The sequence below is a fragment of the Plecotus auritus genome (assembly GCF_963455305.1).
Source record: "Plecotus auritus genome assembly, chromosome: 1".
Lineage (NCBI taxonomy): Eukaryota > Metazoa > Chordata > Mammalia > Chiroptera > Vespertilionidae > Plecotus > Plecotus auritus.
The window spans coordinates 212722824-212794912 of record NC_137770.1 but is presented as its reverse complement, the minus strand read 5'-3'; the positions used below and the strand labels follow the sequence as shown (position 1 = coordinate 212794912).

Here is a 72089-nt window from a genome sequence, read left to right as displayed (position 1 = left end):
TGCCTTTCAGCTGCCAAATGCAAGTGATGGCGGCGGACTCCCAATCTTGTTTCATAAGCCAGCTCCGAATACACAGCCGGTGTGTTCTCACTTGGGAGACCTTTATTTACACACCAGTGAGCCCTTCGCGGATGTAGAGAACCCTGGGAGAGGAGAGTGGAGACTTTTGTGTGCAGTTCTGGAACTTAGATTAGAGGATGCCTTTGGAGCATCTAAAAGGAGAAGTCAGGTACAGGGCTGCCTCAGGATGCTCACAGGCCCTGGGCACTTTTGCCTTTCTGGGTTTTTTCTTTTTTAAAATAATAGTAAAAATTATACACTGAGTGGCCAGATTATTATGATCTCTGAATGCATAATAATCTGGCCACTCAGTGTGTGTGTGTGTGTGTGTGTGTGTGTGTGTGTGTGTGTGTGTGTATATATTAGAGGTCCGGTGCATTAATTCATACATGGGTGGGGTACGGCCAGCCTGGCCAGGGGAAGGGGACATGGGTGGTTGGCTGGCCTGCCTGCTGGTCGAACTCCTGGTCAAGGGGACAATTTGCATATTAGCCTTTTATTATATAGGATATACACTGAGTGGCCAGATTATTAAGCGTTCAAGATCATAATAATCTGGCCACTCAGTGTATTTTGTGATTGCATTGGTATAAAGATGGACATATTCACATTATATATGAAAGCATTTTTAACTAAATGTCCATTTTTTCTTCTCATTTAAAAAGAAGAGAAACATCTTTTTGTGAGCTCCTAAAAATATTCTGGGCTGTAGGCACTGTGCCTACTGTGCCCTGTGGGGCAGTTGTTATGTGGGTCTGTATCGCTGCGACAAGAAGAAGCCCAAAGGGTGGAGGTGGGGGGTTGTGAGGGTGATATGTGAGAGAGGAAGGACCATGAAAGTGTGAAAACTGGCTTGATATTCACTGATATTGAGGAATTACTGTTAATTATGTTTAAGAGGGTACTGGTATAGTGATTATGCTTTTAAAAGACATTCTTTTTTATTTATTTAATATATTTTTATTGATTTCAGAGAGGAAGGGAGAGGGAGAGAGAGAGATAGAAACATCAGTGATGACAGAGAATCACTGATTGGCTGCCACCCTCTACTGGCGATCGAGCCCACAACCGGGGCATGCAGCCTTGACCAGAATTGAACCTGGGACCCTTCAGTCTGCAGGCCGACACTCTATCCACTGAGCCAAACCAGCTAGGGCTAAAAGACCTTCTTTTAGAAATGCACTTCACACAATATTTGTGGATGAAGTGATATCTGGAGTTTGCTTTGCAATAATCTTGACAGGCGGAGTGGATGAGGGTACAGCTGAAAGGACTCATTGTGAGTGTTGAAACTAAGGGGTGGGAATGTTCTGTTCAGTATAATATTCTCTCTTCTGTTAGAAAGGTTAGATGTTTTACATAATAGAGTGCAAAGTGGGGATGGAGTGAGGAGGACAGCTGCAGGTCTCAGCACAGGCTGCAGGGGCCTGAACAATGCACTCCCCCCTTGCACATTCAGTCAGGGCTGCTTCACTCCCAATGGTGTAAGGTTTGGTGTAAGGGCTGTTTAAGGGAGGAAATCAAGGCAACATGCCTGTAATCCATGTTTGTGGACAGTGTGGAGAGAAGTAGCACATACAAGATGCTGAGATAATTTATAATTTGGTGGAAGGAGGATTGTGGAGTTACAACCCACTAGGAAGAAGGTAAAATAAGATAGAGGGGTGCTCCCACCCCAAATCCAGGGGAATGGGAGGGACTCAGAACTCACCACATATGGCAGGGGAGGGGTTTCAAATACGTTCTAATGGACTTTTCAAAGGTCAGCATGTCCCTATTCATTTCTGGGTTGCAAGTGCTTGACACAATATATGAAGAATAAATGGCAGCAGAGAAGGTATTAAAGGTTTGTTTGTTAACCTGGATTTGGTTGATGGAAGGCAAATGGTAACATAATCAATCCTTTAAAGGCTTAACACTGCTCCCATGGGAAGGAGGACATAGGGGTGGGTGAGGGAGAACGGCAGGAAGTTATTCTCTGGGAAATTCTTCCTCACCACGTGAAGCAGGAGCCCGGAAAGAAACGTTTGACTCTAACATCTGCCTCATTGGGTTCTTGCCCAGCACTCAGCACCATATCCAGTGCATAGGAGTGGGCTTTGTCTTCTGCTCCCTGTTAGTGATATCGAGAAGCTTCCAGTCCCTGTCTGGATAATGGAGTTTGTTTCCTCTGGTGATTCCAGTTACAGTCCCAGTGAAAGCGCAATCCTCCTGTCAGGAGGCGGAGTCCAGGTCCCACTCCTAGAATCTGGGCTGGCCTATGGCTTGCTTAGGCCAAGGGAGGGAGGCAGAAGAGACATTGTCCGACCTCCGAGTCCAGGCCCTCTGCTGAATGACAGTTCTGTGGGTTGGCTGGGCCATTCTGCTGCTGGCCTTGCTCTCTCTGTCACGTGGCTGCAGAGAAAAATGGTATTGGGTAAGCTGCTAGGTTTTGGGTTGGTTTGTTATCTAGCCAGAGTTACCAGAAACAGCACTCAGCTGGTGGAACCACAGACTGAGGGGCAAAGAGGGCAGCAAGGGCCAGGGTTCTGACCTCCGCTGGCTGATTTCCGTAGGCGAGTGAGCATGTCCCCGGTTTGGTCTGCTAAATGAGCAGGTAAATACTTCTCCCCCCATTAGGTGTTTTAAGCCCGTTCATCACTTGTATGAACCAACCCACAGCAGAACTAAACTTAAGTGCCCCGTGGTTGGCCAATAAGAGCCCGCGTAAACTGAGGCACAGGCGTCTGTTGTCGGAGGGTTTTGCTTCCTAAGGACCTACCTGAAGAGGGCCTGGCTCATGGCCATGCGTGGCAGCAGGGGCATACCACAAGCAGTAGGAGAGGGAGCCTGAAGACACACGTTCTTTCATACTTGGTATTGATTTTTCCGTTTCCAACTGGAAGGGCTGCCAGATGGCAAAACGTCCCCAACCATAGCCGCATGCATCTGCCTGCCTGCCCGCCCTTTGGTGCCAGGGTGTGGTCTGCTAGATCTTCCAGGATGTTGGGCATCCTGGGTTGAATTGCAGAATAGGGAGGCAGGCATAAGGCTAGGGGTGAAGAAAGGTGGCCGTGGGGGTCGGGGGAGCAGGAAGAAGCAGCTGATCCGTGTGTGAAGTGAGGAGTGAAGTCACCCTGGGAAACTAGGGACCCGGGTTGTGAGCAGGCAGCTGCTCTAGGAAAAAGGCAAGTGGGGCTGGGGCCAGGCAGGTGGGCACCAAAGGAAAGCAATAGCAGCCACCAGGTAACACACCTCTTTCTGTGCAAGGATCTAAGGGGGCAGGAGTGCCCTGCGGCTTAGAGAGTTTGAAAGCACCGCAGACTGGCTTCGGTGACCTTAAGCACAGCCTAGGGCAGGGAGCCATTCCAAGGTTCAGCTTCTCTGGGATTGTTACCATATGGTTGACCGTTGGTAGAGAAAGAATAAGTGACTGTATTGTATGATTTCAAAGGTATGGGGAGCCCTGGACAGTGTGGCTCAGTTGGTTGAGCATCATCCTGTGCACTGAAAGGTCGCTGGTTTGATTCCCAGCAAGGGCACATGACCAAGTTTCAGGTTTGGTCCCCTATTGTTCTCTCTCTCTCTCTCTCTGTCTCTCTCTCTCTCTCCCCCTCTCTCTCTCTCTTCTCTCTCTCTCTTCTCTCTCTAAAATAAATAAAGACATATATATATTAATGTACAGGGAGGCACTGTAAATATTTGTATTTTCTGGAATCAGAATGGCAGGATTTGAACCCCAGACCCGCCACTTACTAGCTCTGTGTCTTTGGACAAATTAACTAACCTCTCTGGCCCTCTTTTATATATTCCTTTGATATTAATGAGGTGTCTGAGTTCTCTTTGCCCTTCCCTCTGGAGCAAAGTGAGCAAGCGAGAGAGGTAGACAGAGGTACGAGAAGTCTGAGGTCAGAGAAATAGCCAGCAGCTAGGCTCTGGAGCCTGCAGCGACGTCCTAAGTCCCGCAGGGCGAGTGGTAGGCCACGGCCAAGTAACTTCTCCGGGAAACGAAAGTCACGGCCCAAGAATCAGACCGATTCTCACACAGCTAGGATAAAACCTCTTTAAACTAGTTGCTATTGTCCAGCTCCTTGGAAGTTTTCATGTTGAAAAAAATAAAAACCCCGCCCGGCTGGTGTGGCTCAGTGGTTGAGCGTCATGAACCAGGAGGTTGACTGATAAACCAGGAGGTCAGGGTTTGATTCCCCGTCAGGGCACATGCCAGTGTGGGGTGTGCAGGAGGCAGCCGAGCAATGATTCTCTCGAGCAATGATTCTCTCTCATCAATGTTTCTATCTCTCTCTTCCTCTCCCTTTCCCTCTGAAATCAATAAAAATATTTAAAAAAGAAAAAAAGAACCCCCTCCCCAAACTTACATTCATTCCAAAACAATAAATAATTGATGATAAGATAAATGAGTTGTAGCTTAATGGGAGAAAAAAAACACACCTAACACTAGTGTTTCTAAAGTACATGAAATTCGAAGGGACAGGTGCAGAGGGCTGCCTTCAGCTGTGAAAATGCATTAGAAGCACATTCAATTTTTGTGAATTTCAAGTGTGAGGGAGAAAACACTTTCCCTCTTTACCCTGCTAGCTTCTGGGTACTTCGAGTTAAACTGGCAAAGGCCGAATTGACTGAGAAAAAAAGGTTTATTCGTATGCCTATGGAAGCCAACAAAATAAGTAGCTGCCTCTTTAAATGGTTAATATTAGAGGCTTACAGACCTAACTTTGTAGGGACATGAGAGGGAGGAAAAAGACTACGGGAAGAACAAATTCTTTCTTTAGGAAAGACGGATGGGATTTCACAAGAACAAATGGGAGATAAGTGTTTGTGATAATGTTTGTTTATGCAGGTGCGGTGGTCTTTCCGGCTGCTTGGGGACCATAAAACTCCCCTGCACAGGGGGTTATATGGGTTACTCTTTGAGTCCTTACTGGGAGTAAAAGCCACCCAGAAGAGGAGATTTATGGCAGCCTCAGTTCCCAGGAGTTGCTGCTTCTAGTCAGATAAGGGAAGCTCTGAGGAGGCTTCTTTCTACATCCGTTGAATTTCAAGTGTCTTCAGCTTAAAATCATCTTCCAACTCTGGGTCCCCGAGGGTAGTATGACCTAGAAATATTAAGTCTTGCTGAGAAGGCTAAAAAGGGGTAATTCCAATGTAACCCTGATATTTGGGGCTAGTGATCTGAATCCAAGCCAGCAAGCTCAGTGTACATTCCTGATAACCTATAATTAAGTCCCTATCTCCTTCCCAGATACTGGTCTTGCAGAACCTGTTACTGTGAACAGTGCACTGCCCCGGAGGGAGGGTTATTAACACTAGCGCCAGGCCAGACCATCAGATATGGCCTGGAGACCCCCAACACCTGGGGGCCTTCTTGCAAGGCCCGAGAAAAGGACCGGAAGCATAATCCATGTTTGTGGGACAAAGACCACAGGGAGGGAGATATACAGGAAAGCCCCATGCGTGTTCCTTCACTCAGATTTGGAAGGCTGTTCCCTGAGTCCGCCAGCGTATTAAACAGTGTCCCTCCTTTTTCTCTCAGAAGCGTCCTTGGTTTTCTTTGGTCTTCTGCAACATTGCTGTATAAACAAGTGACTTGTAAATTGTTATCTTCAATGGCAGTGCTTCTTTCACTGGCAAACTATAATTCCCTTCATTCTCAGTGTCAGGAGCATAATCATTATTTAAAGAATCTGAAATTCAATGAGTGATTTCAGCATTTATTACATTGCTATTCTAATATTTAATATTACTATAATTAAAAACATTTTTATGAATACTGTAAAAATATTATTCAAGTGATATGGCTAAAACTAGGCTTGAAAAATGCAGCGATAAATCAAAAAGTTCAGAACAAAGGTCATATTGTAGGCGGTGGGAACAAGCACCAGGTGTCTGTCTGGTGGGGTCAGACCAGACCGGGTTCAGCAATCCCAGTAATTGGGTTCTGGGTAGGAAGGAATTCAGAGCCAAGACGCAAACTGGAAGAGAACATTTATTGGGTAAATCATAGAGGTAGAGAAAGTAATTCCTAGAAGAAATGGGCTTAGGAAACAAGTTATAGAGGTAAAGGAAGGGAGCTTGGGAGTGAGGAAGCTAATGGTATGGTGTGGGGGTTGGGGAGGGGAGGGAAAAGCAAAGGGAGAGGGAAGGGAAAGGCAGGGGCGTGCTCCCTGTGGGAAGGACACTGGATCCTCCTACCTAAGGGTGGAGATTTTAGGGCAGGTCCCAGGGGAAGATCTCAATAGACTATCCAGCAGTTTTTCAGGTGTTTCCTTTCGGGGTCTAGGTCTCCACTGATTGGTTGGCCCGCACCAGGGCAGGGGGTCATTATTCAATGCAGCTGGTCCTGAGGTCAGCCATGGCTGGTTTTATTGATCTTCTGGGCCTGTAGCTGAAATACAACTGAGGCTTAGATGTTATCTCTAGGGAGGAAGGGTCTAGGGCAGCCTTGGGCAAACTACGCGGGCCGGATCCGGCTGTTCTATCCGGTTCTCTTGCGCTCCCCTCCGCTCCTTTACTTTGAATTTATATTAGTTCACACAAACACTCCATCCATGCTTTTGTTCAGGCCCTCCGGTCCAGTTTAAGAACCCATTGTGGCCCTCAAGTCAAAAAGTTTGCCCACCCCTGGTCTAGGGGTCCAAACCGAATGACCAGTGATATGCTAGGGGAGGAAAGGTCACCCTGGGGGCAAGGCCCCACCCGACATTTTGTCCTTTGCTGGGCACCCAGGGCTTTCGACCCAGATGAACTGTATCTGGCCCATCATCCTCCCTCTGCTAAAGTCTGTCTAACTGCTCACCATGGTTAGATATGATAAAAATGGTATAAATAAGGGCCAACCAACCACATTAAGACTGTGCTATTAATCTAGGAGACAGCCCTAAGAGAAAATTTTTAAATAATGCTTAAAAAATCAATAGCAACTTTAAAGTAAAATTGTGCTCTATTCAATAGTTATGGATTTTTGTACTCCAGGAATGCGGCCCTTATACTCTTTATTTGTTCAATGGGAAAATGAATCTTGAATTATACAAGATCTCTAAAAACTTGTTCTTAAGTAAAATATAGCCCTCTGTATAATGGGGTGGATGAAAGCTAGACACCATTTAGTTCACAATAATCAAATTGCAATTCAATGGCAATTGTTTGTGTAGAAGAGCTAGAATGTGTAAATAGCTCAAATAGTGGCAATTCATCCTGAAATATTATGGTAACTATAAGGTAATCTAGCCTTAAAAACTAAGGCAAGATTAGAGATGAGAAGTCTATGGACTCTGCTTGTCCATGGGAATAACTCTATGAAATAATGTTGATTGAAAACAATTAGAATTCAAAATAGTACACACAGTTATCATAGCTATGGAAAAAAATCTAAACTTGTCTACTGACATAAGATGGAGACTTAATTTAAACTGATGTAAATCATGCTCATATTCATTGGATCCCTCATTTTCTCCAGAGTTGTTATGTGAAGAATAAAAGCAAATTGGAGTGGCTGGCAGGTTTGGGAGGAGAAAGAAGAGGAGGATGAGTTGGTGGAACACAGGGTATTTTTAGGGCAGTGACACTGCTCTGCATGATATTGTATTGGTGGATATGTGTCATTATACACTTGTCAAAGCCTATGGGCTTCACAACACAAAGAATGAACCCTAATGTAAACTATGGACTTTAGTTGATAATAATGTCTCAGTATTGGCTCATCAATGAAAACAAATGCACCACACTAACGCATGATAGCAGTAATAAAGGGAATGGGGTGAGGGTGGGAGTAAGAAGGTATATGGGAACTCTACTTTCCAGTTAATTTTTATGGAAACCTAAAACTGCTAAAATATTAAGAGTCTATTAATTAAAGAAAAAAAGCAAATTGGTGGAAGAGGAGATTGCTGCACAATATATTCTTGGGGAAACATTGAATCATTCAACACAAATCAGGCTAAAACAGGCTTTTAACTCCTTGTTTATTTAGCATGAAGGTACATTATTATTATTATTATTATTATTTTTATACTAGGGGCCCAGTGCACGAAACTTGTGCTGGGGGGGCGGGGTCCCTCAGCCCAGCCTGCCCCCTCTTACAGACTGGGAGCCCTCAGGGGATGTCCTACTGACGGCTTAGGTCCGCTCCTCCACAGGGAGCGGGCCTAATCCGTAGTCTGGCCTCCTTCTGTGGGAAGTGACCAGACTGATCAGAGGAAGGCGCCAGCCCCATCACCCTGCTGCTGCAGCCATTGCCAGCCACTGCAGCCATCAAGGTGTTTTCATCAACACGGACTCCAGTCCCTTCACCATGAAAAAATGACAACTTTTTTTAGGCATTTTCAGAATGTGTCTTTCATAGGATATGACATTTCTTTCTTTCTTTCTTTTTTATCCTCACCTGAGGATATGTTTCCATTGATTTTTAGAGAGTGTGGAAGAGAGAGGGAGAGACAGAGAGAAACATCAGTGTGAGAGGGACACTTTGATTGGTTGCCTCCTGCATGAGCCCTGACCTGGGTCCCAGCCAGGGAGGAGCCTGTAACCTAGGTACATGCCCTTGATCAGAATCAAACCCGGACCCTGCGGTTGGCAGGCTGAGGCATTATCCACTGAGCCAAACCGGCTAGGGCAGGATATGACATTTCTTAGCCCCCCCAGCAGCAGACCTTCATATTTTCCTCCAGGAGTGTGGTGGGAAAACCCTAGATCACCTTCTTGGATTCCTTATTACCCAAGTTACCAAGAACACTGCAAGTGGCGGCGTATAGGAAGCTTAGCCAATGAGCGGTCAGAAAGTTGTTCACGCTCAAACTGGTTCCAGGGGTCCTCAAACTACGGCCCGCGGGCCACATGCGGCCCGCCAAGGACATTTATCCAGCCCTCCAGGTGCCGCTGCCTGTCCTGCTTAGCAGCCGACTCGTCCCAGGCCCACAGTGCGCATAGGAATTTGTTCATAGTTTTTTTTAAAACTATAGTTCGGCCCTCCAATGGTCTGAGGAACAGTGAACTGGCCCCCTGTTTAAAAAGTTTGAGGACCCCTGGTTGGCTCAGTGGATAGAGCGTTGGCCTGCAGACTGACGGGTCACAGGTTTGATTCCTGTTAAGGGCATGTACCTTGGTTGGGGGCACAACCCCAGTGGGGAGTGTGCACGAGGCAGCTGATTGATGTTTCTCTCTCATCGATGTTTCTGAATATCTATCCCTCTCCCCTCTTCTCTGTAAAAAATCAATAAGATATATTTTTAAAAAAAGAAGAAAAGAGAAGGTGTTTCCTCTGCAGCTTATGTGCAGAGGACCCCTTGCGTTGTGTCCGCCGGGCTGGGGGCGTGGACCCAGGCCACTTGGCGCCCACGCACGCACAAGCGGCCGCAGGTTGGGAACATCTGCCTCGTTGCCATGGCAATGCAGTGGATGTTCCCGCCCCTCCCCCAGCTGCTTGGCGCCTGCACCTGTAGGCCCAGAGTGGCCGGGGGTATTCTGGGACCCTGGCTGCTCAGGGCCTACACACAGACCTACAGGCTAGGAGCGGTCTCGGTCCTGAGGATGTTCCTGGGATCCAGGCTGCTCGGTGCCTGCATATACAAATTAACCCGCCATCTTTGTTGGATTAATTTGCATATCCACTCCCGATTGGCTGGTGGGCATCGAGGAGGTACAGTCAATTTGAATCTTTCTCTTTTGTTAGTGTAGACTAGAGTCCAATCGCCCCAAGGAGGTAGGCCCTGCCCACCTGGCTGGGGCTCCTAGATGGATCAACCCCCCCATCTCCCCCCCCACCTCCCCACCCCATGCAGAGGGAGGCTGTGCCCACCCACCACAGCACCGGTCGGTGGCCTGGGTTTCCCTCTGCAGGGCGATCATGGGGCAATGACTGGGCACCCGACCAATTGCATTGCACCCGCCTTGGCTGGCCCGGCACCAGTGGGTATTAGAGCATGGTCGTCTGGACGGTTGTTCTGCTGTTTGGTCATTTGGTTGATTTGTATATTATGCTTTTATTATTATAGACTAGAGGCCCGTCTAAAAGTTGTGCACTGGAGGGGGTGTGTCCCTCAGTCCAGCCTGCACCCTCTCCAATCTGGGTCCCTTCAGGGGCAGTCAGACATCCCTCTCATAATCCAGGACTGCTGGCTCCCAACCATTCGCCTTCCTGCCAGCCTGATCACCCCCTAACCACTCCCCTGCCAGCCTGATTGATGCCTAACTGCTCCCCTCCTGGCCCGATTGCCCCCAATGCCCTCCCCTGCTGGCCTGGTCTCCCCCAACTGCCCTACCCTGCTGGCCTTGTCTCCCCCAACTGCCCTCCCCTGAAGGCTTGGTCGCCCCCAACTGCCCTCCCCTGCTGGCCATCTTGTGGTGGCCATCTTGTGACCACATGGGGGTGGACATCTTGTGCACAGGCATGACAGTCAATTCACATATTATCTCTTTATTATATAGGATTTTAGTACTCACCCGAGAACATTTTTTCCATTGATTTCTAGAGAGAGGTGGGGGGTAGGGGGGTAAGGGGGGAGAGAGAAACATCGATGTGAGAGAGACACATCGATTGGTTGTCTCCAGCACACACCCCTACCAGGGCTGCAACCAAGGTATGTGCCCTTGACCAGGAATCAAACCCGGGACCCTTTGGTCCTGGGGCTGACGCTCTAACCACTGAGCAACTGGCCAGGGCTAAAGGTTTATTATTTATTTTGCAAGGACATAAAGATTAAGAACCAAATGAGAGCAATAAAATGTCTCACACCCATTGCCAAAATAAACTTTCTTATTTGGTTGACTTTCATGAACTTTAAACCAATCTGCTCAGAGGAATACATTTTACCCTTTATAGGAAAAGTTCCAAATTTCCCTCAGTTTATTTAGTCAGTAAACACTGTATCTTAGCAGTTCTCACTATAGGATTCATCACAACAACAAACATATATGAAGGTGTTTAACAAAGTGTCTTATTGTTAGTATCTCGTTCGTCCGAAATCATCCCTTGAACTTCTTCAGAACACACCGCTTTTGCTCAGACAGAGGGCCAGGTCTTTTAACTCCCTCTGCGGTGGAAATGTGATGACCCAGGAGAATTCCAGCTCACTCCCCACAGCCACACCCCACTCTCTTCCACCCCTGGGGCCACTTACCTTCTTCTTCATGCCACTCACCAGCTTCTCTGCGTTGAATCCTGGGCATAAATTCAGGTCTATAAAAACATGTCTTTATTCCCTATAACTCAGCTTGCTTTCTGACCTTGAGCCAGTGGAAAAACAACCTCACACCTTTCCGGGGATCCAGGAGCCTCCCAAGAGACAAGATGTTGAGTGGTGGGGCTGGAGGGTGGGGCGGGGAAGAGGTTACTGCTAAGACATGTTATCTCTCTCGAACTGTTCCTGGCAGGTCCTCTAGCTTTCTGCTGCTCTTCTGCTGTGACTGGAACGTAGGAGTCTCTGGCAGGGCTGCCTTTGATCTTATCTGCTTAGACACGGCTGTTTTCTCTCTGGGATTTTCTGTCCTTAGCAGTGATCTGTCCTTAGCACAGATCTCTTCTGCTCCTGGAATCTATGATCTCTCATTTTCCCCTCCTTTTACTCCCATCCATGGAAAATTCTTTCCAGTTTGGAACAACACAGTTTTCTTTCTTTAATGACCTTCGCAATGGCCCACCCCTAGTTTTCCCTAAGAGCGTAAGCTTTTCAATCAAAGAACAAAATTGCTTGAAACTGTATCTGTCTTCTCCTTTGCTCCATCCCTCCCTCAAAACAATGAGGACAGAGCCTGCTGGGATGGAAAAAGAGAAAAGGGCCCTACAGAGAGAAAAAGGCAGAACTTCACATATCAAATATTATCTGGCCATATATTTAATTTGTGTGTAGGCCTGATCTCCCATATAGTTAAAGCTACCTGATACCTGTGAAGGAAGAAGTGTGTCCCTGACAATTTCTAGTTGTTCTCCCTTAAGCCTTGGCCAGCTTGAGGAAGCTTTGGAGTTATCCCTTGGGTTCATGATGGTCATATCCCTGCTGCTAAATCATAAGACTTCTTTTGCTAGTCACTGCCAACTATTTCACTTTTGGTCAGCTAAGGAACATTGGATATCTTTGAACACCGTTCACCAGAACGGATGGAATTTTAAGTTTTTTGTCAAATGGAAAGATTTTGATCCAAATCATTCAAGAGGGTGGTGAATATAAATGATCATATTATTATGATGGGGAAAGGGAAGGGGGTACAAATCTTAATACATTGCGTCTCCTACCCCGAAATGCCACAGCGCTTATCCAAAATTCTGACATCCAACACTCCTTTAAGCAGAGGCACTGAAGGCCTATCTCAAAATGTAAGCGTGCTATTTAGTGATGCTCTGAGGTGGCCTCAGTAGTTACGCAGCAGGGTGCAAACCCGGAAGGAATGAGACACAGGACAGGTCGGTTTTGATGGAAGAAAGTGGAGACTGGGAAAGGAAAAGGCCTTAGTCTCCCATGGGAGATTGGAATCAGGAGTGGAATATGAAGGGTCTCAGAAACCAACCCAAAAGTTTATAATTTTGTATAGTATAGGTAGGCCCTGCTTTTGTGGGAAGGGGGTGGTGTGAGTCTGTCCACTTGCTTTTTAGAGAGTTGTCTATGATAGCTTTATACATTCTCCACTCAGTAATGTAAGGAGCCTGCAGCTGCAGTATTTAGCTCCCCAGGATTCCGCTGTGTGGACTGCAGTTCCAGGGCCGAGGCTCACCATTAGGAGGCGCCATGCTGGTAAAGGAGGGAGAATAAACTCTTTGTACCAACTGCCCAGTCTTCCTCTAATGTTTCAACCAACCAGGGCTGGAGGTGTTCTTCACAGATCCCCACCCCACCCCACCCTACCCCACCCCGCCCCACCCCCGCAGCCCTAAACCTTGTCAAGGCCATTAACTGTTCTTTTCTAAACTTTTCTATTTCTCTAGCATTTCCTCTCTATAGAAAGGGCCACACCTCACAGCTGGACTCAGACAAGCTATTTTAGTGCTCAGCCTTCTATTGCCCACTGGGAATGGAGAATGGGGTAGAGTTATCACCTTTTCCTCTTTAATTCCCACTTAAACAGGTCCAAGGTGTGCCCTGATCCCCAAATGGGCTGAAAACCACCTAAGGAGGCCCCGCTGGGACGTCTCACAACAGGGTGAGCTGGTACTCTTCTGTCTTTGCACCTTTTTAAAGCAAGGAAGGCAAATACCCTTATTCAAACCCCATGTACCTTAACCTGAGTTAACCTGAGTTCAATTCTGAAGATGCATGCTGACTTGGGCGGCAACTGTCCTGTATAAAGCGGGAGTACACTGAGCTCAGCTGAGATGCTAAGACTAGAGGCTGAACAATCTGGTGAGAGGGAGTCCAGGCCTGTGCCCAGCACCGTCTGCCACCTTGGAGCCACCCAGCCAGTATTTATCATATTGAAATGAAATTGCATTTAGTCCACGTTTATGGAATTTGTGTCTACATTACCGAGCCTTTCAATATCCCTGAATAACTCTCAGGCTGCAAAACAGTAAATGAATTGTATTAATTGACTCATAAGACTCCAATTCTTTGTCTTTGCTTTTCTTTGTTGCTCTCCATACTCCAACCCCCAAGCATTAAGGAGTGCATAGTGCAGAGGAGAAAAAAGTAAAGGGAACGGCTCCTTTTTATTGTCATTCCAGACACTCATGTGCTTTTATGGAATAAGTATTTTGTACCAGGACTGGACAACATAGCAGATTCCTTATGAGAGAAGATGAAAGGAATGACAGCGCTGGCCAGGGCAGGAATACCAAAGGTTCTCTCTTCCCTCCGGTCAGCTGCTCAGCTCCTCGGAGCAAAACACCCCTCTGTCTGGGATGTGTGCTAGACTTGACCCTGCTGTGGCTTTTCCTCCAGACAGTGTCAGCCAAGTGCTTTGATATTATCCTTGTTTAGACTCAGCAAAATCCAATAGGACCTCTTAGATTGCTGCCATTGTTTTGGAACTTTCTTGGCTTCAGAGATAGTTTATGACTTGCTTATTAATTGCAGCATACTAAGCTATTTAAAAAATATTTTTTATTGATTTCAGAGGAAGGGAGAGGGAGAGAGAGAGAGAAACATCAATGATGAGAGAGAATCATTGATTGGCTGCCTCCTGCACACCCCCTACTGGGGATTGAGCCCAAAACCCAGGCAGGTGCCCTGACCAGGAATCGAAACCTGACCTCCTGGCATACAGGACAACACTCAATCCACTGACCCCCACTGGCCGGGTAACACAGGTGTTTTTAATTTAAAATTAATTATGTAGTTTATAATATTATTTCTATTTTATTTCTATTCTAAATAAATATAAGTATTAAATAAATATAAGTATACTTATATACTATATATTAAATATATTACATTTATTTGATTGGAAATTCCTTTAGTAAATAAAACAACCTGTGCTGTGATGGCTCAGTAAATACCATTTGGTTAGCCAGATGAATTCTAGCCATTTACCTTTAGAGGCAAGAGTGTTTTGCTGTCAAGGCTTTAGTTTAGCTTATTACATTTCCTCATTTTGCCTTTGCAAAAAGTTATTCTACACGTCACCTACTGCTTTGTAACAAACTACCTTGCAGCTCAGTTCTTGTGGGTCTGGAATCTAGGTGCAGCCCAGGCCGTGCTTTCAGCTCCTTGCTGGCTGTTGGCCAGAGGCTTCCCTCAGTCCTTTGGCATGTGGCCCTCTCCATAGGCCAGCTCCCAGCATGGAAGCAGCCTCCCTCAGCATGAGTAAGAGAGTGAGCAAAAGAGCTAGACAGAAGGCATGGTCTTTTTGCAACCTAACCTTGGCATTGACTTCCCATCCCTTTTGTCGTAGGGGCTAGCCACCAAGGAGAGGGGATTCCACAAGAGCATGAATGTCAGATGGTGGGGTCATGGGGGCCATCTTAGATGCTGCCTACCACAGCTATCTAGACACAAGCAACTGTTGTATTTGTTATCAAAATTAGCATGACCTAGATGTGACAACAGATAAACAAACAAAGAAAAATAGGTAAATTGGACTTAATCAAATTAAGAGGTTTATGTATCAAGGGATACTCTCAAGAAAGTGAAAAGACAACTCATAAAATGGGAGAAGAAAAATTGCAAACCATATATGTGATAGGGTCTAGTATCCAGAATACATAAAGAACTCTTACAACTCAATAATAAAAAAGACAAATAACCCAATTTAAAAATAGGCAAAGGATTTAAATAGACATTTCTCTAAAGAAATGAAAAGATGTTCAACATCATTAATCTTTAGAAAAATACAAATGAAAATCACAATGAGTACCACTCCGTATACACTCTATTTTTTTAAAATAAAAGTAACACCATGGCTGGTGAGGCTCAGTTGGTTGGAGCATTGTCCTGTACACCAAAAGGTGGTGGGTTTGATTCCTGGTCAGGGCACTGACTCAGGTTGCAGGTTTGATCCTCAGTCTGGGTGTATGCGGAAGGCAACTGATTGATGTTTCTCTCTCACACTGATCTCTCTCTCTCTAAAAATTGATAAAAATGTTTAACAATAAAAATAACAAGGGTTAGCAAGAATATGGAAAAATTGGAATCCTCGTGTACTTACTGGTGTAAAATGGTACAACACTGGGGAAAGAGTTTGGCAGTTCCTCAAAAAAGTTAAATATAGTATTACTATGTGACCCAGCAATGCCATTCTTAGATATATACCCAAGAAAAATGAAACTATACATTCACAACAAAACTTGTACATGAATGTTCCTAGCTGCATTATTCATAATAGCCAAAAAGTGGAAATAGGAGAAACCAAGATGGCGGCATAGGTAAGCACCTAAACTGCTGCCTCGCACAACAATTTCAAAACTACAACTAAAAGACAGAACGGACACCATCCAGAACCACAGGAAAGCTGGCTGAGTGAAAATTCTACAACTAGAAGGAGAAAAGCTCACAGAGAATTGGAGGTACGGCAAAGGGTCTTTGTGCGGGCAGAGAGGAAGGGCGGCTGAGAGCCTGGCTGACTGGGCGGCTGAGAGCCTGGCTGACTTTCTCTGGCGGAAGGGGGAAGGAAGCCCCCGACCGCACTGAACCCCAGTTCTGACTGCACTGAACCCCAGTTCCAGGCGAGCCCCTGGGGACCCACGCTCTTGTGGGGGGAGTCTGGACTCTCGGGCGGAGACTCCGGAGCCGGGGAAGGCGGAGGACTGAAAGCGCGCGCGCGCACGCCAGTGCGCACAAAGGCTGCGGAGGTTGCCACAGGCTTTCCCTAGTGGAAGGGAGTCAGGTTCCTGACTGCACTGAACCCCAGTTCCAGGTGAGCCCCTGGGGACCCACGCTCTTGTGGGGAGGGTCTGGACTCTTGGGCAGAGACTCAGGAGCCAGGGAAGGTGGAGGTCTGAAGGCGCGCACGTGCGCGCAAGGGTAAGGCTGACAGGAAGCCAAGACTGAGACTCCACCCCATCCAAGCTGAGCACAGAGGCTATTGCAATTTGGCAAGTCTAATCCTATAAGGCTGTCTCCAGCACCGAACTTCTCCCAGCATAGACACAGCTGATCCTTACAGCCAACTGGCCTGGAGGTCAATTCTTCCCAGTGATACCAACAACAATCAAGACTTAATTACAACAAGGCTGTACACACAGTCCACAAAGGGGTGCACCAAGAGTGTCCACCTCAGGTTAACTGGGGAGGCCGACCCACTAGGCCACATTGGAAACCTAGCACACAAATCTACCTTACCAACTCAGGGAAGCAGTGAAAATGCGGCGTCAAAGAATCAGATCACAAACGAAAGAAATGGAGGAAAACAAACGACTGGATATAGAATTCAAAACCACGGTTATAAGGCTTTTTAAGAATATCCTAGAAAAGGCCGATAAATATAACGAGACCCTCGAAGATATGAAAAAGGACCAACTAGAAATTAAACATACATTGACTGAAATAAAAAATATTATACAGAGACCCAAAAACAGACAAGAGGAACACAAAAATCAAGTCAAAGATTTGAAATACCAAGAAGCAAAAAACACTCAACCAAAAAAGCAAAAAGCAAAAAGAATAAAAAAATTTGAAGATTGTGTAAGAAGCCTCTGGGACAACTTCAAGTGTACCAATATCAGAATTATGGGGGTGCCAGAAGAAGAGAGAGAGCAAGATACTGAAAACCTATTTGAAGAAATAATGACCGAAAACTTCCCCCACCTGGTGAAAGAAATAGACTTACAAGTCCAGGAAGTGCACAGAACCCCAAACAAAAGGAATCCAAAGAGGACCACACCAAGACACATTATAATTAAAATGCCAAGAGCAAAAGACAAAGAGAGAATATTAAAAGCAGCAAGAGAAAAACAGTTAATTACCTACAAGGGAGCACCCATACGACTGTCAGCTGATTTCTCAACAGAAACTATGCAGGCCAGACGGGAGTGGCAAGAAATTTTCAATGTGATGAATAGCAAGAACCTACAACCAAGATTACTCTACCCAGCAAAGCTATCATTCAGAATTGAAGGGAAGATAAAGAGCTTCACAGATAAGAAAAAGCTAAAGGAGTTCATCACCACCAAACCAGTATTATATGAAATGCTGAAAGGTATTCTTAAAGAAGAGGAAGAAGAAAAAAGTAAAGATAAAAATTATGAACAACAAATACATATCTATCAACAAGTGAACCTAAAAATCAAGTGAATTAAAAACCTGAGGAACAGAATAATCTGGTGAATATAATAGAATCAGGGGCATAGAAAGGGAGTGGACTGATAATTCTCAGGGGGAAAGGGGTATGGGGGCGTTTATGAAGTGACTGGACAAAAATCATACACCCATGGATGAGGACAGTGGGGGGAGGTAAGGGCAGAAGGTGGGATGGGAACTGGGTGGAGGGGAGCTATGGGGGGAAAAAGGAGAAATAATTGTAATAATGTGAATAAAGATTTATTAAAAAATAAAATAAAAAAGTGGAAATAATGCAAATGTCTATCAATTGATGAATGGAAGAACAGAAGATGTGATATTTCCATGCAATGGAATATTATTCAGCCATAAAAAATGAATTACTATTACATGCTACAATATGGGTGGACCTTGAAAACATTATGCTAAGTGAAAAAAAAACCTGACACAAAAGGCCACATATAATATGCCTTCATTTATATGAAATGTCCAGAATAGGTAAAATCCATAAAGACATGAAATAGATTAATGTTTACTAGTAGCTTAGGGGGATAGGGGATATAGACTGACTATTAATAGATATGAAGACTCTCTGTGGGGGTGGGTGATAGAAATGTTCTGGAATTATATAGTGTGCTGGTTATAACTCTGAATATACTAAAAACCACTGAACTGTACCCTTTAAAATGATGAATTTTATATGTAAACTAGAGGCCCGGTGCACGAAATTCATGCATGGGGGTGTGTGTGTCCCTCAGCCCAGCCTGCACCCTCTCCAATCTGGGACCCCTCGAGGGATATCCGACTGCCTGTTTAGGCCCGATCCCGGACTGCTGGATCCCAACTGCTCGCCTGACTGCCTTCCTGATTGCCCCTAACCTCTTCTGCCTGCCAGCCTGATCACCCCCTAACCACTCCCCTGCCAGCCTGACTGATGCCTAACTGCTCCCCTGCCAGCCTGTTTTCCCTTAACTGCCCTCCCCTGCAGGCCTGGTCACCCCTAACTGCCCACCCCTGCAGGCCTTGTCCCCCCAACTGCCCTCCCCTGCAGGCCTGGTCCCCCCCAACTGCTCTTCCCTGCAGGCCTGGGTCCCTCCCAACTGCCCTCTCCTGCTGGCCTGATCGCCCACAACTGCCCTCCCTTGCAGGCCTGGTCCCTCCCAACTGCCCTCCCCTGCTGACCATCTTGTGGTGGCCATCTTGTGTCCACATGGGGGCAGGATCTTTGACCACATGGGGGCAACCATCTTGTGTGTTGGAGTGATGGTCAATCTGCATATTACTCTTTTATTAGATAGGATAGAGGCCTGGTGCACGGGTGGGGGACAGCTGGTTTGCCCTGAAGGGTGTCCCAGATCAGGGTGGGGGTTCCCTTGGGGCGTGGGGTGGCCTGGGCGAGGGGCCTGTGGTGATTTGCAGGCCAACCACGCCCCCTGGCAACCCAAGTGGAGGCCCTGGTATCTGGGGCTTATTTATCTTCTACAATTGAAACTTTGTAGCCTGGAACAGGGCCAAGCCTTCTGCTTGATCCGTGGTGGCAGCCATTTCTATTGGGATTTATTTATCTTCTATAATTGAAACTTTGTAGCCTTAAGCGGAGGCCTGGGCCGGCCAGGGTGTGCGGAAAGCTTGGCTTCCTCCATTGCCGGGGGCAACCCTAGCCTCCTGCTCTTTCCAGCTCCGTGGCTGCCGCCATTTCTGTTTGGGTTTATGTATCTTCTGTCATTGAAACTTTATAGCCTTGAGTGGAGGCCTGGGCCGGCAAGGGCAGGCAGAAAGCTTGGCTTCCTCCATTGCCGGGGAAACCCAAGCCTCCCTTCTGCTCTCTGTGGCTGTAACCATCTTGGTTGGGTTTATTTGCATATTTGCTCCTGATTGGCTGGTGGGCGTGGCTTGTGGATGTAGTGGAGTGAGGGTTAATTTGCATATTATTCTTTTATTAGGTAGGATTATATCCCAATGAAAAATCTTTTTCTAGCTTACTATATCCTACAGCAACAAATATTTATTGAATATTTGGTAGTCTTCCAAGTACTCTGTCAGGTTTAGGTTCAGCGGTTTTTGTTTGCTTTTGTATTTATTAATTTCAGAGAGGAAGGGAGAGGGAGAGAGAAATAGAAACATCAGTGATGAGAGAGAATCATTGATCAGTTGCCTCTTGCATGCCCCACACTGGGGATTGAGCCCACAATCACGTCATGAACTGTGACTTCCTGGTTCATAGGGCAACACTCAACAGCTGAGCCATGCCAACCAAGTCAGGCTTTAGTGGTTTTTAAAGCTCCATATATAACTCCAATATGCAGCCAACTTGAGCCTCTGGCCTAGAGCCGCATGCCTGCTTAGCAAGGTGAATTCACTCAAGAATCGACTATTCTCCTGTCCTACTGTCTTCATTATATTCTCGTGTCCTACTGTCTTCATTAACAGTGATCAGCAAAGATACCTGCATGCCCTTAAGGACAGAATCCTCTTCCAATTCAAGATAGCTCCTTAATTTTCCGAAATCAGCACTGTGTTCCTTTCTGTGGGCGATTCAGAATGTTCAGTATTTTGAAGAGGGCATATTTTGTGCTTTCCAGTCCCCGCCCCCGCCCCCCCCCCCACCTCATTTTGGGTTAGGTTTCTGTGATTCAACTGTGGGCAGAGGAACATTGGTTCCACTTTGGAACAAAAGTTGGATTCTGTCCAAATGGGTTGGCACTTTTGCCCTGAAAAACCTGGATTTTATAGTTTGTGAAGTTCTAAACAAAAAAATATGATACAAGAAGCTGGAAATGTGAGGACTTTTACAATGGGCTTGCACTCTTTCTCTTTTGTATGTATTATCTCACTGTAACACTTGGGTTTATTTCACAGTCTTTAATCTTAGCCTTCCGAGTCTTAGCTTCTGTGGACGAAAGGAGCCACATGCTGACCTGACAAGCTCAGGGGAGGCCTGCGTGGCAGTCTTGCAAACTGAGACCTAAAGGAACCACAAAGGATGGTCTGAAAATTAAATATTTAACTACAAACAGGTTATAGTGGGTAGTCATGTCCTAGCCCCATATTTTCCCTGACAAAGATCAACTTAGATCTTCTTTACTGAGTCCATTTGCCTTTTTGCCTCTAAGATAACATATCTGTGAGATGTCTGGGTAACTTGTAACTTTCTTTTTACCCCGGACCCCTCAGGGCACAACAGATGGCACCGGGACATCCCCTCATTGTTATTGTTATCAAGTTAATTGTCAACTGTTAATTACGTTAAAGTATCCTGTATCCATCTCTGTAAAAGAAGCACATGTCCATCATTTCACTTTTTACCCTATCCCAAAGGTTTCCCCGCTTTGCTTTATCCCACCTCCCTAATCTATCACCCATGGATTTCATGTAACTCACCTACGTCCCTTTCCTTTGATTGCAATGTATAAATACAGATGTAACCCTCCATTTCTCTGGAGCATTATCTCAATTCATTGAGGTTCTGCTTGCCGGCATATGTCGACAGTTTGGCTCAAATAAACTCACAAAAATTCTTTACAGGTTTCAATGGTTTTTTTCGTTAACACTTCTGATGTTGTGAACCCTCCATTGCTAGCAGATCACCAGTTGCTTTGGCACCACATTCACTCTGTTTGGCAAACCTATCTGGGCTTGTATCCCAAACCACATGGTCTTAATTAAATCCACCAGCCAATGTATTAACTTTTTTTTCATTCATCCCCAGAAGTTGAAGACAATTTGTGGCAAAGATAGAAATGGATGAAGAAACAGAAATTAGAAATTTTTTTTAAATCCTCACCCAAGGATATTTTTCCAAGGATATTTTTCCATTAATTTTTATAGAGAGTTGAAAGAGAGAGGGAAAGACAGAGAGAAATATCAATTTGAGAGAAACACACGAGCCCCAACCAGGGCCCAGGCTGGGGAGGAGCCTGCAACCGAGGTATGTGCCCTTGACTGGAATTGAACCCGGAACTCTTAAGTCTGCAGGCCGACACTCTCTCCACTGAGCCAAACCAGCTAGGGCCACACAATCATTTTTCATGGGGATATATCTATGAGTGAACTTGCTGGGTCATAAGTTCACTTTAGTAGATACTGCCAAATCATTTTTCTGAAGTGGTTGAATTATTTTACACTTACATCAACAATGAGAATTCTAGTGGTCATTTCTGAGATAAAAAAGAAGCCAACAACTCCCTTAACCTGGGCCAAACTCCTGGCAGCATGAAATCTGCAAGGACCGGTAAGACATCGAAGCAGCAACGCTTTGCAGCTGAGTGATGAAAGAAAAACAATCAAATCGGAGGCCAGAGAGGACACCTGTGACTGCTCCACCCCAACTCATGCCAGCAGGAAGGAAACGCTGCCGCTTTATTTTGGGGTCGTTTCCTAGCATGGGCATTAGCTGGTTATAAAGGAGAGGGATTTGATGAAATGGGAGATGCTGAAATAGTTTCCAGTTAACTTACTGAAAAATAGGAATACACACACACACACACACACACACACACACAAGCAGGGTAGGTAGTAGTGTTTCTCATACTTTATTGAGCAGGAAAGAACTGGTTAAAAATACAGAATATACATTTCTAAAGAGATACCCCAGGTGATGTCACTGGTCTTTCAAAAACCACTGAGAAACATGGGGATAATAGCAAGAAATGTTCCTATCTCACTTGACTTTACATCACAGCACCTTGTTGACACTGACCTTTACGTGTTTTGTTGAGTGTCCTTTTAAACATACCATAGAAATTGGGAGAAAGCTTTCACCATTCCCGTTGTCCCCTGGGGTTCTTCTTCCTAGTAAGGCAGGTTCAAAAGTGAGAGAGGCAGCTTTTTTCCTTCCTTTCTGGTTGCCATGTAGGACAATCACCACATGTAACCCGAGCCACCTTTTAAAGGGATTTACTGTTCATTTCAATTTTGAGCTATGAGAAGGTATCAAAAATTACAGCAGTACAAAGTTAAAATTATTTTGGGACTTGGTAGGTACAAATTGAGAGAATTACATTTATTTCATTAAAAAACTGTGTTAAGAGCCTAAAAAGTAACACTATGCTAGGGCAAAGGCTACCATGGTAAATAAGATAGAAGAGGCTTTTATTTTCAAGAGGTTTTCATTCTAATGGGGGAAGATGTTAACTGGGATGGAATAACTGCTGTAATACACACACACACACACACACACACACACACACACACACACACACCCCTACACCCCTAATTCTCAGTGACTTAGCCCAATAAAAAATGTGCTCTTCATGCATTTTTTTCTGTCTAAAATTGATGAGAGAAGAAGTATTCTGCTCCAAGTAGTCATTCTGGGTCCCAGGCTCCTTCCACATTTTTCTCGGTCCACAGTCTCCCATTCAGCCAGCAGATTGGAAAGAGAAAGCTAGGAGATTGCATGGCTAGTTTGTTCCGCCAAGCCAAGAAGTAGCATACATCACCTTACCCACATTGCATTGACCAGATTCAGTCATACGGCCACACCTAACTGCAAAGGAGGTCAGGAAATGTAGCTGAGTACACGGAAGGAAAAGGAAACAGTTTGGTGAACACATAAAAGCCTCTATTGCAAGGGTGAAGAACAAACAGGGAAGGAAGTATAATCTGGTGTGGTCAGAGTTGTACTATAGGAAGGTAAAGAGTGTTGATAATACACAGGAAAGACACCTAGTCAAGACAGGCTTTGGTCAGAGAGAGAATATCACGAAGAACTGATGCCCAAGCTGATGAGATACCCTCTTGCAAGAACAATTTGTTTAAATCCCAGAAGATTTATTTTCAGAATTACCATTAGAAAATAATAAGCCCTTTCCTTGTTTGCTCTTGTTCTCTGCTTTAAGAAGAAATAGCATAATGTGCCATATGCTGTTGGGGACTGCCCGATAGCCATTCCTTCTTCCTTGATAAGAAAATGCCAGTTTTCTTGAGCCATCAACTGACAATGTGTTCTAGGAAAATGGATTCTAGGAAATGGACTGTAATTAGTGTAAGGCCACCATGGTAATCCAGTTCACCTTTTTTTCATTCAACAAATATTTAATGATCTCCTGCTATGTGTCAATCTGTTGTAAGTGCTGGCCATCTTGGCCAATTCTAGGCAAGTAGTAGGGAGGGCATGTGATCCAATTGCAGACAATGAGGGGTAAGGGGAAGACTGCTGGGGGATTCTGGGAAAGGTTTTTCCTCCCTGATAAAATAAAATGAGAGTTGCCTGAAGAGACAACCAGGGCTTTTCCGTCCTGCCTTTGGATGATGTTATGTGGGATGTGATGCGTGGAACTGGAGCAGTCCTACTGTGACCATGAGGAGACCGAGAAGAGAATCTTAGGGGGATAACCTAGAGCTCTAGCCTAGTGAGGTGGTTGATGAGCCAAATCCGAAGTCACCTGCCTTTGTTATATGAGAAAATAAAAAGCCACCTTCAGTTGGACAGTCAATCCCTTGTAGCCAAAAGCATCCAAACAAATACACATGGTTTTGTTGGCATGGTTTGTTTTGAATTAGAATGGGTATTTTAATAAATGAATGAAGAATCTGATATTTTTCATTTTCTTCTCAGCTGTGTTGTTTGGTCATAAAGGAATTTCTATTCCAGATATCTCTGTGGGTACAAATCATCTTCCATGACCTTATTGGTTCCTCCTTTGGCCACCGCAGATCCCCCAAGTTCACTCACATGATCGTTGGCAGGACTTTGTCCTCACTGACGGTTGTCAGGAGGCCTCCGTTCCTTGCCATGTGGGCCTCTCCATAGGGCTACTTCACATGGCAGCTGGTCTCCCCAGAGTAAATAATTTCTGAGAGAGAGAGAGAGAGAGAGAGAGAGAGAGGCTACAGTGCATCTTTTAGAACTTCATCTCAGAAGTGACATACCCCATTTCTGCCTTTTTTACTGGTCACACAGACTAACTCTACCTTGTGCATGTGAGAAGGGACTATGGAAAGGTGTGACTACCAGGGCCAGAGGTTACTGGAGGCTGGCTGAAAAACCTACTTATATGAGAGGTGAACAAATGTGGTCTTCAGCTAGGCAGCCATCTCCTCAGATAAAACTATAGGAGGGAGAGACTGCCTGAGGGACAAACTGAACCTCTGCCTCAGCTCTCCCCTCCGGTCATGTCAACACTCAGGTGCACTTTCCTTCTCATAAGTGAATACACTTCTGTATCCAGAATGAGTCTGTGCTTCTGGATTATAGTTCCTATGCCCCTGAGGATTCTTATCCTGAGGATCATTATCCCCAGAAATTTGCCTTCTTTACTCCCAGATGGTGTCAAGTTCCCATATTAAAAAAAAAAAAAAAAAAAAAAGGAGCAGGGAGGGGAGCTCCCATCTGGAGGAAAGAGAAAGAAAATCCTTCTGCATTGCTAATCTGGAACTCAAAGGATGAGTCATATGAACCATGAGTCAGTTTGTCACTGTATTTAGTAGTTAGATTGGGATTCAAATCCAATGTTTCTTATGTTTTTTTAAGTGCAAATGGTAAACTCTTATAAGAAGCTACACTGAAACTTATGTTTATAGGAGCCCATCCTTGGTGCAGCTGGGCTGAAATATGAGGGCAACTGCTGGTGAAGGTGAGGGGAGAAGGTCTCTAGAAATCCTCATTTCTTCATGCCTACAGTTGTTTTTACTATAAACCACACATCACAGCACCAGGCTTCGTAAAACCAAAAGATCTTATCCTCCTGTCTTGCCAACATAAGCAGTGGCTGGTGTCCCAGATCCTTGCCTGACGTATGTTCACTTCACTACCTCTCAGTTCTCAGTACTTCCATCATGGGGAAAGAATGTGAAGTTTCAAATTATTTTTCTTATTACCATTGTTATTGCTAGTTACCTTGGCACTGAGTTTGGGCAGGGATGCATTTGAAACAGTTGGCATGAGGTTTTCTTTTTTTTTTTTTTTTTAATATATTTTATTGATTTTTTACAGAGTGGGAGAGGAGGGATAGAGAGTTAGAAACATCGATCAGCTGCCTCTTGCACGCCCCCTACTGGGGATGTGCCCGCAACCAAGGTACATGCCCTTGACCGGAATCGAACCTGGGACCCTTGAGTCCGCAGGCCGATGCTCTATCCACTGAGCCAAACCGGTTTTGGCATGAGGTTTTCTTAATGACTATTTAGTGGACAGTGGAATAATATGGAACAAGATTTCTAAATGGAGATGGCAAGGATGAAGAAATTGTAGCAAGGTGTCCCCAAGAAGGTGACAACTCCTATCTACCAGACATTTGTACATAGTTCAAAAAAAAGTACATACTGGATATTTATGAACAATCTACTTGTCATCTTTTCCTTCGATATGCAAAAATAAATGTTCTCAATCTCTATCAACTGAGAAAAGTCTGCTTCTCTGCCCAATTATCTTCAAGATTTATTGGCCTATATAGTCCTGCTTCTTCTGGATGCTTAATTACTCTAGTGCAGGGGTCCTCAAACTTTTTAAACAGGGGGCCAGTTCACTGTCCCTCAGACCGCTGGAGAGCCGGACTATAGTTTTTTAAAAAAAAACTATGAACAAATTCCTATGCGCACTGCTGGCCCGGGACGAGTCGGCTGGCTTCTAACCAGGACAGGCAGCAGCACCGGCGGGCCAGATAAATGTCCTCGGCGGGCCGCATGTGGCCCGCGGGCCGTAGTTTGAGGACCCCTGCTCTAGTGGCTGGCTTCCTCCTTTGATGAGTTCTTCTCCTCTTTTCTTCACTCTGCCATTAGTTAGGATTCTCCTTGCAAATGGCAGATATACACTAAGAAGGGAATTCATTAGTTCACAGAGGCAGGAAGGCTGGGGTAGCCCAAGGGAAGAGTGGGAACAGGACCTGGTCTTTCTTTCCAACTCCCATCTCTGCCTGGCTTCACACTCTCACGTTACAGAGTGGCCTTCTCTACATGGCTGGGTAGATGGCTGCCCAAGACCCCAGCCCTCCAACCCCACAACTCTCTGTGCAAGAGAATAATAGAGAACTAACCCTGACCCAGCTGAGGTCAAGAGTCCATGCCTTGGTTCATTTCCTGTGTGCAAAGGGATATGGCATTATAATTGGCCAGCCTGGGTCATGGCTAACTTGGAATAGGGTGGGGAATCTGAGGCACTGTGATTAACTGAACTTCCAGGACACTCCAATGAAGTAGACATTCTCCAAATGGAAAGGGGCGCTGTTACCCCTTTACAAGAACAAGATAGCAGACAGAAATAAATGTTTTGCAGTCCACTGCACACTGCAAACATAGCTCAAGCAGCTCCTTCCCCGTCCCACAGAGCGTCACCAGTGATAGGGCATTCTGTGTGACAGAGCTTTCCTAAAGGCTGAGGAGAACAAAGAGCGATGGCAGCATGGCAGCAGTACGCTCAGTGCTGCACAGATGTTAATTTAAAACAGAATATTTGAGCCTGACCAGTGTGGCTCAGTGGTTGAGCATCAACCTATGAACCAGGAGGTCACAGTTCGATTCCCAGTCAGGGCGCATGCCTGGGTTGTGGGCTTGATCCCCAGTGTGGGGCATGCAGGAGGCAGCCGATCAACGAATCTCTCTCATCATTGATGTTTCTATCTCTCCCTCTTCTTTCCTCTCTGAAATCAATTAAAATATATTTTAAAATAAAATAGAATATTTGACATTTTACAGTCCCTGAGCCAATTCTACCTGCCTTCTGGGGCAGCTTACCTGTTGACCCATGAACCCTTGCAGATCATTCTCTTCCATCCCTTCCCTAAGTGTCCAAGGACCCCAAATATCCTCCTACCTGAGCTTCCACATGACACAATCCTAAATTCCTGCTACTTTTTGTGCACAGCCACTGAATTCTTTATTTTTTCCTCCTACTAGACTTGCTTCACAGCCAAACCGCAGCCCCCCAAACACACACACACACACACACACACACACAAACCCCCCCCCCCCACAAAACCCTCAACAAATCAAGTTGTTATTATAAACAAAAGAGCAAATTTTATTTTTAGGAAGAATCTTTCCATCTGTGCCATTGTGATTTAGACTAAGAAATCCATATATTTGATCTTCCTTCTGCTCCTGCCACACAGCTCCTGAAAGCCTTGTAATGTTCTAAGTAATAAGAGAGCTGGAGTACCTTTTGTTTTAATATTTGGTATTTTGCCCTCAAATAGCTCCAGTTTCTGAAATAGTTCCAGAATGATGAAGGTGAAAGGAGGGTCTTGTTATTCATAACAAGTGCTTTCAACCAACTCTGAGTTTATGTTAATGAGGTGATTTTTGGAAAGCCCCTAGACAGGATGGGAGCTTGTTGCCAAGGGAGCCAACCATGTGATTGGAGCAGCGATTTTCAACCCTTTTCATCTCATGGCACACATAAGCTAATGACTAAAATTCTGCAGCATACAAAAATTATTTTTTTTGCTGATCTGACAAAAAATAGATATGATTTTGATTCATTCACACCAGACAACTATGGTTGTGTTGGCTGTTGTCATTTTTTTTATTTGACAATCTAAAGAAAAGAGATCAGTGCCCCTGACTAAATAGTCAGGTATTTCATGTTTTTAAAATTCTGGCCATACACTGTGTGCGGTGCATCTAGACTGAAAATCGCTGAATTAGAGCGTGGGAACTTTCAACTCCACTCCCATCACCCTGGACCTCCAGGTAGGGGAGCCAGAGGCTGGAAATTGAGTTTAATCCTGAATGGCCAATGATTTAATCAATCATGCCTAAATCATGCCTACATAATGAAGCCTTCATGAAATCCCTAAGGTACAGGATTCAGAGAACTTCCGGGTTGGTGAACATGTGGGTGGTGCCCAGACAGGGTGGGAGAGCTACACACCCCTTTTCCCATATCTTCCACCTGGCTGCTCCTGAGTTATGTCCTTTATAATAAATAAACTGTTTTCCTAAGTTCTGTGAGCTGTTCTAGCAAGTTAATCAAACCCAAGGAGAGGGTCATGGGACCCTCTGATTAAAAATTAAATAAAAAACACGCCTTCTCTCAGTATAATACTATACTAATTAAGTTTAATATTAAGGTTACTTCTGGCTGGTGGGGTCATGGGTAATTTTTATGGCTTGTATTGTATGTCTTATTTCTTAGCTTATCTCTAGTTCTACAATTAACAAATTACACTGGTTCAAGGCAAGAAAGGAGAAAAGGACAGGGCCTGCGGCCTCTGTACTTTATTCTTATATATTTTTATTGATTTCAGAGAGGAAGGGAGAGGGAGAGAGAGAGTTAGAAACATCAGTGATGAGAGAGAATCATTGATCAGCTGCCTCCTGCACTCCCCACACTGGGGATTGAGCCCTCAACCATGACCTGTGATCTCCTGGTTCATAGGTCGAAGCTCAATCACTGAGCCACGCTGGCCAAGCACTGCCTCAGTACTTTTTACCAAGAAAGGCAAAACCCTTTTCCAAAGCCTCCCTCATTCCCACAAGTCTTCAACCTAAATGTCCTTGGCCAGATCATGTTTCCATGTGAGGATGGAGGGGGAGTATTCCAGCTTTTCAGCCTCTACAACCTTGAATAGAGAAAGGGGTTGGGGATAAATATCAGCCTAAGCAACAGTGTCTGCAATGGTAAAATTCGGACAACACAAGGCAAAGAAAGAGAGACTATGCAGAGTTTTTCTCAGTCTGGGGTGGGTATTATCACTCTGGTGTGTGACCCGGGGTGTCCAGAAGAGGCTCCTGATAACAGAACTCAAAGAGCTCTGGGTTCTCCTGAAGACTTATCTCAGGAGTCAAAGTGTACCTCACCCTGTCCTCGTTAGAACTTTGTAGCAATAGTAATCATTATTACTCCCTACAAAGTGCCTTTTTACAAGTAGAGTATTGCTATCCTTGCGCTACAGTTGAAAAAGTAAACTCAAGAAGGTTGTTAAATTCCCATTTAAAAGGCACTGATTCTTTCCCTGCTGCTGTCCAGCCGCACAGAAGCAGCAGCTCAGGGACATTCAAGATTTGGCTCCATTTGTAACTCACCTGCTACCAACCTGTACCCCAACCTGTACCCCACCACCACGGCCATGGCTGAGGGAGGCACTGCAGCCGGAGGGGTAATGGATGTTAACACCACTTTACCAGAGTGTGGAAGACCGGCCTCATCCGTGACGGCCTAACATGGAATTCGAGGAGCTGCCAAACCCTCACAAAGGCCAAAACCATCTGAGTGAGCTTGCTTCTATCTGTGAGGACCCTGTGGATGTCAAGTTGGTGGAGGCCCCAGATCAACCTCATTAATATTGATGACAACAAAAAACTAGGGAGACGGGTAGGCCCTCTGAAAAAATTGACAGAGAGGAAAACCCCTTAAAGTGGTTGGTTGCACTTGTGTGGTAGTTAAGGATTACGGTAAAAACTCTCGGGCTAAAGGTATCATCAAATGCAAGAAATGAGTGAATAAAAACTTGGCTCTTGTTAGAATAAATGAATGGACATGAATCTTCATTTCCTCGCAGCATGTGCCATTCGAGGATTCGTGACTTGTTGGCATGATAAGCACAGAAGCGATCCTTCATCATAAACAGTTCTTCCCAGCACCAAGATAAAGGCACACTCTCTGCCCAGCTGGCCAGCTCTTCTTGTCCTGGATGGATTGTTCTTGAATTATATCTCTGTTATTCTAGAAAGACTTCTGACAAGGTTCTTAGACCTGGTTTATCATCTCTCTCATTGCTTGACATGGACAAATCACCGAGCTCTGTGTCCACTTTGCCCACAGTCACAGTAGCAGCACAGTTCTTCCTCCCTATCTGTTAGTCAGTGTCTGGTATGTGCACACATTCCTGTCTCATTGTCACATTCTCTCTTCTTTCTGTGCAGAAAGTGATGTCAGTATCCATCCCTGGCTGCTGACAGATGCTCAGACCACCACTACTGATGGTGCAAGGCAGGGTGGCAGATGAGGCTGTCTGTTCAGATCCTAGTTCACTGTGTATTGTTTACAGAAGAAATGTTTTAAGGTAGAGGAAGAGGAAGCGTATCAAGGATGTTTAAGGAGATCTTGTAAACATTTGTGTTCTGGGTAACTGTTAGTGTTTCTTATTTTGACGTTTTATTTTAAAGAACTGAAAAGACTGTGTAGGTAAGAGTTCAGAAGTGTCCTTTAGTGTCATTCCAGGCTGGGTTGGCAGACACTCGTATAGCTTTTCCAATATCCACTCCATCTGCCTCTTTCTTACCAAAAAAAACACCTGATTTTGCTCAAGGCAGCAATATGCCCAATTTAAAATACTCACCTTACTGCCCTAGCTGGTTTAGCTCAGTGGATAAAGCGTCGGCCTGTGGACTGAAGGGTCCTAGGTTTGATTCCAGTCAAGGACACATGCCTGGGTTGCGGGCTCGATTCCCAGTGTGGGGTGTGCAGGAGGCAGCCCATCAATGATTCTTTCTCATCATTGATGTTTCTCTCTCTCTCTCCCTCTCCTTTCCTCTCTGAAATCAATAAAAAGATATTAGAAATAAATAAATAAAATACTCACCTTACCACACACTTGAATTAGAAATGGCCATGTGACCCGATTCTGGCCAATGATATGCAGGTTGAAGTTGCTGGGTGGGGGGCTCCCAGGAAAACTTTTTTAAGGGGGAGAGTCTTAGCTGGCATTGGCCTTTTTCTCTTCCTCTTCCTTTATTTTCCCCCTTGACATGCAGACTCAGTGACCAACCATCCATCTTGCATCCATGAACACAAGAGCTACATGCTGAAGATAGCAAAGTAGAAAGACAAGAATGACCGTAGGTCTTTGACAACATTAGGGAGCCACCTATCTGCTGGTGTTTTATGTAAAAACAATAATCATTTAAAGAAATAGACAAAAAGTCTATTTGGTTAATTCACTGTAATCAAGTTTCTGTTCCATACAGTCAAACACAACCTTAATTGATAGACTGTTAAAATGTTTAATGTGCTATTATAGAAAACTAGAGGCCCAGTGCATGAAATTCGTGCACTGGTAGGGTCCCTAGCGGCCACCTGCCACCGCCGGGGCCTTACTCCCTTCCCCTGGCTGGCCCCGCCCCCCTGGTTGAACTCCCAGATGAACTCAGTAGAGGGGACAATTTGCATATTATGCTTTTATCATATAGGACTAGTGGCCCGGTGCACGAAATTCATGCATGGGGGGGGTGTCTCTCAGCCCGGCCTGCATCCTCTCCAATCTGAGACCCCTGTGGGATCGGGCCTAAACTGGCAGTCGGACAACCCCCTCACAATCCGGGACTGCTGGCTCCTAACCGCTCACCTGCCTGCCTGCTTGATCACCCCTAACCACTCTGCCTGCTGGCCTGATTGCCCCCAACTGTTCCCCTCTGCTGGCCTGCTTGCCCCAACTGCCCCTCCATGCCAGCCTGATCACCCCCAACTGCCCTCCCCTCCTGGCCTGATCATCCCCAACTGCCTTCCCCTCCTGGCCTGATCACCCCTAACCACCTCTGCCTTGGCCTCACCACCATGGCTTTGTCTGGAAGGACTTCTGGAAGGTCTCATGGTCTAATTAGCATATTACTCTTTTATTAATATAGATAGGATTTGACATTCTGCCATACTATAACATATGTACCAGTATTACTCTATGAGAATACATACTTCATGTGATAGGAAGGCATCTAATACATTACATTGTATATGTTGTAAGTAGTAGGAAATACTGTATTCATAGCAATAATATACACCCTGTGATTTCCCTTCCTGATTTGGGAATGGTTCCCCAGTTCTTTGAACGTTTCCTGGCCCCTAATGTATTTTTTTTTTTTTTTTGTCATTCAGTGTAACTTTATTTACTGTTTGTTTTTTTTTCAGTTTGCAATCTCTCCTTTATTGTTATTATTTTTTAATTTAATAAATCTTTATTGTTCAGATTATTACAATTGTTTCTCCTTTTTCCCCCCATAGCTCCCCTCCACCCGGTTCCCACCCCACCCTCTGCCCTTACCTCCCTCCCACTGTCCTCATCCATAGGTGTACGATTTTTGTCCACTCTCTTCCCATACCCCCAAAACCCCTTTCCCCCTGAGAATTATCAATCTACTCCCATTCTATGCCCCTGATTCTATTATATTCACCAGTTTATTCTGTTCATCAGATTTTTTATTCACTTGATTTTTAGATTCACTTGTTGATAGATATGTGTTTGTTGTTCATAATTTTTATCTTTACTTTTTTCTTCTTCCTCTTCTTAAAGAATACCTTTCAGCATTTCCTATAATACTGGTTTGGTGGTGATGAACTCCTTTAGCTTTTTCTTATCTGTGAATCTCTTTATCTGCCCTTCAATTCTGAATGATAGCTTTGCTGGGTAGAGTAATCTTGGTTGTAGGTTCTTGCTATTCATCACTTTGAATATTCCTTGCCACTCCCTTCTGGCCTGCATAGTTTCTGTTTAGAAATCAGCTGACAATTGTATGGGTGCTCCCTTGTAGGTAATTAACTGTTTTTCTCTTGCTGATTTTAATATTCTCTCTTTGTCTTTTCCTCTTGGCATTTTAATTATAATGTGTCTTGGTGTGGTCCTCTTTGGATTCCTTTTGTTTGGGGTTCTGTGCGCTTCCTGGACTTGTAAGTCTATTTCTTTCACCAGGTGGGGGAAGTTTTCAGTCATTATTTCTTCCAATAGGTTTTCAGTATCTTGCTCTCTCTCTTCTTCTGGCACCCCCATAATTCTGATGTTGGTATGCTTGAAGTTGTCCCAGAGGCTCCTTACACTATCTTCAAATTTTTTTATTCTTTTTGCTTTTTGCTTTTTTGATTGAGTGTTTTTTGCTTCTTTGTATTTCAAATCTTTGACTTGATTCTTGCGTTCCTCTAGTCTGCTGTTGGGTCTCTGTATAATATTATTTATTTCAGTCAGTGTATGTTTAATTTCTAGTTGGTCCTTTTTCATATCCTCGAGGGTCTCATTGAATTTATCAGCCTTTTCTAGGATATTCTTAAAAAACCTGGTAACCGTGGTTTTGAACTCTATATCCAGTCGTTTGTTTTCCTCCATTTCTTTCATTTGTGATCTGTTTCTTTGTCTCCACATTTTCACTGCTTCCCTGAGTTGGTAGGGTGGCTTTGTGTACTAGGTGTCCAATATGGGCCAGTGGGTCGGCCTCCCAGTTACCTGAGTTGGACACTCTTGGTGCCCCACTTTGTGGACTGTGTGCTCAGCCTTGTTGTAGTTAAGTCTTGATTGCTGTTGGTGCACTGGGAGGAATTGACCTCCAGGCCAATTGACTGTGAGGACCCGCTGTGTCTATAATGGAAGAACTGCTGTGCTGGAGACACCCTTATGGGGCAGGACTTGCTTCATTGGGGCTTTGGTGTTCACTGAGTCTGTCTCTTGAATGTGTCACTTATGGATGTGAGTAGTTGAAATCTGGTGTTGTCTCGCACTGACCACTAGATACACTAGCTTCTGGATCTCCAGTGGGGTCTGGTCAGCTACTGTCTGAGGCCACCCAGTAGGAGCTACAGCGAGAACTACAGTTTTCTCCTCTTTGCTTGGGGTTTGGAGGTTTGGGAGCTGTCTGACCAGAGCTGCAATTTGTTTGGTTAAGCTGCGATAGGGCAGGCCATTTATATGCTAAAGCTGCTGTGTGGAGCTTGGGTGGGTTTGTAGATTGTTCATGGTGGGGTCTCAGGGAGTCACTAGGCTAGGGCGTGGCAAACAGCGATGGCTGCCAGTCAGCCGTCTCTGCGTTTCTGTGTTTCCAAGTCCCCGCGTCCCGCGCCCCAGTGCAGTAAACAATGATTCCTGCGCGCAGCTCTGCAAGAAAGTCACCCTCACTTTCCAACCCGATGGCAGACAGTTCAGCTTCTCCCCATAGGAGTTTGGGTCCCCAGCATCTCCCCAGAAACTGGAGTTCAGAGTAATCTGGAGCTTGTCTCCCTTTGGTTTGAAAGAAGCAGCGCACCCAGTCGCCCGCTGCCAGCCCGATTCACGCGCCTCTGTACCTCAGCTTTTCAGCGCTTGTGCACGTCTCAATGCTCTTTTCTCTTTCCTTCTAGTTGTAGAACTTCCACTCAGCCAGCTTTCCCGTGGTTCTGGGTGATAGACAGTTAGTCTTTTAGTTGTAGTTTTGAAATTGTTGTGCGAGGCAGCAGTTTAGGTGTTTACCTATGCCGCCATCTTGGTTTCTCTCTATTTACTGTTTATTGCACATGAGTTGAAGTCTTTAATTTCTAACCACCAAAGATTCAAAGGACTATTTTTTCCATGAAGTTTAACATTAACATCAGTGAATTCATGTATTCATGTGTTTTTATTGTAAACATCTGAATTATTCACATTGTCATAGATCCTGAACTCATAAGCATGGACCATGCACAGGCTGGCAGCAAGCCAGGAAGTCACTCTGCAAGCAAACAGATATTCTGCATAAGGAGAAAAGTCATAGCACAACATTTAATGTCCAACCTGAGTCACCTCAGAATGTTATATATATTGACTTCTTAATTCATATAGTATCGGGAACTCAACTGCTTGGTTGGTGACGGGGTTGACCTGGTTTCAGGAGGATTATTCCTGAAATAATTAAGGAAAGGGGGGCTCAATCTTTTCTTGGTTGCTTGCTCCTCCCCGGCACCTTCATCTTTCTTCTCATCCTCAGCTTCTTGGGCATCTTCTCCTTCACCTTCACCTCCTGCTTCTTCCTCCTTTGCATCCTCAAATTCTTTCTTGGCACCTTCTTCCTCTTTCTCTCCTTCCTCTTCCTCAGCCACTTCCTTCTCCTTCTCCTCCTCTTCAGCTTCTCCTTCAGAGGGGGGTTCATCCTTAGCTTCCTCGGCTTTTTCAGCCTCAATGATCTCTTCCACCTCGATCTGCTCCTCCTGGACGTGGCTGGTGTATTAAGAAGGGAAGGAGTGAGCGGACATCTAGTAGGAGCTGGTCTGTAAACCACTGTAGGCAGATCGACCAAAGACCTGGGAACTCTGGGAGTAGCCACTGGCTATGCTTCCCACGCTGGTGAAACTGAGCTGGTTCTCCTCACCTTCCAAGAGTTTCCTGTAAGCTGCAATATCAATGTCCAAAGCCACATTGAGGAGGTCCTGGTATTCTTTTAAATATCATGCCATTTCACTCTTTGTAGTTCTCAACTCATTTTCTAATTTGTTGATTGTGTCCTGCATAGCACTAACATCGGAGTTCTGCTTACCCTCCAGCTCTCGCAGTTGCTTTCCCAGAGCTTAGTTCATGCCCCAGCTTGCTTTGATCTCCAGGGTCTTGGCCTTGAGCAGGCGGCGGCTTTCAGACACCTCCTCCTTGGCAGTGCACACCCTGTAGGTGTTCTTGGCATTGCTCTCGGTCAGCATGGTGAAGCAGCTCTTGTACCATTCTTCGGCATTCTGCATGTTCTTGGCAACCAGCTTCTCGTACTGGGCGCAGATGTCCTTGAGCATGGCAGAGAGGTCAGACTTGGAGAACATGTCCATCTCCACAGAGATCTGAGCGAACTGGATCTGCACCTGCAGCTCGGCGATCTCCTCTTCATGCACCTTCTTCAGAAAGGTGATTTAGTCCATCAGGCTGTCGATGGGCTTTTCAAGCTCAGCACCAGTGAGAGCCACCTCATCTGCACCTTTGCGCGCCTCCATCAGCCAGCCCTCTGCATCATCATGGTCCAGCACCTCTTCCTGGTAGCATGCCTGCAGATTGCTCCCAGTCCCTTCCAAGCCCTGGTGCCTGCTAACTGCCCACTGCCCTCTCCTCGCCAGGGCCGGAGCACGGTGGGCCAGGGCACAGGCATCCCATCTTCATTAAAATGTTCAACCCCGGCCAGCTCCACCAGTGTCCACAGGCGGCCCAGGGGCAGACAGTGATCCCAGAGACCCTGGCCACCCCCTCCTACCCAGGTCCCCGATGGCGGCCTGGACCCCACGGGCGGTGTCAGGCACTGCCCGCCAGGCCTGCCTGACCCTGATGGCTGCCTGGACCCCGCAGGCAGCGTCAGGCGCTGCTCCCCCCTACCCCGCCTGCCCAACCCTGATGGCTGCCTGGACCCTGCGGGCAGCATCAGGCGCTGCTCCCCTCTACCCCGCCTGCCCGATTACCTATTGCTGCCTGGACCCAGCCAGCAGTGTCAGGCGCAGCCCGCCTGGCCTGCCCGGTCCCCCATGGTGGACTGGACCCTGCAGGTGGTGTCAGGCACAGCCCGACCCTCCTGAATATGCAAATTTACCCTCCATCTTTGTTGGCTTAATTTGCATATCACTCCTGATTGGCTGTGGGCGTAGCAGAGGTATGGTCAATTAGCATTTTTCTCTTTATTAGTGTAGATGGGTGAAAATGGACTGCAGAGTCCTTTAGAACAGTGCTGCTCAAACTTTCATGTGCATGTACACCCTGTGGGGACCTTGTGAAAGATGCAGGTTTTGATTTGGTAGGTCTGCACTGGAGCCTGAAATTCTGCATTTCTCACAAGCTTGCAGCTGATGCCAGTCCCGGACCACCCTTTGAGTAGCAAGAATTTGGAAAATGACAGCTCTTTTGTCAGTCTGCTCTTTTTTTTTTTTTTTTTAAATATATTTTATTGATTTTTTATAGAGAGGAAGAGAGAGAGATAGAAAGTTAGAAACATCGATGAGAGAGACATCGATCAGCTGCCTCCTGCACGCCCCCCACTGGGGATGTGCCCGCAACCCAGGTACATGCCCTTGACCGGAATCAAACCCGGGACCCTTCAGTCCGCAGGCCGACGCTCTATCCACTGAGCCAAACCAGTCAGGGCTTGTCAGTCTGCTCTTATGGTGGAGTCATTCTGTTTTTCTTTGATATGCTTATTATTCAGTAAAAAAAATTCAGAGGACTCAGTGCATTTTCAACAAAAAGTTAATGTTTTATTTAGAATATCATTTTAGAGACAAAAAGCAGTTCATTTTGGCTAGCAAAATAAATTTAACAAAAGCATTTAAATAAAGTAAATCAAAGACTTTAGTGCATTTCTTTTTTAGTTACTTGCTTTTCTGTCTTGTTACTTGTGCAGTTTCTGTCTTTTAGCCTAACCAGGTTCTTTCTAAGTTAATGCAGCTTTAATCTAAGGAACTACTTACTGAAATCTGAATGACTCAAATATTCCTCTGTATTCTCATACAACTTCAATGTATTCAATGAAACACAAGGAAAACAACTTAGGGAAGTAGATTCAGAAGGAAATGTTTCTCCCTCTTGGTCACATTATCTTTCAACAGAGGCCTTGCCTGCTCTGAAATGGATGTTGAAAGTAAATTGTTATTGGGAGGTGATGATCCAAAGCAAACTTAGATGATTTTCACACCATCTGTCATCATGACCCAAAGGGAAAGGCAAGCCACATCACCTGCCTAGTCAAGCCACTGCTTTACACAGAAGCTGCACATAGCTTCCTATTGTTATTGCATTTTCTAGTTATGTACATTAAAAAAAATACAACATTGTGTTAAATAGCAGGACAGCTAACAGTGAACATACAACATGACACTGACAAACCAAAACAGCCTGGCTAAGCCCAGGAGAGAAACAGCCGGTGGTCTTCATGGGGGGCACTGCCAATGCCCACCGTCTCCTTAGTCTGTAACGGATCTGCTTTCTGAGGGTAGGCCTTCCGACTTCCGCCACTGGGCCAGGCGCTGCTTAAACCATTTCTGGAGGAGTGAAATGTGAAAAATTACCTGCCACATCCTGAAAAAAAATAAAAAATGATGTCCATTCCCTTCTAAAAGATAGCCTCTGTGGTCCAAAGGGAAAGGAGGATTGCCTGGCCAGGGTTGCTCAAGGGTTGAGCATCAACCTATGAACCAGGAGGTTATGGCACATAATTCCCGGTCAGGGCACATAACTAGGTTCAATATCTAGTCGGGGCACGTATGGGAGGAAACCGATGGATGTTTCTTTCTCACATCGATGTTTCTCTTTCTCCCCTCCTCTCTTCTCTACATCATATATCTTCGGGTGAGGATTTAAAAAACAACAACAACAACAAAAAAAAAAACTTGGAAGAGGGACTAGTGAGAAATAGAAGCAGCAAGCATTGATGGACCTGGGAGAGGATGAGTTAGAGGACTCTATGGGGAGTTGGGACCTGCAGACTTCATTCTCTGTGGTACTTCCCCACCTTTCACACATCATGGTGTACATTTAGAATGCTGATATTTTCATGTCCCGCTGGTGTAAACAGGCAAGCTGCTTGGGTAGATGACCACCGGGGACCCTGCAGTCCCGCGTCCTGCCAACAGGAAGCTCTATTGTAACCAATTGGCTATGAGTACTTGAGGAAGTTTCTAAAAATAGAGCACCTGTCAGCTCAACTGTAAAAGAGGTAAGCTCAGGGGGTCACTGCTGTCCCTTCTGAGATTTCTAGAACCTACCTATTCTAGGGGTAAGCAGATGAGGGGACAGAGAGGGAGCAGAAAGAGCATAGCTATGGGGATGCTAGACCTGGACTGTGCTGATGGAACAGTGTTGTGAGAAAGAAATCAAGGGTTCTGACTTAGCAGAGATGGACACCTGCCCAGCTGCACATCTAACCTCAGAACAAACAGGCAGGCTCGAGGGCCATGCTGGGGAAGATGTCATCTCTGCAGAATCTAGGGGGCTGCAAGGCCGTTTGGCATAAGCTCAAGATCAGAAGAAAGGGTGAGAACCACAGGAGGAGTGTTTCTAAGGATCAAGGCCTGTGGAGAGAGAAGGGAGTGAGGCCACAGGACACTTTAGGGCTCTGTACCAATGCTAGGCTGGCTGCCCAGGATGGGACCATACCTGCACCCCCTCACCCCCTGCCACCGCTAACTGTACAACAGAGTTTACACACGGAAATGCTGTACACAGCTGTTAAGGTCAGTTGTCTTATACACCTTGGTACTGCAGGGCGGCAACGAGAAAAGTCCTGTAAAGCCAGAGACAGCTGACTACCCAGCCGTAGGGAAGCCTTCTCTTTGGGGATTGCTGTCTGGGTGCCATATTTCACACCTGGGGACAACTAACCTTACGGAGAAGAGAGAGCTCATGAAACTTTGGTGGCTTTAATCAAAGTTCTGCTGCTAAAGGTGGGCACCAATTTCTTCTGTCAAAAGTTCTGCTGCTAAAGGTGGGCACCAATTTCTTCAGTGTGTTTAGTTAACTCTGAAATCCCGTGTGAGGGCTGCATGGCTCCAGCTTCATTAATGAGGTAGCTCTACAGGGGTTTTCAAAGCTACAGGGTCTGATTCAATAGGATTTCCAGTTGCCAGAGCTGAATAAAGGGCAGAGTTTTAAAGACTAATTAAAACTTGGAGGAGGAAAGTCTCGTTTTTATCAGGATTCATTTAGGACAAAATGAGTGAGCTGGCTTCATTCAGAAGAGCCACCCACATCTTTACACTATTCATGAGGCAGAATATTAATGTACAGCTACCGAAAATAACCAGCAAGGACCACAGTTGTGAATTGGTGAGATAGCATCTAGATGCTTAACCAAATGAACCCTCACATCGGGGGATGGGACAAAGTTCAAGAAAAGCTCGACTATTTTCTAAAGATACGTATTGTAAACCAAGTATATATATATATATATACTAGTAATAATTTAGCAAAGCAGTTGTTGTCCGACAAAAACCATTCAACACCTTGCTTGCTTTTCCCCCCTGCAGAGCTGAATCTTTCCACATCTCACTCACATCAATACTAATTTTCCACCTGGCTCTTCGTTGTTTCAGGCATCCCTTGGGAAAGACATTCATCCCTCGCTTGCTTATAAATGAATGCCCTCATTACCCTCACCCACTGATGGAGATTTATTTACTCCAAGTGAACAGATGATAATTAGACGCTGTGATGGGGAGGGGCTGAGGCAAAATAACATTGTTCCTGTCCTTTTCTCTAGTAACTAACATTTCATCCCTTTCAGGAGGAGACCTTTTAGAGGTCTTTATTCCACTGATAAAACGTCTACAACCAAAAACCACTGAGTTCTGGGAACAGTCCCAGGACACGAAGAGCAGATAAAAATACTGGAAACCTCTCTGAGAACCAGTGCCAGCTACACTGGGCTCGAGTGAGTGATAACAGAAAGCGCCAGATCATCTCGACCTCCCAAGGGGCTGATGAAAGAGCTTTCCCAGAGGCTTCTAACCCTGACTTCAGAACAATGCAAGACACAGGGGTCGGTATTCTGTCAGGTTTATCTAATTTAAATGTAGGCGATATCAAGTTACTGCCATGAGAAAAACCTGTTCTATTCAGGAGATGCAACTTAAAAAGTTATTTCCATTAGGTCACCCTTCACGTCATTCTGGCTTCCCACAGGTGCCCCCTCCCACAGCAGAGAACATTGTCCTGCGGTGGGACAGTCAGTGAGAGGTCATCAAAGCCCCCAGTCCGAGAATGTGGCACCTTTAAGTGCCTCTTGCCCTTGCCAGATCATCAGCAATGATTATTATCTCCTAGGACCGTGGTCGGCAAACTGCGGCTCGCGAGCCACATGCGGCTCTTTGGCCCCTTGAGTGTGGCTCTTCCACAAAATACCACGGCCTGGGCGAGTCTTTTTTGAAGAAGTGGCGTTAGAAGTTTAAGTTTAAAAAAATTGGCTCTCAAAAGAAATTTCAATCGTTGTACTGCTGCTATTTGGCTCTGTTGACTAATGAGTTTGCCGACCACTGTCCTAGGAGCATCTTCTGTTTATTTTTCTCTACTGATGCATTACTTGTTCTAGGAAAATAAACAATACGATTCAAATTCTGGAGGTGGGGGTGTCAGGGATGAGGGAATCAGGATATGAAATAAAAATTATTTTGGTGCCTTTTATTAGTGGTGTAAAGGGACAACACTAATAAAGAATGGAAACAGGGTGTGCTGATACCCTGCTTACGTGGAGGCCTCGCACACCCTGGCCCCCAGGAGTTATTTAAAGGGCCCCTGCAAAGCCTGCTCTAAATAAAAATGTTATTTATGTCTGAAAGTTCATCATTGGCATAATATCTCCAGAAGACACTTTAAAAAAAAGAAGATACTTTAAAAATGTAAATACTGTTTGAAAGATTACAGATGAAACCATTCTCACATACCAGTGCACACTGGGGTTGAAGGGGCAGGAGGGTGGGGGTGGAAAGAATGGGGAGTTGGAAGATGAGCCCCCACCTGATGACAGAGGGGTACCTTGGTAGCCTCTTCCCCAACTTGCTGTTGCCTCTCTCTGAGCTCTGGGCTCTCAGATGCTTCCCTGCAGGTCTAAAGAGGAAGGCAGAGAGCAAGCCTAGCTATGGCAGGCCGGGGAGGAAGAGGTGTTGACCCCATGGCAGGAAAAGGAAGCCAGGGGCCCTGCTGGGAGGCTGACTCACCCCCACACCCACTCGTTTCAGGGCTGGGTCTACCATCTGTTCACTGGGGGAAGGTAGAAGAGAGGAAACGGGAGAAGGGGCAGAGGCACCTTCTGTGCAGGGGTCTGGACTGGCTGACCTCAAGCACAAAAAGAAGCAGGTGCCCTTACTTGCTTCCTGGCCCGCACTTGATTTCATGGAAGCTCTGTAATATAAGGTGAATCTTGAGGAAAGACTGAATATATAGCTGGGATGGCTGTCCTTTAATGCATGGATTTTACTCAGGAAGAAATATAAATTGAATTCCAGTCTTTTCCTCTGGGGTGTTTGCTTTCCTCCTCTGTGGAGACAACATAGCATCTGGTGAGGAGTCTGGATGGTGCCCAGACTGCCAGGGCTCTGCTACGTAGTTGTGTTCTTGAGCAAATTATCTAACCATTCTGTGCCTCGGGTCCCTTCCCTGAACAACAGGGCTAATAGTTGTGACAAATAAGCGATTTAATACTTGGAGGGTGCATGGAACAATACCTGCAAGTTTCAGCCATTACAAAGGTCAACATAATTATTCTGCCTTACAGGTAAGGGGATGGTGGCAATTCACCACGGGAGAATCAGAGGCCGAGAAGAGCTTAGACCCCCAGTTGGTGCGGTGCCCACAATAAATCCACAGACTTCTCTTTAAACGATGAGTAACTACTGTCTCTGTGATCACTCTTCTTTTCTAAATATAGCATGGGATTTTACATAATAAAACTTCAGCAGGCCACCTCCTCACCGGTTCCAAGAAACATGAGCTGTAAGACTTGGGTTACAGCAAATCCCCTTCTACTACATTCTGCTGTATGCTTGACTTTCTCTTTGACCTAGGAGTGAAAGGATTTTCTAGAAGCAAGTTGTCCAAAGTGTGCCTGGCTTAATTCATAAAAATCACTTTGGAGTTGGGGTGGAGGGTCTTAGTTCTAGGACCCACCGGAGCTCCCAGTACAAGCTTTGAAGCCTCATCTGAATATGGTTCATGGTGAGGAGAGGACAAAGTATCTGATGCTCTGGGGTATGCAATGGGAAGAATAAGAACATCTCTGCTTTAGAGCTGAGACCGGAGGTGTGAGTGCTTTGGGCTTCCATGGGAGAGATGCTAGAGCAGCTCCAAGTAGTAGTACTATCTATCATGCATAACCAATTGTCTTTCCATGACCAAAGGGAAAATAAAGTCAGTTACCAAATACCACTGCACCTGGAGGTTAATAATCACGGACAGTGTTTCATTTGCTACCCTAAACAATTTTCAGGATAATGTAGGAGGTTTTAAAAATAGATTTAAAAATCCATGCATTGAAGGGGACATCTGCTTCCACTCCCTAAAAGATTAAACTTGAGAGCCCGGGAGTTTTCAAATATCTGAACCAAAGCTCCCGGGCTATATGCAACCTTAGCTCTGCAGCTACGGGGAAGCTGGAAGGCGCTGGCGTGGAATTCAGGACCCTGCCGTCCTGGCAAGCCCCTCTCTCTGAGCCTCGGTTTCCTCGTTTGTCAAACCTGAGGACTGCGTTTACTGCTCATCTCCAAGGTCCCCCCTCCCCCCCAGCTCTGACGCGGCCGCGGAGAGATTTGAGGGCGCTGGGCTCAGATCGCTCACGGCCCAGGGGAGAAACTGAGCCCGGGCCAGCGGGGCCAGAGGGGACGGGGGCGCTCCTCCCAACCCGGAGAAAGGAGAGAGCGCTTATCCGGGCAGCGGAGGAGAGTGAAGGAAGGACGAACGTGAGATTTCTAAGCCGCTCCTGGGGAGCCCCCGCGGGCTAGGGATAGAGGGGTAGACGAGGGGTGGGGGGAAGGGGGCGCCAGGGAGCCGGGAAGGTGGGTGCAGCGGTCAGAGCGATGCAGAATCGGGGTTCCTGGGAACGGGCTCCCGGAGTGCGTGCAAGAGCGATGAAGGGTCGGGGGAGGGCGGCGAGGCGAGGACGAGGGGCACCCTTATATTCGCGTGGGTGGCGCGCAGCCCCGGGGACGGGGTCCCCCGGGCAGGGGTCGGGGCGCGCGGGGCCTCACCTGCGTCTCCTCCTCCGAAAGGCCGGCCTCGGCCGCGATGAGCAGCAGCGTGGTGGGGTCCGGGTGCTTGTTGACCTTGTTGAAGTTGTACTCCAGGATCTCCACCTGGTCCTGCGTGGGGCCGCTCGCGGTCTCCGCCGACATGGTCCCGGCGCGGCTGCGGGGGAAGGAGAGGCGGCGGCGGTGAGAGAGGCCGGGCGGCGGGACGCACGGAGGGACGGGGATGGGGAGAATCGACAGCAGCTGTCCTCTCCCACGGTCGCACAGCGGCGGGGGAACCTGCCGGGAGTCTTACAGCGACTTTCCCGGGGGCCCCGGTCTGGGTGGCCGGGAGGAGGGTGACGCCGCGCGCCCTCTCGCCCTAAGACTCAGGAAGGAGCGGAGGAAGCGGCGGGGGTTTTGAAAAACCGCCTTCAAAGCTTCATGGGGAGGGAGCTGCCCGCGGGGCGGCGAGACAGAGGGCGTGGGTGCCCGGCCGCCTCACCGGTTCGCGTCGCTCTGCCTCCGAGGAGCCCTGGGCAGGGCGGGCTGTGCACCCCACGCCTCCTGCTCCAAACGAAAGGCCCGTGGGGCAGAAGGGACTGCTCCGAATTGGGCGGCGCTTTGCATCTCTCCCTCGTGCAGAGGTGGAGATGGGTCCACGGAGATGAGCAGCAGGAGACATTTCCACCTGAGGGCTGGTGTGAGTCACTGCAATGCACCCTCCTCTTCCCTCCCTCCCTCCACCCCGATTTTCAGGCATGAGTCTGAGGCCCGGGGCCCACTGCTGCTCACTGCCCCGCGTGGCCTGGCCATTGTCCCACAGGACACGGAGAGAGCCCACTTCGTTGTGTCCCCTCTGGGTAAGGACTCCCAGACAGAGCCAAAACCCAGCGGCGGAGAACCGACAGCAGCTGTCCTTTAAAAGCTCAGACTCCCCCTGTGGTTGTGTTAAAATACACTGCTGCCCTAGCCGGTTCGGCTCAGTGGCTAGAGCACTGGCCTGCTAACAGAAAGGTCCTGGGTTCGATTCCGGTCAAGGGCGCATGCCTAGGTTGCCGGCTTGATCCCCAGTAGGGGACATGCAGGAGGCAGCCAATCAATGATTCTCTGTCATCATTTATGCTTCTATCTCTCTCTCCCTCTCCCTTCCTCTCTGAAATCAATAAAAATGTTAACATCAAATACACTGTAAAGTGAAGAGAACAGGTCAATGACAAGCTTCAAGGTCTCCTGTATTTCCTTACTTTAGAACCAGACACTGCTCTAGCAGATTTGGGGCAACATAACTTCTGCATTCCTAAGTAGCCTCTGACTGTCCCCCTCCCCCCCCCCAAAAAAAAAGAAAAAGCCAGCTATGCACCCTTCCACTCCCTCTCCCCAAGTGAAAATATATGGAGGTATAAGTTTAGAGTCGTCAAGACCTTGGCGGTGGATTTGGTACTAACAGGCCAGGACCTCACCTTGCTGACAGTAAAAAACAAGGGCAAGTGTGGAAATCGCATTGGTTTGTTGTTGTAACAAACAATTGCAAAATCATCAGCTACAATCCTGAGCACGTTTTGATGTGGTTTGTGCCTGGGAAGGGCCACCCTCCACAGTTCTGCCTGCAGAATGTTACCTGTACCTTTTCTACCGTGACCTGCATCCCAGGCTCCCTAAATGAGTATCTTTCCCTCTCCTCTAGGTCATTTGAAGAGGCTTTCCGGTAAGAGAGAATCTTGGGCTCAGGTCACTGTAAAATCTCCCTGTGTTAGGGCTTTAGGCAAATAGCCCCTGCTATAAATATGCTAAATCTCCCTGCGTTTTTAGGGAGCTCTGTGCTCCCCCTCCTAACAATCCCTAGCAGTGATTCCTGTCACAGTGCTGAGTCAGGCAGGGTCCAGCCAGGTCAGAAATGCCTCCTCTCCTGAGGGCACCTATCTCCCTGTTTCTTTGACACAGAACTTCCATTTTCTCCTGTAACAGCCCAGGAGAACGAGGCCCAGGAAGACTTACTTTCCCAATGTCACCCAGTTAGTGACCAGCACCCTCGAACGGAAAGCCTTAGCTTCAGTTTCAGTCCCATGCTCTGCTACCCTTCTTCCAACAGGCCATTCCATCTCCAGTTTGGCCAAAAAGATCATGAGAGCAACAGTCTAATGCAGGCAGGGCTTGTTGCCATTTTGAATGGGCATTGACTGCCCTCTTAGGACACCCATTCAAGCCACAGCCACCCACTGGAACCACCCACCACTGCTCATTTTTGCCTAAAAGAACACAGGAGGCGGGAAACTGCTGCCCCTGATTTTATTTCTTGACCTAGAAAGGTTCCGTCGTCTAATTCCATTGACACAGTTATGCTGGCTCTTTCTTGAAAATGTGCTACTTCTTTGTGGAGCCCTCAGTCCTTCAGAAAGATGAATCAAATGAACAGATTTCTAAACTGGACTCAGATTCAAGGACTGTTATGCATGTACTTTCCCTCTTTTTAAAATTTAATTGCTGTTATGCAATTCCAGGGCAGGCTAATGTTCTTCGACTTAATTAGGTGCATTTTTTCATATTATATTTTTGTGGCATCCTGTTACAGGACCTAGTAAGAGGTTTCATGGATAGACCCCAGTTGACTTTAAAGTATTTCCTGGGTTAGCTGGCTGAGGACCATTGGGCTTGGCTGGCTGCTAAGGAGATTTGTGGGAGGACCATTTGAAAGCACCTACTTCTCCAAGGTACATCAAACAGAACTGGTTTCTAGAAATGAAGTTGAAAGATCCAACCTTTACTGTGAGATCTACTTCACTTCTCCACAAAACTGTCATTTCAGCCCTCTTTGGATGACAAGTGCTTGCTACTGCTTCTTTGTTTCTTCTCTCGTTCTTTTAAAGGAAACTTATAAAGCAAACCATTCTAGTGACCTTGGCCTTAATAAAGCTTCTCAACTCTTGCCAGTAAGGAAACTGTTGAAAAGTTTCTCTGAAGGTAGTCTAAACAATTTTAGATGAAAAAAAAACCAAAATATTTTAAAGCTTCTTAAACTTTAATTTTAGCACAAGTTCTATTGTTGCTGTGGTTATTAATGTCTTAGGAAGTTTTCAAAGAGTAATTTGTCTTGTGGCTGTGTTTTCTTTTGTGGATGGGGAGAGATAATGCATAAACATTTCCAAATGGTTAAATGAAAGTTGCTGGCTTTTCCCTAAATCAATTCCAGTGCCTGGTTGACACGCGGCCCGTGTTCCCTAATCCTATTTATTTATGTTAAAGGTGTTTACCTAGATGAACTGGTTCACAGGAAGTGCTACAACTGGTAACTGGTAGACATGGCCATGGACTCACAGTTATTTTCTCCCTCTCCCAGCTGTTCTGACCTCTTTGTAAAGCCACTAATATCAAACCAGGAGAAAGAGATGATCAGTGGCAGATACTCCTCATAAACAGATTCCCATGGTGAGCTGGCCAACAACAAAAAAAAGCAGATGAATCATTCTTTAGGCACGTCTCCCAATTTTCTTTAGCTTGGAATTTCCTTTATGTTCACTGTGAACTTCCTGGAAGCAATGGACTCTTGAAGCATTTTGTATTTTCTTAAGTGGAAAAAAAAAAAAGATGTGCTGCCATTTTCCCCAAAAGAGTGGTTGGTCTTTGGAAGGGGCTAGAGTTTTGCCACTCATCACTTACTAACTACTCTGGATGAGGTGGGAGAGAAATCACGCAAGCTGTGCCTCTCAGAAATGGACAAATAGGAGTGGAATATTGATCTGCCTCCCCACACTAACACAGGTCTGGTTAAAGGAGAGAGTTTTGTTTTGTTTTTTGATTGGTTAAGGTCTTTCAGCGGAGGGCAGTAGTTCCCATGCTTGACTGGGCCTCTGAATCACCTGTTGAAAGGTCCAGGCCCACCCCACATCTCCTGAATCAGAACCACATTTTAAGAATCCAGCAGGGGATAGACATAGGTTTTCCAGCTCTTATACGATTTTGCAGTTTAATCCTTAAAATCAACTCTACATGTTTAGAGCTTCTTATATCTTAATGGCTATAAAGATGCATTGAAATATCTTCTAACTCTAACACTATGTATCCTCTCAGCAGTTGAAGAGAAGGTAAGTTGAGGTAGTTTTAAAGGAATAAAGTTTTAAAAATACACATGGGGGAAAATGTAAACAGCCTGCTATTAATCTTTTGTATATATGGTCAGGAATAGGGAAATTGCCTTTAAAATGATAAATTATCAAAATACTATTTTCCATGGTTTCAAAAATTAGAAATAATGTAAAACCCTTTTTAAAACCTTTCAGAAAAAAAATGTATTCTTGTGTTGAGATCAGAGTTTAAGAAAGCAGGTGACCCAAAGAAAAATTTCTTCCACCTCATCATACCAATTTCCATAATTGATTTAGAAGCTAACGATTACAGTGAAAAAGATTTGGCAACCTTGAGTTTGATTGTCCTTCTCTAATTCCTTAAATGTTCCAGTGAAGGAAATGCTAAAAGTTAAGTTGTCATTTATACAGACAACTTATATAATAGAACTTAAAACTGAACATTAGACTGTGGATATACTATGTACCCATAATGTCATTGCTGTCTCCAGGGAAACAAGATTCCAAACCTTTATGAGAAAACACATTTTTAAATGCTATATTGATTCAAATTTTACATATTGAAAAAAAACAAACTGGAGGAAAATATAACAAAACGTTAACAGTGGTTATATCTAGATTGTGGGACTTCAGATGACCTAAAATTTTTTCTTCTTTATATATTTTTTCTGGTTTTTCACATTTATTACTTGGAAATTAAACATTTTATTTCTTTTCCTTAGGAAAAGGCACCCTTGATCAGATCAATTGTCTGCCTTCTGTTTCATCTGCGTTTTGTACCAAATTACATTTTCAGAATAAGCATGAGAGTTGCTTTCCATCAAGTCTACGTAGATGATTAGGGAGGTAAGAATTCTCATTTCCCACTCAAGTATTAATAGGTACCTAAGGATATATATATATATAATGTACATATAAGTTATGAAGCATAAGTTAAATGAGGTTAAATTATTACCAGGCCTGTGGAAGCTACTTGTATTTCCTTCCCAATCCCACCCTCTGGCTTCTCTGCCTCCAGAAGAAACCAAGGTTCTGACTTCTATATTAATCATTCTCTTGCTTTTAAAATTAGTTCTATCACATATGTACGGTTCCCTAAAAGAGCACTTTTTTTTTTTAGATTTGTATGTTTTTGAGATGTATAAAAATGGTATCACTACATATAATTTTTTTGTAAATTGCTTTTTTTTGGTCAACATGCTTGCAAGACTCATCCATATTTCTACATTTAGAGAAGTTCATTCATATTCAGAGCTCTTTTCTTTTTGTGAATATTTGGGGTTTTCCGGTTTTTTACATTTTTTTTGTTATGATGAACATTTTCTTTCTGGACATTTTCATATATGCCTTCTGAGGCACATCTAGGAGGGTTTGTCAGGATATATACAGGGAGTGGAACTGGTCATAAGGTATGTGGCTATACACTTTACAACATAATTTTAACTTGTCTTCCAAAGTTGTTGAACAAAACTGCATAGAATTTCCTTTGCTCCACATCCTCATCAACACTTGTATTGCTAAATTTTTTTATTTTTGCTATTATTATTATTATTTTTTTTTAATTTGTTAATCCTCACTGGAAAATATTTTTTTAAAGGAAAGACTAATACATTTATTTTTATTTTTTTTATATTTTATTGATTTTTTACAGAGAAGAAGGGAGAGGGATAGAGAGTTAGAAACATCAATGAGAGAGAAACATCGATCAGCTGCCTCCTGCACACCTCCTACTGGGGATGTGCCCGCAACCAAGGTACGTGCCCTTGACCGGAATCGAACCTGGGACCCTTCAGTCCGCAGGCCGACGCTCTATCCACTGAGCCAAACTGGTTTCGGCTGGAAAATATTTTTTCATTGTTTGTAGATAAGAGTGAAAGGGAGGGATGGAGGAAAAAGAGAGAGAAAGAGAGAGAGAGAGAAACATTTATGTGAGAGATGCATCAATTGGTTGCCTCCTGCATGCCCTGACTGAGGCAGGAACAAACCTGCAACCCAGGTATGTGCCCTTACCTATGACCCTTTGGTGTGTAGGCCAACGCTCTAACCACTTACCCACACTGGACAGGGTACTATTATTTTTATGTATTCTTTTTTAAAAAAATATATTTTATTGATTTTTTACAGAGAGGAAGGGAGAGGGATAGAGAGTTAGAAACATCGATGAGAGAGAAACATCGATCAGCTGCCTCCTGCACACCCCCCACTGGGGATGTGCCCGCAATCAAGGTACATGCCCTTGAACAGAATCGAACCCGGGACCCTTCAGTCCGCAGGCCGACGCTCTATCCACTGAGCCAAACCGGTTAGGGCTTATGTATTCTTTTTATCCATGAATAATATCTAAACCTTCCTGAAGCTATTTATATTTTCACCCTGTTTAACTTCTTGGGGCTAAAAGGTTCCAAATGTTTACTGTTTGCTTATAAGAGTATTTCCTGTTCCAGCCTAGGAGATTTGAGGTATTTTTAAAGAATTTTGACTTTGTCTCCAAGCTAGCTCATTATTTCCATTGGTGACCAAGAACAATACAAAAGATGTATGGAAAACTAATTACAGCAGACCTTGTCTGTATTATGTTAAAAATGTTACTATTTCCCCGTCTACAGAAGTCAGAACTTGAGTCTGCACTTTAAACTGTGTTAACCATATCAATTATTGCCCTCTCCAAAAAAGTGAGTATCCAAGTCTCCAAATAAAAACAGCAGAGATGAATTTAAAATGATTGAATGAAGAAGGAGAAAAGATGTTGGGATAGACAGGAAGTATAAAAGAGAGGGACTATTGGGCTGTGAGTTTAAAATAGGATATAATCATGTAAAATCGAATAATGTACTCAAGTGTTGGAACTGCAATACCACGATCGTGGGGTGCTGAGCTACAGTTCAATAGCAGGTAGATATCAGTTCTTTTCATTTCTCTCATAATCCTTTCTTAGGAAGTAGAATGGGATTAGTCCTGTTTTGCAATCAGGAAAGTTTAACTAACTTATCTACAGAGTCAGAAGAAGGCTCAGAAGTCTACCTTTTCTTTTGGCTACAGCAGTAAAGGCAGTTTGTGATGTCATTAGCATCAAGATCGATTTAGACCTACAAAATACTGTATATTCTCCTCATCAGTATATTCTACTGATGTCAGAAATTCTAAGAGATCCCTGAATCCCGATTTGGACCATTGAGCTCTCATTTTAGTCGTTGTCACTTTTAGTGAAGAATTGGGCCGGGGGCCCGTCTTTCTTGTGTGGGCCAGTCCTACTGTGGTCTCTCCAGCCTCATTCCCTTTGCTGTGGCTGCAGCCTTCTCACAGACCTCCACACATTCCCTGGAAAACCCTAGTGCCTACTTCCCACCAAGGCAACAGAGATGATGGAATCACCCCTTTCAAGTTTTTTTCTGACTCCATTTTTGGAGGTGCAGACAAACTGGGGAGATTGGTTCAAGTCTGTCCAGTAAGAGCTGAGCTCTTAACTTTTGACCCAGTGTAAGAGGTTAAGAGCTCAGCGTAAAAAGCTAGGAACCACCTGCCAGCTCACTGACAAGCACAGAATTCTCCCAGAACATGCTGCACTCGACTCAGTGAGGCAGGAAGACAGATGCCAACTCATACTGGAATTCATGCCATTCCAACTGGTCGCCAGGGACCATCTCATCCCACGTAGTCTTACTCCCCCAAGTTTTGTCAGGCAAAGAACTCATGAGGTTTGGGTTTTCGATGTCTCATCCCTGCTCTGGGATTGCATTGCTTGGTAGTTAACCCAAGGCTTAAAAATAGGAAGTGCTGCCTTCTTTTCTTTGAAGTTCTGCATATCTGATGTGCACGTCTGTATGTGCTCTGTGTTGTTGCTAATTCAGCTTACTGCTTTCGAGGCCCTCCTCTTTGGATTTGCTTTCCTCGTGCCTAGAAGCTCCCCCCACCCCCACCCCCCATTTCAGGAAACCCAGCAGAATTAAGAGCAAACTGAAATTTAAGTTAATGGAGCAAAAGTTCATATATAGTTATAGGGACAGTGCTTCTAAACTGTGAGGTGCATGCTTACAGAAGATACTGTTCTTTAAATGAGTGTGAGCTAAGCATTCAGTGGGGCATCTCTGGTGGCAAACTGGTCAGAACAGCTTTTAAGTTTCACTCTTTCTGGGTAACAGTCCCCTTTTTAAGCTTTCTGGGCTGGCAAAGCACAATATTTGAAACCGGAACCTTTAAAAAAATAAAATGCTGTATATATTGCTTCATGAGAAGATGTTTCTCTGGGTGGAACTCCTGAAGACTAACAAAGTGGGGGTGTTCTCATTAGCACTTCCACATTGTGTATTGATTTCAACTTAATTATTGGTATTTTCACTAATTTAATCGTTTCCTTGCTCATTCCTCTACTTCACTCCCCAATTTATCCTTTTATCTATTAATGAGGAAACATTAATAGGAAAGAAGATTAGTGAGAAAGTTAAAAATAAGCAGGAACAAATATACTATGAATTGGTGAGTAGATTTTTCTAGGTTGTCCTGTCCTATGAGAATAATGACCAAATGGAAATTGTTTTGAAATAATTTGTTCATGGGCCTGTCTTCCCCACTAAATTATATTCTGTGGTGGATATGTCATCTCTCATACATTTAAATCTCTCCAGCTTTCGTTAGAAGTATCTGGCACTTAATAGGTACTCATTAAATGTCTGTTAAACTGAACTTATATGATGCCATCTGGCATGACTTGATTTAGAACATAAGTTAGGAAGACACTGCTCTGTGTTTTCAACAATTAGGACGGGCCATGTTCAAAACCAAAACATAACATTGGAGAAAATAACTTTCTAACCTTCTAATATCTCTTGGTCCTCACTGCCCCAAACAGTACGGAGTTGATTCATATTTTTGAACAGCATACAGAAACCTCACCCCTGTTATAACAATAACAACAAAATATGTATTGAGTGATTACTATGCACCAGGCACAGTCCTAAATGTCTTAAATGCATTAAATCATTTAATCATCAGAGAAATAGGCCCTCTTACTGGCTCCATTTTGCACATTTGGAAACTGGTATAGGTGAATATTTATGTAACTTTCCCAAGGGGATGTATAGAACTTTCCCCAATACCAATCAGGTGAGTAGCAGAGCAGGGTGTTAAGCCCAGCAAGTCTAGCTCCTGCATCCACATTATCAACCACTACGCTGTGTTTCTTCCTTGTATTGAGCAGTTATGCAGACAGAAAAGCCCTGATGGGTGGTTGTGGAAAGAGGGGCAGGAAAGCAATGTGGTGTCCTGGGTCTGCTCTGGCTCCCTGTGGGGTGGGGCTACTCCTTCTCGGTGGCATGTTTCTCATGGCTGGTGGCCAGACACATCTCTGACGCAGCTAAATGGACAAGCCAGTGATTCAGTTCATGTCACCAGCACCACTAGCCTGACTGGCTTTCCCTCCCCACATGCTTGTCTGTAATTGACACAGACATAGTTGAAAGATGACATTATGTTAATGATATAGTATGCAAATGAGAAAAAGTTACTGCATCCGACAGAATGGGATAGAAAGCTGGGCTTCAACCAGACCAGATGGATCTTAATGACTATTTCTTCTACCTAATCCCTAGATGTACAGTCTGGTTGAGTTGATTAAGGAACTTCCTAAAACTGTGGTTGCAACAGGTCTCTCGGTGGTCCAGACTTTCTATGGCCACTTACAGAAAATAGCAAGATATTATGGCAGCTATTTGAAGGGAGAGTGAGTCAATAATTAATCCCGGACATAAAATTATTTGTATACACACTGAATTCTTTTTATTGATAACTCATATTCTAATCCAAAGTTTTGTATATGGAAACAAAAGGAACTGGTGAAAGATAACAATCAAACTTTAGGCTTCTTTTTTGAATGTGCTGTGATAAAGTGGAGTATTAATCTACCTCCTTAGAAAGAAATAGGCTAACGAAAGAGGACAATCTCATTTCCATTATCTCCTTATAAAAGATATCCATATTTTAAACAGGTTGCTTTTCACTACCTCTATGATGATGGTTTGGAAGTCAGAAAAAGTTTTTTCTGGAAAGAACATTATAAATTGTAGGTAGACTCCAAGGCTAACCCACAAAAAGGAGTGTAACTAAAATACTACATATTTGTTACTGGGGGGAAGGGGAGGTAGAAAATAATCCTGTTCAAATATCCTAGTGCAGTGGTCGGCAAACTGCGGCTCGCGAGCCACATGCGGCTCTTTGGCCCCTTGAGTGTGGCTCTTCCACAAAATACCATGGCCTGGGCGAGTCTATTTTGAAGAAGTGGCGTTAGAAGAAGTTTAAGTTTAAAAAATTTGGCTCTCAAAAGAAATTTCAATTGTTGTAATGTTGATATTTGGCTCTGTTGACTAATGAGTTTGCTGACCACTGCCCTACAGGACTAAATTCAACTCCCTAGCAAGGCATAACATTCAACATCTTTCATAATCTAGCCTTAACCTACAGGCTTTCCAGAGATTTGCCTAGTGAAATTTAATACGAAATCATTTCATTTTGAAAGCAAATGCTGAAGAAAAAGCAGTTTTAGTTAAAATTTGGCTTAGAGAAATGAGGTTTGGTGCAGATATTGAAGACGTTTTCAGGGGACTTTTGATGATCTTACAGGATTATAGCACAACTCTGATGTATTTCAAGTGTCCAGAATAGTCTCTGACACATTGTTGGGTGTCTAGTGAATGCTTATTGAATGCATGTAGATTGAACTTTATTTTCATTGCAAAAAGTATGACTTTCCTTTATCGGATAAAGACATAATGGTCAGAGCTGTAGCTGTATTTGTGTCATAGATGAAATAAAGAGGGGAAAGAGGAAGAAGGGGAATGTTGAAAAGTATGGATGTGAGCAGCAGGTTGTTTGAGACAGAATCAATGAACAATCAAGAGGAAGCCAGAGATTACTTCGCATGGTCCTCTCCTCATCCTTCTACCCAAGGGACAAGGAGGAAGAGATTTTATGCGTCGCATTTCCCGAGCCAGCCACCAAGCAGCGCTGCCAGACAAGAACAGTTTAGTTGCTGGTCAGAGCTCTTTGTAGGTGGGAAGAGTAAGCGAGAAGCAGAAATAAAATGTTTTTGAATATACAGTATTAGTTACAGAGGGTATGTTTGTCTATCTTTAATGGGTAAATTGTATGTAGAAGATACATTTTATTTTATTTAATTTTAAATATGTTTTTATTGATTTTTAGAGAGGAAGGGAAAGAAAGATGGAAACATCGATGAGAGAGAAATATCATTGATTGGCTGCCTCCTACACGCCTCCTTCTGGGGATCGAGCCTGCAACCCAGGCATGTGCCCTGACCTGGAATCAAACCCAGATGTCTTGATTCTTGGGTCAATGCTCAACCACTGAGCTACGCTGGCAGGGCTATAGAGGATACATTTTAAATTCCCATACTAAATGAAAATATTACACTGGTATGGAGTAGTAGAAAAGCACTAGGCAAGGAGTCAGACCTGGATTTCGATTTTAACTCCTCTGCTTAAAAGTCGCACGACCATGGCTGAGGTTTTTAAGCTTATTTGAAATGTAGCTCTCTTCTCTGTAAAATGTGGCTGAGAACTTCCTTCCGTGCCTGTTTACTGCAGTTGTGGTCCAGTGAGATTGTGCTCATGAAACAGCTTAGAAAACTAAAGTGATACAGACATTTCCAGAATGTTATATTATTTCTTCATTCAGAAAAATGAAGATGGGGGGATAAGGACACATATGTAATACCTTAATCAATAAAAAGAGAAAAAAAGAAAAGAGAAGTTAAGATATTGGGCCAGATGACTTCTGAGATTATTTCTCCTCTAAAATGCTTATGATCAGAATGGCCTGCGTTTTAATTTATCGTGTTATTCCTCATCAACGTTTACTGATGTCATTGGCCTGAGAAATGGGAGGACATGGGTCCAGTCTAAGCCATGTCCCTGATTTGCCATAATCTGCTATAATCCTCTAAGATTATTTGTACCGACTTTCTACTTCAAAGGACAACTAAAGAGCCCGTGAAACATTTTCAACCAACGTGCTCTTTAATATTCAGTCTACCTGTTACATTAACATGACATACAATTTGCCATCCAACGTGGAACATTTAAGTTAAAAGAGGTGCTGTGAGTAATTACACCAAGATACCAGGCACACATCACAAGTGTCTAGGCCAGCCTTGGGCAAACTACGGCCCGCGGGCCGGATCCAGCTGTTCTATCTGGTTCTCTTGCTCTCCCCTCCGCTCCTTTACTTTGAATTTATATTAGTTCACACAAACACTCCATCCATGCTTTTGTTCCGGCCCTCCGGTCCAGTTTAAGAACCCATTGTGGCCCTCGAGTCAAAAAGTTTGCCCACCCCTGGTCTAGGCAAACCTGGACATCTGGTCCCCTTATCAAAGGTAAAATGTTAAACTTGTCACTTAGGTGTAGAAAGATAGAAATGTTCCTGTTGACTTTAGGCATCTGTAATGCTGTTCCAGATTAGTAAGATGCAGGTCTGTTGGGATCTGAGAGAATAAAACCACAGTAACAGGTTCTTTTTTTACTCTTAAGAAAGCCTATTGTTGCAACTCTGTGTGGTTAAAAGTAAGGAGGATACAGGATGGCTTCCAATTTCCTGACCTTTCATTTTTATTGCAGTTTGAATACGCAGGGTAGAAATTTGTCTGGTAGGATGAATAATGCTTGGGCCTCTGCCTGCTTTGGGTATTGTTAGTATGGTGCTGATGCTTAGTAAGTGCAAATATCCATTACATCTCAAACACAGTCCCATCCTATGACCAAATGTAAACAAAGGAACAAAATCGGCTTGTACTAGAGATTTCCATGGAGCACACCCATGTGCGCAGGGCTTTTCAAACCAGATAATACAGGAGAGGTGAGACTTGTGAAGCAAATTGAATGTTCAGATCCCCTCTTTGAAAATATCTGATGCCCTACCTAACACAACAACAAATTTGACAGAAAGATTTTTTTTCCCCCTATGGAGGGGACAGAGATCTCAGTATTTTCTAAATAAAACCATTAATCATAAAAAGAAATGTGCACTACTAAGCTTAGAAGCAAATAACAAAAAGGTCAACTTTTTAAGCAGTTTGTGAAGAGAAAAAAAAATGGCACAAATAAGTCAAAATGACAGGTAATAAATATTCCTTTTATGTTTTAGAGTGTGTTATTAATTTTTGGTCACCCATTTAGCTTCCTAATTATACTTTATTTAGGAAGGCATTAATTAGGTTAATTAGATTAATAGACTGTAGGCTAGGAAGATATATGTGTTCATTGCATAGAGAGAAGGGGTGCTCAAAAACTTAAATAGAGCTGCACAGCCAAAAATCAGCCTGATATTTTAAAAATCGAATACAGAATTCTCATAATGCTCTGCAGCCATTCAGTCACTTTAGAATGTTAAAACATAGAGTTTCTCTGTGAAAATGTACTCATTCCCAGTGCCTGTGAAAAGGGCTGTGCATTTGTAAGTCTGGGGCATGTCATCATGCTTTTTTTCATGTATGCTGTGTTCTACAGTATGTTTGCCCAGGCCCTAATTGCTTAGTAAGGAACAGCAGTTAGAGACCTTCGCAGTATTGCATGTGCACGACCAGTGTATGTTTAGGCGGCCCTTTCATAGGTCATTGCGACCTGCCTAAGGCAAGCAGGCATAACTTCCTCAGGTTGTTTGTACATGGTGCAATGTACACAAAAAGGCTCTTTGAGAAAAATGGAATTATCTCTTTGCACAAATATACTTGAACCAATTATTATTTTTTATGGTCCAACGGCCATGCTTATTTTATTACTATAATTAGGTAATGGATAAAATGATACACACCGGGTACTTTGTAGAACCCCATATTATGCCAAAGTCCAACCATACATGCTGTTTGTTGCCATGTGGCTCAGTTCTATGGGCCTTATTGAGTTGTTATTGGCTGTGCAGCTCCAGCCTGCTCATTAATATCACAAAATCATTGTAAAGGACAGATACACCAGCTCAGGGGATAACTCTGAGCCACAGCAGACTGTTTCCCTGAGCATCAAACATAGTGCTGCCGAAGGAGGCTGGATGGAGCCTTAGAAAACCTTCATTCTCCTCCCAGCAGCATCACTTTGATCTCTAAGTGACTTGGGACAACTCACTTAATTACTTTGAACCTTCATCATCTACAAATGAAGCTACAATCCTACCCCCACGTATCTCACAGGGTTGCTGTAGAGGTCAATGAGATGGATTGTGTTATGAAAAGCACTTTAAATTATAAACACCATATAAGTACAAAGTACCATTATTAAGGTTCTAATCCAGCTTTCCCAGTGACTCAGGACATAATATTGGGCAACCGAATGACATCAGGTTTTGTAATCATTAAAATAGGGGGACATTTTAGAACCTTCCACTCAACCTTATAACTAATAAGATTTCTTATAACATTTTATTTGCTTTTCCAGGGTATTCAAAGACCAATATGGAGCGCCCGGCTCGTGTGGCTCAGTGGTTGAGCATCGACCCAGGCACCAAGAGGTCAGAGGTTAGATTCCTGGTCAGGGCACATGCCTGCATTGTGGGATCGATCCCCAACAGGAGGCATGCAGGGGGGCATTGATGTTTCTCTCTCATCAATGCTTCTGTTTCTCTCCCTCTCCTTTCCTCTATCTCTAAAATCAATAAAACGCATTTAAAAGAAAAAAAAGACCAATATGGAGAAATAAAATGCTTCTAAAACCGGCTAGCTCAAGTTTAAGAAAATAACATTAAGAAGGGGAGATCACTGATCTCAGAAAATTATTTCAGTCACTATGAAAGTCCTAGTAAAGTACTAAAGAACCCAGAGAAACTTCTAAATGTTTGAAATACTAGATTAGGACTTGTGATGTCATGTGTCTCCATTTCTCAAGGACAATTCAATATTTCATATTTCTTAAAGAAAATATAGGCCATCTAGCCCACTCCTTCCCTTCCCCTGTCTCCCAACAACCAGATCTAAAGGCTGATTGAGTATACGTATGAGACTATTCATTATGGAGTTACTTATGGGAACTGGAGACAGCAGAAATGTCCAACACTAGAGGATTATGTAAGCAAAGAGTGTATATAAATAGCAGATTATTAAAAAGAAGTTAGACATAATTCTTTAGAAATATTAGAATTATAATCAGCCATGTAGATCTTAAAAATATGGTGTTGAGGGGAGAGGGTGGCGGGGGAGAGATCAATGGGGGAAAAAAGGAGACTCGTAAAATTTTAAACAATAAAGAATTTTTTTTTTTTAAAATATGGTGTTGAGTTTAAAGAGAGACAAAGAGATAGAGGAGTGCCAAAGAAATGGATTGAGATGTAAAACTTAAAAAGGGTCTTGTGTATTATGAATTAAGGTATATGTTAACATGAGCCTAAGGACAAAAAAAGAAAAAAGAAAAAGACTTCAAAAATTAAAAAATTGTTGGTCTGCCCCATCTTTTGGAGCTCAACTATGTAATTCTTTCCGATGTATTTTTTGCATGATGCGGGATACTTCATGGCTCACTCAATACCCTTCATGCTGCAGATTACACCAACTGCTGGGCTTTTTTTCCCCTTCAAAGGGAAAGGTGAATAGCTGGCCACTGACCTCCATGACTACCCTACATACTTTCCCACGCCATCATCAAATAGCTTTCTAGCCTTATCTTCTCCAAGTGAAATAACATCAGGTCCTCTTGCTGTTCCTTACAGTTGTGATTTTATTATTATTTAGTCGTCCAGGAGCCCTGTTGAGCTAGTTCCAAGGACTCTCCACCCTTTCAAGTTGTGGAATGTGAATCAGGTACAGTGCTCCTGCTTTCTTCACTCCTGCTTCGTAAACCCCAGTTCTAGCCATCTCCAAACAGGGCTATGCCACTCCCAGGCAGTGTGTGAAGAATACATAATAAAGTGTAAACACTCCTGGGCATAGGTTACTGAATTAAAGTGTTTTCTAAAACAGATTTCAGCCCTAGCCAGTTTGGCTCAGTGGATAAAGGTCAGCCTATGGACTGAAGGGTCCCAGGTTTGATTCCCATCAAGGCCACATGCCCAGGTTGCAGGCTCAATCCCCAGTAGGGAGCATGCAGGAGAAAGCCAATCAATGATTCCCTCTCATCGTTGATGTTTCTATCTCTCCCTCACCCTTCCTCTGTGAAATCAATAAAATATATATATATATATTTTAAAAAAAACAACAAACAGATTTCACTCCTGGGTATCGGTAGACCAGAAATTTGGAAAGGAGTGAGGAAATATAAGAGCTAAAGAAGATTGTTTATGTAAATTTCCTTATGGAGAAACCACACAGGAAGGAAATGAAAATATATCAACAAAGACTATCTAAGCATATCTGTCATGTCTTTAAGAATTCTAGGAAACTTCAATCATAATCTGTCTGGATAGAATGACTGGCATTAGTTCCTGCCCAGTATGCACTAAGATTAGAACTGGTAGATGTCTGCCTTAGGTTGTTTTTAATTTTGTTTTGATTTTTAAAATTTTATTGCCTGGCTGGTGTGGCTCAGTGGTTGAGGTTTGACCTATGAACCTGGAGGTCATGGTTCGATTCCGGGTCAGGGCACATGCCTGGATTGCGGGCTCGATCCCCAGTGTGGGGCGTGCAAGAGGTAGCTGATCAATGATTCTCTCTCATCATTGATGTTTCTATCTCTCTCTCCCTCTCCCTTCCTCTCTGAAATCAATAAAACATATATATTAAAAATTTGTTATTTTAATTGATTTTGAGAGAGAGAAACATAGATGTGAGAGAGAGATAGCAATCGCTTGCTTTCGCAGGTGCCGGAACTGGGGATCAAACCCACAACCTAAGTATGTCCCTGACCCAGAATCGAACCGCAACCTTCCAATGAATGGGGCAACACTCAACCAGCTGAGCCACACTGGCCAGGGCAGCTTTTATCATAAAAGAACAAGGCAGTTCTGAAAGATCTGGCAGGGTTTTAATGTTTGGTCAACATTTTATCAAAATTACTGGAAGCAAATTACAAGAAATTATTTGAGGATGGGTAAAAATTAACTTCTCTACTTTTAAAAGAGCTTTTATTGCTATCCAAATATGGCCATAAGCTAACACCAATCACTGGGCTTTTTAGAACGTGAAACAAATAAAGTAACTTGGCCTTGTGATGAACAATTCCCCCAGCATTTATACTGAACTTATTTTTGGCAAGACAATATAATACACCAGCTTTCTGTCTGGGCAGGACAGATACAAAGCTTCCCATAAGGAAACTGAGTCATGGTGGCAGTGAGTGACTTGGCAGAGAGGCCAGAATGAGGCATGGGCAGGCCTGTGTCCAGAGTCAGCTCAGCCACCAACAAATCCTAACATTTAGAGCAACTCACTTTACTGTCTTATGAATTGCATTCATAGGAGACCACATAGTTCATTGCTCAGGCCATGCATTTTTGAGAATAAAAGGAGGTGTTATTAATGATCCACTGGACAACTGATCTTTTGGGTTCCCTCCTGCTTTATTTGTTTATGTTCTTCCCCCCATTGACGCCCTCACCCCATACCCCCAGGCCTTTTACCACTCTACTGTCTGTGTCCATGGGCTGTGCCTCCATTACAGCTGAGTTAGAGCTGCAAATAAAACCCAGGTTCCTCATCACCAGCCCCACACTCTGCTCCCCAAGACAGGCTATCTTCTGCCAGGACTTATCTACACTGGGGTTCTGTGGAAGGGTGTGTTCAACATAAGGATCCACGAAGGCACTTTCCCAGCAAATAAAAAGGACAGGCTGACCTGTACCTGCTTGCTCATGTACTCACACACCCCAAACCCACGTGTGTTCAGAATCAATAGCGCTGGAATAACAAATCCACACCAGGGTCATTGAAGGCAGAGGCGGCCAAGGCAGCAAGGGCCAGGAAGAAAACCCGCCCCCCCCCCCCCTTCCCCTCCGCACCACCGCCACCACCACCACCTCTGTGTATCAGGAGAATCCCTTTTATTTGCAGCCTCAAGGCTATTCTGCACCAGCCCACCCAAGGCCAGCAGGCAGGATGGGTGTGATCCAGGGGCTGCCTCAGGATCCTCAGGTGTTGGTTTTTAAATGGGCAGGTGAGTATTTTATAAATCACTCTGGGCCACGGCTCACCCATCTGCTAACAATTTCATCTTTGCATAGACCCATCCACAACCCCATTCACTTGGCGCTTTAAAAGTTTGAGGAAGCCATCAACATTTTCTAAAAACGTATCCAGGTTAGGTTATGACGCGGCCTTAAAAAAAAGTCTATATAAATTAAGCCATTCCACGCTATAAGAACTTGGCAGACATTCTGTCACAGTTATACAAACCTGTTTTATCATCTGTGCAAACCCATCACTCACTTTTTAAAAATAATTTTTTTTTAAATGAAACTTTGGCAAAAAGAGGAAACATTTGGCTTCCAAACAGCAGCATGAAACAGAGTTGGCCACCACCCTGATGCCAGCAGCCTAATCCCCTCTCCCCGAGAGCTGGAGTCCCCCATCTCCCGGTGTCCCTGTCTCCTGGGGCTCAGGGTGGTGCTTACCTTCCCCGCCCCTCCTCGCTGCTGCTCTCACCAGTAAAGACCGTGCCCTCTCCTCTGGCTGCCCCGCTGCCCTGGGCTCCCAGACGCGGAGACTTTGCTTCAGCTCCGAGGGAGGTTAATCACACACCTGGCCACGCCCCTCAGAGGCAGGCGGTGCCACAGGCAGCTGCCACTTGCCGACAGGAGCTGCAGCAGTCTCAGCTCTCCAATGGAAGAAAGGGCTGTCAAGGGCCCACAGTCGCAGGAACTTAGGGGACCCCTTGCCCCAGACCAGTGGTGGGCAAACTGCGGCTCTTTGGCCCCTTGAGTGTGGCTCTTCCACAAAATACCACGGCCTGGGCGAGTCTATTTTGAAGAAGCGGCATTAGAAGAAGTTTAAATTTAAAAAATTTGGCTCTCAAAAGAAATTTCAATCGTTGTACTGTTGATATTTGGCTCTGTTGACTAATGAGTTTGCCGACCCCTGGCCCAGACTGTAGGAAGGGGGTTCCTTGCTCTGCCAGGGGCAGCCTTCTGTTCCAAAGGAGAAACCAGGTAAAATTTATAAAGCCCGTGAGAAGAATTTCTTGACATTTTAGTAACCTTAAGGTGGTTCTCCATTTTCCCCCCAGAAAGATAAATGCAGCCACTTCCGATGAGGATGAATGCATTTAATAAAAAAATAAATAAATAAACCAATTCAGAAAAAGAAATCTCTCAAGGCCCACAGTCTGTAGGGAATTCCTTATGGGATGTAATTTGAAGAATTCTACTGAAAACCTCCCAATCTTGGTATACTTTCCCCCAGCAAGTTGCTTGGAATTCTGACTAGTAGGGGTTATGAGTTTTGCCTGAAACTTTGATTTTCCTGATTGTCCCAAACGGTAATTACATTTATATAACATTTCAGAAAACTCTCAGATGCGCTATCTTGCTGGAACCTACTTACTATACCAGGGAGAGACATAACTCATTAAGCAATCGTATTAACATTATAACTTTAATTAGTTTTCCAAAATGAGTAAGTAAAGCTTTGAGGATATTACACTCTGGAGATTGGGCGTGTTTGGATTGGCAGAGAGATGGGAAACCATGAACAACGTGGCCAGGTGTCCTAGGCCGTGGGCACCCCTGCACCCACACAGGTGCTGAGGTGAGGGGCAGAAAAGAAGAACAGAAGCCACCAGAACAAACTTCACCCACTCATGCTTCTGCCCGGTGTTGAGATCTGGAAGACACTTTGGAAAGACCCTGTAGTGCCCAACAGACTCACCCCAACGCTGAGCACTCAGGCTAGTTCCTGAAAGAGCAGTTTGGCGGTCCGCCAGAGCAGAGTGCCTGGTGCGTCAGCCACAGTTCTTATTAGTAACTACAATCCTCTGGCTTACACTAGGTATTATGTAGGGAACAAAAGGAAGCTTTAGTTTTGAAACATCCCTCCTCACCATCCCTTCTCATGTGCTAGCACAATCCTTAAATAATGCACCTCTGAGGCTCTGAGTAATTCCTCCTGTTGACCACTCCAGAGCGTGTCTGGGTTCCAAGAATGTGCTTGAAACACACTGAATACCCTATCCTAGCTAGAGCTGGAAGTGTGGTTTTGAGGACCCAGAAGCGATGGCCTCAGGGGTCCTTCTTCCTCTGAGGTCCTGTTGCTGTCCTTCCTGGACCCTGGGGTGTGTGGTCCAGTGGGTAGTGACCCCTCCTCTCTCTGGGCCTCACTATCCTCACCTGTGAAGTGAGGGGTTTGGGTTTTACATCAGAATCACTTGGAGAGTTTAAATAAAACAATGTCAGGCTACACACCCAGGGGTTCTGATTTAATTGGTTGGGGTGGGACCAAGTCCCAGTTTCAAAACTGAGTTCAATGATCCCTGGGACCTTCCAAGTTCTACAAAAATCCACAATTCTGGTGCTCTGCTCCTCTACTTTATTTATTGAATTAATATTTTCCAGGCATACTCATTTTTTATTTTCAGTATGTTGCATAGGATGATTTTTAGAGATGCTTTTAATGATTAAAAAAAGACCTATTGCTCGGCTGGCATTGCTCAGTGGTTGAGTGTCAACCTATGAATCAGGAGGTCATGGTTAGATTCCGGTCAAGGGCACATGCCCGGGTTTCGGGCTCGATCCCCAGTCGGGGGCTTGCCAGAGGCAGCCAGTCAATGATTCTCTCTCATCATTGATGTTTCTATCTTGCTCTCCCTCTTCCTTCCTCTGAAATCAATAAAAATACTTTTTTAAAAAATAAAAAAAAAACTTTGTTTATTTAAAAAAAGATCTGTTGCTCAAGTATTGTTTGTTGGGGTGTAATTGGCATATAATGCTGCAGTGTCTACAGTGTACAACCTGATAAATTTTCACTTATAAGAAATGGTTATCACAATCACAATAGCGAACATATCCACCATCCCCAAATTTCCCTGTGCCCTTGGTAACCCTCCCACACCTCTTCCTCCTGCCCTCCTTCCCCAGGTAACCGCTGATCTGTTTTCTGTTACTATCAATTAGTTTGCATTTTCTATCAATGAAATCACACAGTGTGTACTATTTTTTGCCTGGCCTCTTATCATTTTGTTTTTGTACTTTAGATATCAAGCTCTTTGAGAACAGGAGCTACCGTTCATTTGTTTCCTCTTCCTCCTGGTCCCCAACTTACCTTTGCTCAGAGAAGCCCCTTAATCATAATTTGCTTGATTGAAATCAGACCTTTATGACCTTCTAACTGAGCTTCAGTTTGGTGGCTAAGAAGTGCCTGCCAGCCAGGTTAAGGGTCTCAGATCAGCAGCTTCAGCTCAGTTAAAAAAAAAAAAAAAAGCCTTGGTTTCAACTATGGAATTTAGGGTTTGGACTTCCAGTGGTCCAGAAAGTGAACATCATGGTGTGTACTGGGGACAAGGGGGTGGGGTGGTGGGGGAATACCTTTAAAAGGCTCTTGGCTTTCACCAGATTCTTAATCTTAGTCACAGGTTCTTGACCCAAGGGAGGAACTATGGAATTAATGTCATCCTTATTGTATTCCTATATGCATTTTGTGACTATGATGTCTAATTATAAATCCGCTACCATCCGCTCCCCTTCCCTCCCTTCTCTCCTCCCCTGTACCTGTATTTTGTTCTCTGCCTGCTCTGGTTATCCTAATCCTTCTTAACTAAATACACTATAGACCTTGTCGAGTGAAGTGCTACTTCATGGAAACTTTTTGAATTCCTCTTCTCTTTAAGAGTGTCTCACCTAAGCTTTGTGGTATGTTATGCCCTTTTTCCCACGATAATTCTTGTTCCACTTTACTTAACAGTTTACCTGGATACCATTGTGCTCAAATATCACAAACCTACATTTTCTCAAAACCCCGGTGCATGGGGTTCCTTTTCACCTCAAACAAGATCAATATTTTCATTTTCATAACTGATAAGTATTATGAGAACCAGAAGTAACAAGAAATATCACTGCAAATTTACAGTCGAGCCACCTCTACTCAAACCAGAGATACTTCCCCTTCCCCACTACATTGAACACAAAAATATTTTTAAATGATACTATGTCTAATTTTAAACTGAGATGTAGCACAGCAATATTGGCTTTAAATGATAAACTCATGTGTAACTGAGCACAGTCATACGAGTGCTGGTTTCAAAGTGTCTTTCAGAGATAGGAGAGAGTGAGAAAAACATCTCACCTACTGTCCAAAAGGCCAACATAGCCAGCCCCTTGCTCCAAACCCACCTCAACTCCATGCACGTTTTAGAAGGATCTGATATCTTACATCCCTCAGCATTCTCTGGCTCCCTGCTTGGGACCAGCTCTTAACTTCCATTCTCCCTTACACCTCCATCTTTCCCAACAGAATAGCAAATATGGTAACTGGAGCATTTCAGTCTCTTCTACACAAAGTTCATTCCTCCTACATTAAAGGCAGACCTCTGAAAGTTACTTACGTGGAAGTGGCGAAGGCTGGGCTTGGAAGCTGAGTTTTCTGATGCTGGTCTGCTTAAATAGCTGAGCTGCCTGACACAGGCAGTTGACAGCACGTTATTTATGCCTGTGAGTTCACTCTCAAGCAAGGACCTGAAAAGCCTGCAGCGTGGGCAGGAAGAAAACAACTGCAAGTATGCCGAGGTTACATCTCTCTGGTTATTCAGGTTTGATACTCAGGCGGTGACTTCTGAGAGTCTCATGGAACGTTCTCAGCACGACTGACTTCTTGTTCCTGATCTGCTTCTTAGCCAAGCAAGATTCTGCACCAAGATTGGATGAGAGAGATGGAGCCAAGAGAAGGAAGACACTCAGGACCCTGGAGCCTTGAGCCAAATTCCTTACTTTGAATGGGCTTCCAGTTAGATGTTTTCTCATTTCAAAGCATAGGCTTGGCGAGGCTGATTTCACAGTTCTGGGGGCTGGGTGCCAAGCTAAGAGCCTGGATAATGGCCCAATCAATGAAAAGTTATTTTGTTTTCAGGCACAGAATGTACAAATAAAGAACAGTTATAAGGGAGGCTCAGCCTGGGATGACACAATATTAGGTCCCTTTGAAAACGACTGTCATTGCTTTCCCCCAGCGTCTATACTTTCCTCCTCATTTCCCCTCCCCTTCCTTTGTTAATGAAATTCCTATCTGAGAGTTGAGAGCTCAGATAAAAAGCCAGTGTGTAAGCAAGCCTGTGGGAAGATGCTCTCCAAGGGTGAGAGTGTTCAGTGGCTCGTGTGACCATCAGTGGAAATGTTTCTAAGGGTGAGGGTATGTGTGTGTGGGTGTGGGGACCCGATTAGTCAATGTTTATCTGTAGTTTCTAGCTAAATATGGCAGTTAATAGTCAATTGCAGAATACTAAATGCTTTAAGCCGGCATGATTTCAAGAGGATGAAGGAAGGGAGACGGAGCTTGGTGAGGTCATTTACGGGAGTGTCTGTGTGTGTTTGCACAGACACAGACTGGTAAGTGCCACCCAGATATACACGTCCTGTATTTTTCACTTCACTGGAGAAAGAAAAAGCCCACTTGATTCTCTTGGGAACAGCAGCTGTCTGTAAAAGAAGAGCAGCAATCCTTCAGAATATTTTTTTCCTTCTTGCAAAAAGGGATAATGGTTATAAAACATGTGTGGGAGAAAAGTAGACAGGAGGCCTAGCCGACCCCATCCCTGGTAACCAGAGGAATTCTTTTGTTTCCTGCCTAATTCATTGCCTAACTTGTGACTGTTCTATGGCCAAATTTGAATTCTTGCCTCCCAGATTTCTTGAATGCAGGGTCTTGTTCATCCTTTGACACCCACAGTGCCTGGCACACATTACTATGACAATGAAAATGAGGATGAGGATGAGGGTGACCATCATCACCCTAATCGTCATCTAGAATCTTGAGATACTGACTATATGCCAGGTTCCATGGAAAACACTTTACAGGGAGTTTCTTTGTGTATTTAATCCTCACAACTCTAGGAGTTAGTTTTTTATTATCATCATTTTAAAGCTGAGGAAACTGATTCTCAGAAATTTTAAATCACTTCCCCAAGGTCACAGCAAGTGGTAGAGGTGGAATTTGAATCCTTACCTATCTGCTTCTAGAGTCTGGGTTTTCACTCAGGACTGATTTGAACAAGCACCAAGGAAGTTGCCTACGAATATTTTCACCTATTCTTATTTCTTTGCTTGTTTATCATCTATCTTCCAGAATGTGACATCCATTATCTCAATGGCCTTGCCTGACTTGTCCACTCTTGTGACCCCAGCACCCCGCAGAGTGTATGGCACATCGTAGGTGCTCTATAAATACGTGCTATTTGCTCAGTTTCTAAATTCCTTTGAAGGCTATGTTACCCCAGACAGAGGGCCTAGCATTATCAGAGTCTCATCTTGGTTCAGACACATTTCTTTCGCTCTTGTATGTTGTGTTTGCTTCAAGCTGTTTCTCTTTATCCAGTGTATTATGGAGCTGAAACTAAAGGTGGCAAAAACCATTAGAGCAGCTTTACGTCACTTAAGAATTCTGGGATTTCTAGGTAAGATGGCAGTGTAGGTAAACACCGTGCTCACGTCCTCCCACAGCCACATCAAAATTACAATTAAACTACAAAACAACCGTAATTCAGAACCGCCTGAAATCTGGCTGAAGGGAAGTCCTACAACTAGCGAATTAAAGAAGAAGCCACCTTAAGACTGGTAGGAGAGTAACATCAGAGGAATGGCGACATAAAGGTGCATCTTTTCCTCTCCCCCTGACATTTCAACAAGTTAACCATCTATAATTCAACAAAGAAATTCCTGCTCAACACAGGTACATGCCTGAGAGACCCACGCACAGAAACATCTAAAAGTGGGCATAGGGAGAGAAACCAAGATGGCGGCATAGGTAAACACCTAAACTGCTGCCTCGCACAACAATTTCAAAACTACAACTAAAAGACAGAACGGACACCATCCAGAACCACAGGAAAGCTGGCTGAGTGAAAATTCTACAACTAGAAGGAAAGAGAAAAGCTCACAGAGAATTGGAGGTACGGCAAAGGGGCTTTGTGCGCGCAGAGAGGAAGGGCGGCTGAGAGCCTGGCTGACTTTCTCTGGCGGAAGGGGGAAGGAAGCCTCTGACTGCACTGAACCCCAGTTCTGACTGCACTGAACCCCAGTTCCGGGCGAACCCCTGGGGACCCACACTCTTGTGGGGGGAGTCTGGACTCTCGGGCGGAGACTCGAGCTGGGAAAGGCAGAAGTCTGAAGGCGCACGTGGGCCAGTGCGCACAAAGGCTGCGGAGGTTGCCACAGGCTTTCCCTAGTGGAAGGGAGTCAGAGGATCCTGACTGCACTGAACCCCAGTTCTGACTGCAGTGAACCCCAGTTCCAGGCGAGCCCCTGGGGACCCACGCTCTTGTGGGGGGAGTCTGGACTCTCGGGCGGAGACTCGGGAGCCGGGGAAGGCGGAGGACTGAAAGTGCGCGTGCGCGCACGCGTGCCAGTGCGCACAAAGGCTGCGGAGGTTGCCACAGGCTTTCCCTAGTGGAAGGGAGTCAGAGGATTCTGACTGCACTGAGCCCCAGTTCTGACTGCAGTGAACCCCAGTTCCAGGCGAGCCCCTGGGGACCCACGCTCCTGTGGGGGGAGTCTGGACTCTCAGGCGGAGACTCGAGCTGGGGAAGGCGGAGGACTGAAAGCGCACATGCGTGCAAGGGCAAGGCTGATGGGAAGCCAAGACTGAGACTCCACCCCATCCAAGCTGAGCACAGAGGCTATTGCAATTTGGCAAGTCTAATCCTATAAGGCTGTCTCCAGCACCGAACTTCTCCCAGCATAGACACAGCTGATCCTTACAGCCAACTGGCCTGGAGGTCAAATCTTCCCAGTGATACCAACAACAATAAAGACTTAATTACAACAAGGCTGTACACACAGTCCACAAAGGGGTGCACCAAGAGTGTCCACCTCAGGTTAACTGGGGAAGCAGACCCACTGGGCCATATTGGAAACCTAGCACAAATATCTACCTTACCAACTCAGGGAATCAGTGAAAATGCGGGGTCAAAGAATCAGATCACAAATGAAAGAAATGGAGGAAAACAAACGACTGGATATAGAATTCAAAACCACGGTTATAAGACTTTTTAAGAATATCCTGGAAAAGGCCGATAAATATAACGAGACCCTCGAAGATATGAAAAAGGACCAACTAGAAATTAAACATACACTGACTGAAATAAAAAATATTATACAGAGACCCAGAAACAGAATAGAGGAACACAAGAATCAAGTCAAAGAATTGAAACACAAAGAAGCAAAAAATACTCAACTGAAAAAGCAAAAAGCAAAAAAAAAAAATCCAAAAAGTTGAAGATAATGTAAGAAGACTCTGGGACAACTTCAAGCGTACCAACATCAGAATTATGGGGGTGCCAGAAGAAGAGAGAGAGCAAGATACTGAAAACCTATTTGAAGAAATAATGACCGAAAACTTCCCCCACCTGGTGAAAGAAATAGACTTACAAGTCTAGGAAGCCCACAGAACCCCAAACAAAAGGAATCCAAAGAGGACCACACCAAGACACATCATAATTAAAATGCCAAGAGCAAAAGACAAAGAGAGAATATTAAAAGCAGCAAGAGAAAAACAGTTAATTACCTACAAGGGAGCACCCATACGACTGTCAGCTGACTTCTCAACAGAAACTATGCAGGCCAGATGGGAGTGGCAAGAAATTTTCAATGTGATGAATAGCAAGAACCTACAACCAAGATTACTCCACCCAGCAAAGCTATCATTCAGAATTGAAGGGCAGATAAAGAGCTTCACAGATAAGAAAAAGCTGAAGGAGTTCATCACCACCAAACCAGTATTATATGAAATGCTGAAAGGTATTCTTAAAGAAGAGGAAGAAGAAAAAAGTAAAGAGAAAAATTATGAACAACAAATACATATCTATCAACAAGCGAACCTAAAAATCAAGTGAATTAAAAACCTGAGGAACAGAATAATCTGGTGAATATAATAGAATCAGGGGCATAGAAAGGGAATGGACTGATAATTCTCAGGGGGAAAGGGGTATGGGGGGTTCATGAAGAGAATGGACAAAAATCATACACCTATGGATGAGGACAGTGGGGGGGAGGTAAGGGCAGAAGGTGGGGTGGGAAATGGGTGGAGGGGAGCTATGGGGGGAAAAAGGAGAAATAATTGTAATAATCTGAATAAAGATTTATTTAAAAAAAAACAAAATAAAATAAAAGTGGGCATAGGGGAATAAACGGAGAGATGATAAGGGAGGATGGGCCATAGACACAGCCCTGCAGCTGGCAGCTTGCGACTCGTAGAGAACATTTTATGAATGTAATCCCAAAGGCAAGGAAAGTAAAGGCAAAAATAAATGAATGGAACTATATCAAACTAAAAAGCTTCTGCACAGCAAAAGAAACTGACAACAAAACAAGGAGGCAGCCAACCAGATGGGAGATTATATTTCAGACAGTAGCTCCAACAAGGGTTTAATTTCCCAAATATATAAAGTCCTCGTAAAACTCAACAACAAACAAACAACCCAAACAAAAAATAAACCTCTCCCAAGAAGACATATGAACTGCCAATAGATATATGAAAAGATGTTCAACCTCACTGGCAATTAAGGAAATGTAAATAAAAACTATAATGAGATACCACCTCACACCTGTTAGAGTGGCCATTATCAACAAGACAATCAATGACAAGTGTTCGAGAGGTTGTGGGAAAAAGGGAACCCTCATTCACTGCTGGTGGGAATGCAGACTGGTATAACCATTATGGAAAGCAGTCTGGTGATTCCTCAAAAAATTAAGAATAGTCCAGCCAACATGCTCAATGGTTGAGTGTCAACCTATGAACCAGAAGGTCACAATTTGATTTCCAGTCGGGGTACATGCCTGGATTGTGGGCTGGATCCCCAGTGTGGGGAGTGCAGGAGGCAGACAATCAATGATTCTCTCTTATCATTGATGTTTCTATATCTCTCTCCCTCTCCTTTCCTCTCTGAAATATATATATATATATATATATATATATATATATATATATATATATAT

The 72089-nt window shown here is 44.5% G+C and overlaps 1 protein-coding gene across 3 annotated transcripts; it reads right to left on the bottom strand.

Moving 5' to 3' along the window:
* Nucleotides 1-37471: 37471 nt before the first annotated feature.
* Nucleotides 37472-67088, bottom strand: HOPX (HOP homeobox). 3 transcript variants are annotated; one of them, XM_080688178.1, is made up of 3 exons: nt 66491-67088; nt 43975-44131; nt 37472-38280 (listed from the first exon to the last, which is right to left on the bottom strand). In XM_080688178.1, exons 2-3 carry the CDS (start codon nt 44116-44118, stop codon nt 38203-38205), a joined length of 222 nt encoding a protein of 73 aa, XP_080544304.1. In that variant the 5' UTR covers nt 44119-44131; nt 66491-67088; the 3' UTR covers nt 37472-38202. The 3 variants fall into 3 exon arrangements, with proteins under 3 accessions (XP_080544304.1, XP_080544305.1, XP_080544306.1); XM_080688179.1 differs by lacking the exon at nt 66491-67088 and adding an exon at nt 62571-62655; XM_080688180.1 differs by lacking the exon at nt 66491-67088 and adding an exon at nt 44459-44793.
* Nucleotides 67089-72089: the final 5001 nt, after the last annotated feature.

Bases quoted from the DNA above. Each gene is read 5' to 3' on its own strand.
- HOPX (XM_080688180.1), bottom strand. From the start codon at position 44,583: ATGCAAAGCGCCGCCCAATTCGGAGCAGTCCCTTCTGCCCCACGGGCC. The intron at 44,132-44,458 runs GTGAGGCGGCCG...CTTCCCCCGCAG, and splicing joins AGGCAGAGCGACGCGAACCG to CCGCGCCGGGACCATGTCGG. The intron at 38,281-43,974 runs GTGAGGCCCCGC...TCACTCCTCCAG, and splicing joins TTTCGGAGGAGGAGACGCAG to AAATGGTTTAAGCAGCGCCT.